This window comes from Lactuca serriola, chromosome 9, assembly GCF_051521515.1.
Source record: "Lactuca serriola cultivar US96UC23 chromosome 9, Lser_US96UC23_V15, whole genome shotgun sequence".
In the NCBI taxonomy this organism is placed as follows: Eukaryota; Viridiplantae; Streptophyta; class Magnoliopsida; order Asterales; family Asteraceae; genus Lactuca; species Lactuca serriola.
The window spans coordinates 217,610,399-217,682,487 of NC_136416.1; the positions used below are offsets into that span (position 1 = coordinate 217,610,399).

A 72,089-nucleotide genomic window follows, 5' to 3' on the forward strand; every position below is an offset into this window, starting at 1 on the left:
TCGAAGCGTAGGCAATGACATGCCCCCTCTGCATCAGTACCGCGCCCAACCCAGAAATGGACGCATCACAATAAACCACAAAATCCTCTACGCCCTCTGGCAGGGCTAAGATCGGAGCCTCGCACAATCTCTGTCTCAGCGTCTCAAATGCAGCCTGCTGCTCGGGTCCCCACCGAAAGACCACGGCTTTCTTCGTCAGCCGCGTCAGGGGCACGACTATCTTGGAGAAATCCTGAATAAATCTCCGATAGTAGCCTGCCAATCCCAGGAAAGTCTGAATCTCAGATGAAGACTTCGGAACCTCCCATCTCATCACGGCCTCGACCTTGGCCGGATCGACCAGAATCCCGTTCTGGTTGACGAGGTGTCCAAGAAATTGCACCTCGCGCAACCAAAACTCACACTTGGAGAACTTGGCATACAAGCTCTCCCTCCTCAGGGTCTCCAACACCTCTCTCAGATGCTCCTCATGTTCCTCCCGAGTCTTGGAATAAACCAAGATGTCATCGATAAAGACTATCATAGACCGATCCAGCATCGGTCTGCATACGCGGTTCATGAGGTCCATGAACGCGGCAGGAGCATTGGTGAGCCCAAACGGCATCACCACAAACTCATAATGGCCATAGCGCGTCCGAAATGCGGTCTTCTGCATATCCTCCTCCCTGACCCTCATCTGATGATAACCCGAACGCAAATCAATCTTGGAGAACCAAGATGCTCCCTGAAGCTGGTCAAAGAGGTCATCAATCCTCGGGAGCGGGTAACGGTTCTTCACCGTTACCTTGTTCAGCTCCCGGTAATCTATACACATCCGATGCGACCCGTCCTTCTTCTTCACAAACAGAATCGGGGCTCCCCAGGGCGAACTGCTCGAGCGAATAAATCCCTTGTCTAGCAGCTCCTGCAGCTGCGTAGACAACTCCTGCATCTCGGGAGGAGCCAACCGATACGGCGCCTTGGCTATCGGAGCCGCACCAGGAACAAGGTCAATCCTGAACTCCACCTGTCGCTCCGGAGGTATCCCAAGAAGCTCCTCCGAGAAAACATCTGCAAAGTCTCGGACCACCGGAACCTCGCTCACTGTCGCCTTACCCGCCTCTCGGGTATCCATCACATACACGACATATCCTGCGCATCCCTACTGAAGGTAGCGCCTCGCCCTCGCTGCTGAGCATATTGCGGGTCCATACTGCGGCCTCTCGCCATGAATTACTAACTCTCCCCCGCCTGGGGTCCTGACCCGCACTAGCTGCTGCACGCAATCTATCACCGCCCCATTAGGGCTCAGCCAATCCATGCCTATAATCACCTTGTTCCCACGCAACGGAATGGGAACCAAATCTACCAAGTAGCACTCCTCAAACAAACGCAACACGCAATCTCGAAATACCATCGATGCTCGCACCGATCGATCATCAGCAATCTCCACCTCCAAAGGGCAATCTAACTCGCCCGATGACTCATGAAACTTCTTGCTAAGCGCAAGGGAAACAAATGATCGGGACGCACCCTAATCGAATAACACCTGAACTGGAAAGCCGTTCACATGGAACAAACCTAATGCATACATATACATACGGAGCACATATCAATAACATAACATCATAAAAATAAGATAGAGGGAAAGAATCATACCCGTCACCACATCGGGTGCGACGCGTGCCTCCTCGGTAGTCAGCTGAAATGCTCGGCTCCTCACCACTGGAGCCTCTGCCTTGCCCTGCCGGCCATCCGTGATCCGCAGGGTCGCTGGAGCTGGCGCCTTCACCGGCGCTGAAACTGTCAACTGGGGGCAATTGGCCTTCTTGTGGCCCCTCTGGTTGCAGTGGAAACACAGCAACTCTAATGTCTGAATAATTGCTGCCGGAGCAGTGCAATCCCTGCTGATGTGCCCAGACTTGCCACACTTGTAGCAGCCTGATGATCACATCCTGCACGCCCCCTCATGCGGCCTGCCGCATTTCCTGCAGCGGCTCGGTCCTGACTGGCCTTTCGGCCTACCATCTGATCCCTTGGGCTTCTTCCCCGAAGCCCCTCGATAGCTAAGGCTCCCAACGAGTCACCCACTGACTCCCACCAATCTCGGGCTCGGTCCCGTAGACACCCTATTTCATACTGTTGGATTAATGTCTAAGTCCATAACTATAATTGATAAGACTTGACCCGACCCGGCATGGTCCATTTGGGTTGCATGGCATCATGCACTTGGATAGACTATAATGAAAGAAATAAGACACTTATGGTTATTAATATATTATAAGTTCTAGTATATTAATAATAAGAATAATAAGATTATTTAATTAGTATTGATCAAGAATTAATCTAGGATTAATTAAGTGATCAAAAAAAGATTAATTAAATATATGGGTTGATTGTGTAAATCATCCATACTTGTATAGTGGGCTAATGCTCCATGGATAATCAAGTTGGGCTAAAACCCATAGGATGGTCCATGGATGCTCCATGGTGTATTTGTACCCATGGATCATGGAAATGAAAGGCCATGTCAATTAGGGTTTACATGGTGTAACCCTAACTATATAAACATCTTATTCTTGACCAAAATCGGCCACTAGTGTGTGAAGTAAAAGGGCTAGCCGATTTCATGAAGTGTAGAATTCTCTCAAGTTATTCTAAGTGTTTTGGTGAATTGTAATTCCATTTGAGGCTTCCACACTATTGGGGCTAGGCACTCAAGCTTCATGAAGACTTTCTACATCAAAGAGGTATGTATTCTATCTTGTTACACTCATTGTTTTTGTATGCTAGATTAGGATAATACCTTGGAAGTTCTTAGTTGCATGTATAATAGAGAAAACATAGATCCAAGGTATTTAGGGTTGCATGTACACTTAGGAGTCTTAGAAAGCTCAAAACCCAACAGTGGTATCAGAGCCTAGGCTTGTTTTCTTGTTATACTTGCAAAACTACTTAAAAAAATCGAATTTCTTGCTGTCTGATCATCAGACTCGGCGAGTCCATCAGGAGACTCGGCGAGTCCATGCCTAAAAAGTGATGAATTCGATCCAACTCGCCGAGTTGGTTCATGCACTCGACGAGTTGGACCCCCAGACAGCATAAACTCGACTTTTTTGGCTGGAATTGGACTAGGAACATTACCCAAAGATGTTTTGGACTTATAAACTTGTTTTTGATGTGGTAATGTTCATGCTAATCCAATTTTAAAGATAATTGTCAAATAGATTCATGTTTTGTATTAGTTTAAAGTGTTACTCTAATTACATGGAAAAGTTTGATTTGAATTATCTTGTGTATATGAGTTGCTTAGATTAATAGAAGTTATGTGAAATTGTTGTTTTCAATCCAAATTAATCTAAGAGTTGATTCTAAAATGTGTTTTGGTAACTTGTCCTCAAGTTATATGAAAAGTCACATTTAAGTTTCATAAAACTCATAAAAGTTGGCAATGGTTACAAAATATGAAGAGTCTTGTCCTTAAGTTATGGAGGTTCAAGAGTCACTTCATTAATAAATAAATAAATAAAGTGTAACCTTAATTAATTTCATAAGTTATAAAGTAAAGAAAAGTTAATTCTTTTATTAGTTTAAATTCTTCCATAACTTGTCCTCAAGTTATGGAACTTGAAGAGTTTTTGGATTAAAACTACTTTAAACACATAAGTTATGGAATTAATTAGTTTTGAATAGTTTCAAAACTTTCCCTCATGTTTTGGAATTTGTAAAGTTTTCACTTATGAATACTTTAATTCCAAGTTAGCCCTTAGAATTTTAAAAGTTAAAATTCAACCCTTATACTTTATAATATTATAAGTTAATAATATATGTATATGTATAAGAGTAAAGTCAGTCTTACCGCTAGTACGCCTCATTCACGAAGCCGGTCTATAAGGTGGGTATAAGGTTGTTGCCTATAAAATGGCAACTTAATGGGTGTCCACTCTCACCCACCGCTTGCTTGACTGGTGGAGGGTCGTTAGCCGAACGGGTTTGACAGGACTATAATTCTCCCTTCATTAAAAGTATTAATGATAAATACTAAGTAACTAAACTCTTAATAATACCCAATCTTAGTTACTTAGGAAAATGTGAATAAGGTGCTAATCCATGAAATTACACTTTGCACTTTGTTTAAGTCGGTTAGTGGAGCGTGTGTGGTTAACCGGCACACTAACTCGTATTTAACAAGATAGGGAAAGGGTAACTTAATGTTTATCATAGTATCGATGGAGCGTGTGTGGTTAACCGGCACATCGATTGAGGGGTAAACACTTAAGGGTACCAAGTAATTTGCATGGTTACTTCACACCTTGTTTTGTGATCCTCGGCATCCCAGTCACAAAACCTAAAGGGCACACTTGATATTGAAACATGCCATTGAACAGTTGAATGAATCTCAAAGGTCTAGGAGTTTCAAAAACCAATTAAAACCTAATAATACATTTCGTTTATCTTGGTGGAAATTGGTGAATCGTCATTCACCTACCTTCAAATATTTTATAGCTTGGATTACGGCATACCTCTTCTAAGTTATAAAATAGTTTGTTGGGTCCTAGCCTTAATATTTCATATTGGGTGTCATATTAAGGACTTTAAAATCAACTATCTTGAATATCTCCCAAAAGATGTCTGGTTTAGACATATATGATCTTCCCAAATCTCTTGAAACAAGCTTTCCTAAATGAAGATGATGTCCTATGGAAATCATACTTCATTCACCTCCTCCAATTATTCTCCCTAACCCACAAGTTCTTGAAAAAGTTTAAGGTCACTCAGGCCCTATTGGCAAGGCAAGGTCTAGGTGTGGTCACATCTTGGAGATGTAGTCACATATTGACAAGCTGGGAGAGTTGGGTGTCAAAGTCTTGAGAAAGTTGGTGGTTCAACTACTTTCTAAGTCACATAGTGAGTTCTTTTGGAACACCTAGGAAACATACTATGACAAGACCCTTAATGATCTTATCTATTTGATACGATCAACTTCCTTAAAACTTGATGGACATTGACAATAGTGACACAGGAAATCCAGGAAAGCATTCTCTTCCCAATGGAAAGGGATCAGCACTACTAGAAAAAAGGCCTTTTACGACGCTCATTGCGCGTCGTAAAACGCTCAGACGACGCGCAAATGCGTGTCAAGGAAGGCCCTGTCATAAAGAGAGACGACGCGCATTTATGACGCGCATTTACGACGCGCATTTACGACGCGCGGTTATGACACGCAATGCGTATCAAGGAAGGCCCTGTCATAAAGGAAGACGACACGCATTTGCGTGTCGTAACCTTATGACGCGCGTGTTTATGATACGCAATGCGTATCAAGGAAGCCCCTGTCAAGAAAGGCCATGTCATAAATAAAGATGACACTCATTTTTGCGTATCGTAATTTTAAATGTTAAAAAAAATATTATTTATAGATTTACTAATTTTCAAATTAAATTTGCATTTAATATTAAATGCAAATTTAATTTGAAAATTAGTAAATCTATAAATAATATTTTTTAACAACATATTGAAATTATCATAAGAACAATAATTCATTTCAAAAAAATATCACATGTCAAACAAGTTACCTAAGCATTACATGTCAAACAACACTACATGTCAACACTAATAACACTTAAAAACATGTTTTTTCCTGCATTTGGAGCATCCACAATTCCTATATCAGCAACCAACTTTAGGTCCAATTCTAACCACCTGTAAAAGAACAACATTGTAAAAGAACATTAGAAGATCAACATTTGCTTGATTTGACGATTCAACATTACTTGCCCTTGGACCAATTTTAGGTGTAGAGTGTGGTGTAGCAAGTTTTGAAGGGTACCTTTTTGATGAGAACGCCCTTGCATTGTCGTTCCCCCTAAAGATAAACATGAAGCACAAACTAAGTTTGCTCTTGTCAGAAGCTGCAATTTTTGCTGTCATGAGTTTGTATAAGTTTTGAAGGGTACCCTGAGACATACAATCTCCTCCATCAGACCATCTCTTGTCCATGCTAAAAAAGAGATAATTCCAGTGAAATTCCTTCAACTATGCCCATGTAACTTATAATTCCAATGCAATTACTTCAATTATGGGTGTTTTAGTCTCGGGTGTCAGGTTCACTATTGGGGCATGTGTATCTGTGTTGGTTAATACCCGGGCAGATAGATCGGGCAGTTGTGATTCATTAGTTCCAAAAGTGGCAATTGGGCTGTGGCAAACTGGATACCACCTGAACACTATCACCGCATTCTTATCCTAATAAATATCAATCAGAAACTTATCAATAAGCCTAATCATTATCATTAAAGAGGGATAAAAGGAGGGAGGGGTAATTAAGTAAATAAACCTGGCACCAGTTGAAACTTATCAATAAGCCTAATCAGTGGCAGACCCTACAACACCATAACTGTCTTTTCCAACCACGTCTTGAACTTCATATCTTCCTGCCTCTCCATATTCGGTGAAGAACTCTCTTTTGAGCTGCATACAAGAAACAATTACTTGGTTTTTGTCAACAGTAACAGTCTTTAGTAAACAGTAACTTTAATTTTAAAATTAAATTTCACATTAGAAATAAAGAGATTTTACATCTTAAATGGGGTTGATTCAATATTCAAGATTCAAGGAATGGGGTTGATCTTACATTCTAAGGTGAAAAAGTTAATATTTTCAAAACATAATGGTTGTTTTCACATATAGGGTTGATTCAAAATTCAAGATTCTCTCTCTGCTCAGATTTATATTTACTTTTACTACTATAAAAACTTGTAAAATGTTTCTAAGAAGATAGTGTATGTGTGTATCAATCATTACTTTCCATGGATTCTTTCAGCAGAGAGACTATAAAATGTTTCCACCAATAGTAAATTGGGACAACATGGATTAGTCTACCAGGAGACCACAAATGGATTTCCCTGTTCAGGTATTGCACACTATATATATATATATATATATATATATATATATATATATATATATATATATATATATAGAATATAAGAAAACCATACCTCTTCAAGAAATCTAAATCGATGATAGCATGCAAAACGAACATTTCCAACAGAGATTATTTTGAGAATGTGATGCATGTCAATGAAAAAAGTTTTTGCACTGCTTGCAACAGGAAAGAGATCAACAGAATCTGAGAGTTGAAAACAAATGATTAGTATAAGTGTAAAATCATAATTTAATTTACAGACTTACCCTTTTCACTTGCATAAACATGTATAACTCCATCTTCCATCTTGAAATGAGAGTTTGCAATCAAGTCCCATACAAGAATATTTCCATTTTGATCATCAGATATCAGCTCAGTTTGCACACCCAAAAACAAACCAATAAACCAAATTATATATAGGTACATGGCCAAAAAAACAAATCTAATTTTCACAACGAACAGAATCATGGACACCTGATTTGGATACAAAACCATAGTGTTAAAAGATTCAAAACTAGTAGAATTCAGCCAAACCTCTTCACCATCGAAGGCCAAACCAATAAACCAAATGAAACATATGGGATATGAAAAGCCATCGGCTATTGTCTTAAAAGCTATAAGGGAACAAGTGGAAGGATCTAATCCCAGCTCAGAAACTAGGTCAAAAATTGCTGATTTGTTAAGCTTAAGAACAAATCAAGAACTTCTAATCGAAGCTGTTGCACTTGAAAACTTGAAGGAGAATGCTGAACAAGCAGAAAAGATTGGGGATTTGGAGTATATTGAAGAAATGATTGCTCTTGTTACACACATGCATGATTGCTTTGTGGAAATGAAACAATCAGAAAGCTCTAACCCTGTTCCAATTCCTCCAGACTTCTGTTGTCCACTGTCACTTGAATTGATGTCAGACCCTGTGATTGTAGCTTCTGGGCAGACATATGAGCGGGGGTATATTCGTAATTGGATCGATCTTGGACTCAATGTTTTCCCTAAAACAATGCAAACTCTTGTTCATAATAATTTGATTCCTAATTACACTGTGAAAGCATTGATTGCTAATTGGTGTGAATCCCACAATGTTAAACTCCCAGATCCTGTAAAGCAGCCATTAAGGTTAACCTTGAATCAACCTACTTCACCTAGATCGAATGGAATCCATCAGGAAGAAGCTTCTTCTCCAGTGCATCGTCATGTTCATTCATCTTCAGAAGATTCTGGAAAGGGGAATGAGTTTAATACGGTTGAATCCGATGAGAAAAGTTTGGATTCCGGTGGACCTGGACCTGGACCATCTGGAGTGGATGAAGGATCACCACCGGAGGCACCTGCAATTGAGTCGTCTTCTTCAACTCCGGCAACCGGTTACAACAGTGATGCTTCAGGGGAGCTGGCGGCAGAGCCTCAGGCTGCCATTGCTGCTTCCCAGTATGCAGTTTCACCTCGATTTGGAAACAGAGCACGAAACCAAATATGGCGGAGATCATCTTTTGGGCCGAGAGTTGTTTCTTCTGCTACTGAAGCGAGACCTGATCTCACGGAACTCGAAACGCAGGTGAAGAAATTGGTCAGCGACTTGAGCAGCACTTCCATTGATACAGTCAGGAACGCCACCGGTGAACTCAGATTACTTGCGAGACAAATGAAATTGAAAGGTAGAGGCGCTACACTCCTTTTTTTGTTCGTGTCACCACACATCAACATAGAGAAATCGAGAACCCCTGCAGGTTTGATCTGTTCAGAAGACGGGATCAAAGATTTGGTGATATTGCGATTTTGTTGTGGGAGAAAAGAGGATTTGTGATGATATTAGGGTTTTTTTTTGGGTATTAGAGTAAGAGAGATAGAGAAAGAGAGAGAGTGAGAGAGAGAGAGAGAGAAGAAAGATGGAAATAAGATAGAGGATAACAATGGCGGCATTTCAAACTTTTGGGATTTTCGTTTCCCCCCAGCTGCAAAAAAAGAGAACGCGCCTTTCATTCAAAAAATATAAAGCGACATTTCTAGACGACGCCCATTTTTAAATAAGTGCCCTCTGTGTTTTTAATTTTTTTTCTTGGACATTAATTTTAGGGCACGCACAAAAGCGTGACCTCTATCCTTCAAAAGTTTGAAGAGATGACATTATTTTTAGAGCGCACGCTTTTGCGTATCGTAAATCACCGCGTGTCATTGTTTGCGCGTCATTAAAGGCTGTTTTTCTAGTAGTGCGGCCATAGTCAACTCGGTTGACCAAATGGTAAAGAGAAAAGCTAAGTCTGTAATAGTCCCGTGTACCATTATCAAAGGGTCCATATGTTTATATTGCCAAAGAAAGGGGCATTGGTTGCGAAGCTGCCAAACTTACCTAAGGATGTTAAAGTCAATAAGTTTGACTCTATTTCAGGTAAAGTCCACTATCTCACTCTGCTAAGTTTCTATTATGAGATTCTTGATACATGATGTGACTGGGTCACATGTTGATGTTTTAAGAATCAAAGAAAAGTGAAGAAACTTAAAGAAAGAATATGTTGAATCTGATGGCGTAGATGGATTTCTATCGCATAGTTTGAAGATCGGATTCTTGAGCTACTTCTTAGGAGTTATGAGATATTGCTTAGGAATAGATAACAACAAGTTTTCATATGGATTGTAAGGATAAGTTTTTCCGCATAGTTTTAAAATAAAAGAAAATTTTTGATTATATTTATTTTAAAATATCCTTACAATGGCATTTGAGGAAAAATTGTTGCTTATAAGATTCCATTAATAGCAAGAGTGGAAATATGAAATTGATTCTTTCATTTGTGGTAATGTCTAAATTTACCAAATAAGGAAAGATTCTCATCACCCAAGTTTCAGTTGGATAGAAACTAGGAATCATGCAGGTTGTATAGCATGATGAATGAGAACTTTCAAGTATTGTAAAAATTAAGACTAATTACTCGGTCACATGGGTGTGTGAGTAATGTGAAGGACTAAGGGATTGAGGACACATTCTTGTGCACTGGTCAAGTCCACCACAAAAGATCGATAAGACTATTCGTCATAGTTTACTAAAGCTTAGTATATATGATTATACTTACAAGCTTAAGTGTAACTCTGAGACATTGGAAAAGGTTCCAATGTAAGGTAGAGCGAATAAGAAGAATCAACTTAGGCAGAAAGATAAAAGTTTCTCAAATCTAAAAAGATGGGAGAGTACTTTAGTATCAGTTTTTGTGATCATCTTAATGATTAAGAAACCATATGAAAATTATTTCTCTAAGGAAATCTTAGTGCTTTCTTATGACTAAGAAGAGGAACTTGAATTGTTGAAATGGTTAAATCAAGAAGATGAGTCATACTTCGTTCCAATACAAGTCTTAGAGTCATACTCCAAGATTGTAATTTGAGTGACATGTCTTAAAGAAGGTTTAAAACACTTGTCAAATGTAAGAGTAAAAGTTTTGTACTCTTGTACATTTGAAATTGGTAGGTTGTGATGTTTTGGATAAAACAAAGACCAACTAAGGCCAATTGTGTGAAGTGTTTGTCTTGATTAGAATCCGCACTATCTCTTGGATGTTTGACAAGGAAGTCTTATAGGTCAAGAGGACAGTGGGAGTCTTAAAGGTCTTGAAAGTCTCAAGAACTAATCAAGAAGAGAACCTGAAGTTCTTCACTAGCACACGACTTGAGGTTTATAACCTATCGTGTTGACATATTCTGTGCCCATTCTAGTTAAAGTTGTCTTTGCATATGAGTTCTTAGAGTTCTCAATGTGTTGCACAACAACTTGGAAACAATGGCAGGCCCTTGAGCTGCCAGGTGGCAAGAAATTAAGATTGATTTCAATCCATATGAGTTTGGATTTGTCATTATCCTTGTCTTGTGACTATGGTTTTGACAGTTCACATGGATAAGAACACTTACACCATAAAAATCTAAGTGTCATAAGGTTTCTCTCCGATTCATGAAAATGATGGTGAGGAAACACTTTCACTAAGTAGATTTTAGCTAGATAGCAATTATGATATTTGCATTCTCAAAGTCGTTAGTGGAGCGTGTGTGGTTTACCGGCACACTAACCTGGACTTGTGAGAAGTGGCAAAAAGGTCTAACCATTATGATTACGGCATCCCTCTTCATAATTGTTTAGACACACAAGTGTGCTATCTAAGGGAAGGTGTATGATTTTGATAAAGTCTTATCAAAACAATCTAGTATCAGAAATCTGAACTTTCGTAAGAAAGTCAACTGATTTCTAAGTACATGTCAAAGCTAGTGGGAGCATAAGTGTTATGCTAATAATCATCATGTTAGTGGGACCATGATAATTATGATAAGTATTGCAAGTTAGCAATGTTAATTATAGAAAACAAAAGGTTTCAATTGGGAAAAGTTGTTTTGCTATAATTAAGGGAGAGGAAATTATACTTCATCTCAAATCTATATACATATGAATTTCATGTTTGAATGGCTCAACATAAGGAAATTTTGTATATGGGTCCATTATTTGCGTTCTTAAATTCGATTATGATTACGGCATCTCTTTTCATAATCTGAATTATGAGAACTTGGCAAATAGAAATGGAAATGTTATAGCAAAAGACTGGTTTAGTCTTTATGTGAGACATCATGAATCGATTCCCATATGCTTCGGATATAGGATCAATTACTTGTGCTATATTCATCCTTTCTAAAATTTTCCAAATGCCTGGGGCATTAAGAAGGGAAAAGGTTTAGAACTGGATATGACTAAAAGGATTAAACAATTGTCGAGGACAATCTAAGGTTTACCAAAGATTGGTTGCTCAAGGACAGTTGGAAGTATAGTGATAATTCTGGAAGGACCATATTGACATAATCTGTAAGGAGGCAACTCTTGGTCAGAAGTGATAGTCAAAATGGAATCTGGAAATGTTTCAAAGTTAGAATTTTCAATCTGTTTAAGATTAGGAAACTTAATGTAAGAAGGATGTTTCCAAGGAGCTAATCTCCTTTGGAATACTCTGTAATGATTGTTGTCAAGTCTTTCTGACTTTGTGCATAATCATTACAAGAGGATCAATGCATATAAGTTTAGAATCTAACAAATTTCAGTAAATGGCATGAATTTGGAATTCTTGCATTTGCAGTAAGGATTTGGGAGTGTGAAAAGAGAATCATTGAAGTTATGTTCAATGGATCTAGTTCACAAAGTAAAGATCATACACAAACATAGTATGCATACTTGGTGTGTGGCATGACTAGTGTTTAGAAAACATAGTGTACATGCTTGGAGCATGGGACAACTATTGTTTTAAATTCAAGAATAAAGTTGATAGCTGAAACAGTATACAATGAATAATGTGTAATCATATGGTGATAAATAAAAGGTGTTTTATTTATGTTCATAGGTTTTGATACTATATTGGATTCAATTATTATTGTGTTTCATTTTGCATGTTTTGACTTCTCGAATAAACTAGGTTATTCTTCCGGAATGACTTAGTTATTCAAACCATCCACAGTCGGTCATATGTTGGAAGTAGATATGAATTAAGACTGTCATGGGTTGGCTTGTAGAGGTCTAAGGTGTTGGACAAAGGGCTACAACACTCATGAGTGCTCATAAGTTCTGAGTATTGGATTCAACACGCGCTCATTGGAATCACTTCATGGATTTTATCACGAGTGATCATGAGACGATAATATCTTATATTCTTCAAACCTAGAGATATGAGTTGTTACTATGAGTTGGTTGTACATTGATTGCACGAAAACGCATTTGGTAACTCGGTGCTATAAAACGTGCCTTTGTGTATGATTCAACAAGTAGTAGAACAAGCCATATGAGTCGAAGTTTATCCATTCCTTTTACCTTCGGGATAAAAGCGATATCTGTGGGCCCCTCGATGATTTGATGATGACAAATGGAAGTGCTCGGCCGGGCCAAGACTGATTTGATTTGTTCAATTAGTCAGTCGTCATAAATCGGAAATCGGGAAACAACAAATGGACAGAGAGAATGATTATAATCCATGTCTCAGTCCATATGATATCTAGAATGGAGGAATATATGATCCCTTATCTAATGGACAAGTCACTGACAAAGGTCAGAGTTTATCTACAAGGTCAGAGTTTGACAGAAGCTTTTGAGAGCTACGATTGCCAGTTGGTTCCTGAAGTCATACGCAATATTAGTTTTAGACTTATCCAAGTGGGAGACTGTTGGATTAATGTCTAAGTCCATAACTATAATTGGTAAGACTTGACCCGACCCGGCATGGTCCATTTGGGTTGCATGGCATCATGCACTTGGATAGACTATAATGAGAGAAATAAGACACTTATGGTTATTAATATATTATAAGTTCTAGTATATTAATAATAAGAATAATAAGATTATTTAATTAGTATTGATCAAGAATTAATCTAGGATTAATTAAGTGATCAAAAAAAGATTAATTAAATATATGGGTTGATTGTGTAAATCATCTATACTTGTATAGTGGGCTAATGCTCCATGGATAATCAAGTTGGGCTAAAACCCATAGGATGGTCCATGGATGCTCCATGGTGTATTTGTACCCATGGATCATGGAAATGAAAGGCCATGTCAATTAGGGTTTACATGGTGTAACCCTAACTATATAAGCATCTTATTCTTGACCAAAATCGGCCACTAGTGTGTGAAGTAAAAGGGCTAGCCGATTTCATGAAGTGTAGAATTCTCTCAAGTTATTCTAAGTGTTTTGGTGAATTGTAATTCCATTTGAGGCTTCCACACTATTGGGGCTAGGCACTCAAGCTTCATGAAGACTTTCTACATCAAAGAGGTATGTATTCTATCTTGTTACACTCATTGTTTTTGTATGCTAGATTAGGATAATACCTTGGAAGTTCTTAGTTGCATGTATAATAGAGAAAACATAGATCCAAGGTATTTAGGGTTGCATGTACACTTAGGAGTCTTAGAAAGCTCAAAACCCAACAACATACCTCACCTTCGACCCCTCGGGGCAGAAGCTAGTCAACTGGGCAGACTCGATGTCTGTAATCCATCGCCTGGCAGCAATGGGGTCTTTCACCCCATGGAAATCCGGCGCACCACTGCCCCTGAATTCCTTGAAGGAAAGTGTGCGTGATCCCGGCTGGCTAGATGCCAAATCACTCCTGAATGCCCGCAGGCGATCCTCCATCATTTCCATGATCCCTTCCTTGATCGACCCAAAGAGGATGGGGGTCGACTCAAGGATGCCTCTGGTGATCTCTGACGTGATGAACTCGCGTAGTCCCGCATCTATCGGCTCGGAACCTGATCCCGAACCTAACCCCTCTCCTGAACCGCCATCTACCGGCCTCGATCGAAGTACCACCATTCTGCAATACATCACAATGATAATTAGAGATACTGATACTTCCTGAGGGATTACAACTACTTACAAGTTCCCCGGTCTTGTCTTGGCCTTCCTTGGTTCGGGTACGGATCCTCTGCTTTCAGTAGTACGGGCCCATACTACCTTCCACATCTATCCGTACCTTCTTCAAGGACTGCCTCGACTCCACCAGATCCCTTTCCCTATTGTTGATCACTACTATACCCATCCCAGGCTTGCCCTTAGGAAATCTCCGACTCCACTCGATCCAGTCCTCAGCTGCTGCAGACCTCCTTGTAATGCCAATTAGCCATCACCTGAATACCATCACACGCGACGAGACTTAGATAATCCTTCGAGTACCCGACTCGTCCCTACATCGGTTGGACTCAAACAAGAGCTACGCAGTAGGATCAAATCTGGTACTCTAAGATTATTCAACTCTGATCACATGTGACGTGACGTATTTGCCTAATGGCTAATTCCCATTATTCGGAGTCCCACATAGCACGAAGCAAGCAGCATTCAGACAAGGGAAACAACCTCAAGCAATTCCGCTCTCTTGGAGGGAAACTGAACTAGCAGACAGTGCTAACTCATACTATCGGGCACAACCCTAACAGGCTACCCTACTGCTGACTACTCGATACTAGCATGCAATTCTCATACAGTGGGAACACATAAAGCAGGCACATAAGGCATCACTCATAGATTCTTAGCCCTATTCTAGCATGCTGTTCTACAAAAGCTGATAAACATAACATAAACTGGTATGGGTACTTTGGGGAATACTTACTTGAGCTCGGCCGGTCGCGCACATCACACACTTCGTCCTTTCTTAAACTCTTTTCTCGATTTTTAGAAGACATTTTTCTTTTAGAAATTCTTTTAATCCCTCGATTTGAGTTCAGACACCCCCGAAGGTGAGTCCGAATCCCTCAAACCAGGGCTCTGATACCAACTTGTAACGTCCCAAAATTTACGACCAAAAATTTTGTTTTAAAAACATTACTTTAGAAAACATTAATAGTTAAAAACATTGTTTGATCAAACCATAACAAAACGTAAACCATGTCTAAAAGCCAAATCATACAATCATCCAAATATCAGAGTATAAATCCCAGAGAATCTTGTAAGTGCGGAAACCAGTGTGTGTGTATGATGTGCCGCTACCGCGTCGGCTCCTTCCCCTTAGACGAAGAGGTACCTGAAACCAAAACTGTAAACTGTAAGCACAAAGCTTAGTGAGTTCCCCCATCGTACCACATACCATACAAGCAAATAACACGCATATTGCCAGGCTACTCTGGGGTGCCTGACTACCCGGTACGGCCATTCTGGGGTGCCGACTACCCGTGTCAAGCCATTCTGGGGTGCTGACTACCCATGTCAAGCCATTCTGGGGTGCTGACTACCCATGTCAAGCCATTCTGGGGTGCTGACTACCCATCGGTCCTAAGAACCGATCCTCGGGGACTAGTCCCCTCCCACTACCACTATCGCATATAACATAACAGGCCAGCATGCAAACATATCATCACGTACTGTCAGACATTTCTAGGGTGTCTGACTACCCTCCGGTCCTAACAACCGAACTCTACTATTATCACATATAACATATCATGCTAGCATATAACATATCAGATAGTAGCAACCTAGATGATATCACAAAGACAATCATCTAACATACGACTCCTATTGGTGGGCCGGCATTGTGGTCGTAGACCCACCGCTACCGGAAGGTAACTCACCTCGAAGTAGCTGCTGATCTGAGCGGTAACTAACTGTCTACTGCTGCTGCTGCTGCTCCGGGAATCCTTCGGCTGCAATTCCCACAACATACTCAATCAAACACTGCTAACTGTCCTTTGGGTAAAATGACCATTTTACCCCTGATCATGACCTAAGTCAAAATCAGAGTCAACTTTCAGTTGACCCGACTCGCCGAGTTGGCTTTCCAACTCGCCGAGTCCCTACCCAAACGTTTGCCCTGAATCCCGTTCCTACTCGTCGAGTTAGGCGACGACTCGACGAGTTCTCCTTCTTAACAGATACTCAAGTCCTTCATCCTACTCGTCGAGTTGTATGAACAACTCGTCGAGTTCATCTTCATCCGATGAACCCTTATGCTAAGACTCGCCGAGTTGTATGAACAACTCGCCGAGTCTGTTCTTGATCTAAGGAGATTGCCTTGAACTCGCCGAGTCAGGGCATTGACTCGCCGAGTACCTCCATAGATGAGTTCAGCTTCCGACTCACTGAGTCACACCCCGTGACTCAATGCTCACTCGACACTACGAAAAGGGGACAAACTCGAAGACTCGCGAACAGACTCGCCGAGTCACATGAATGACTCGCCGAGTCGTTGCCATGCACCCACTAAATACACAGATTTGCTCGATTCCAGTCCATGCCATTCACAGATCTGGACTTCTAGGACACGAATCACATGTAAAGTTTCCAACTTTACGTGTAGATATTCACCAATATGGATTTTAGGGTTCAAAATGCCTCAAAAGGGTAGATCTAGGGTGAACAAGCAACATGGGTCCAAAAAGCTAACAGATCTGAGCTCCTGGAGCTCAATCTTGCCTAGATCTAGAGGCCAATCAACTTATTACGAAATATTATGCACATACAAGCTTGGGGAAAGGCTCAAGAATGACTTAAATGAAGTAATGAGCATAGAAACAGGGGGAAAACGGATTATACCTCAAAGGAACTGCTGAAAGAGTGCAAAGATGCCTGGGTTCCTTTCCTTCTTCTTGATCTACTTCCCCTTTTGCCTCAAAACCTTCAAGAACACACACAAATGCTTCAACTCTTCAAAGAACAAGCTTAAACGAGGGTTGGGAGCTTTGGGGGGGTGAATGGGGGCTGGCCTGGGGTGGATGTGTTGCTTAAATAGGGTGCAAACCCATGAAACTTAGGGTTTCATCCAACAGCTGTGACTCGCCGAGTCCAGGATATGGACTCGCCGAGTCGACAACTTAAACATGTCCCGGGTCCCGCATCTACTCGGCGAGTCGGGCCTGTGACTCGCCGAGTCCAAGACTAAAAGAAGAGAAATACTCAAATAAGATTTACGTACCAGGAACCAGGTGCTACATTTTCCCTACCTATTCCTAATCAACTAGTCGAAGACCAAAGTTCCTAATGGCCTAAGGCCCAAAATGGCCCCAAAGTTGAATCCAAGTAGTACGCCCCGTGTACAAGCCTCTGACGCGGAAGGGATTACGGGACCAAGATGCAGTATGCACAACGTACTTCAAATTACGTCCAAAGTACATGCACGTATGCCCAACTTACATGAGAGGCTCCTATCACATGCAAGGTTTCGACATCCGTCGTACCTGACTCGTACGCCCATCAGAGGGACCAATTTGCCAACTTTTTAAGAAATATAGCTAGAATGGAAAATTACCTGGAACACTGGCGTTACAAATCTCCCTCACTTGAATTACACTTCATCCTCGAAGTTCGTTGCTACAAACAAATCTGGGTAGTGATCCCTCATCTTGTCCTCAGGCTCCCATGTCCATTCCGAGCCTTTCTAGTTTTGCCATTACACCTTCACTAGGTTCACTACTTTCTTGCATAGAGTCTTGGTCTTCCTATCAAGAATCACAATCGGTCTCTTTACATAGTTAAGCTGCTCATCGACCTGAATATCATCCAAAGGAATCACTGCCGAATCATCGGCTATACATTTCTGCAACTGAGAGGCATGGACGGTGTTGTGGATTTAACTGAGGTCATCAGGTAAATCCAGCCGATATGTAACCATGCCCACCCGGGTGGTAATCCTAAAGGGACCAATAAATTGGGGGCCCAACTAGCCCCACTTCTGAAATCAAATGACACATTTCCAAGGTAACACCTTATGAACCACCAAAGCCCCCACATGAAACTCGAGGTCAAACCGTTGCCAGTAGGCCGACCTAACAATCAGTATATATAGGATATCAATCCAATAAATCCCCTACCAATAAATCGAGGGCCCAACTTAGCAATCAGTATATACAGGATATCAATCCAATAGGCCGACCTTGGTGCCTTTGCCCCAACTACAGTGAGGAAAACTCATATCTCAGTCTGAACAAATAGCTGAATAAATCTCTGCTCCGAATACCGACTCTACCCGTCACCAATTATTCAAATCATATCCCATCTTAACTTATTATCAAAATACATGAAATACCCTTTGGTCAAAATTCGTCAAAACTTGGTCAAAGTCAAAAGTCAAACTTGGTCAACGCAGCTGAGTACGCCAGCATATTCAACTTGTACGCTTGGCATACACAATCTTGACCAGAAATCGGGCTAGTTGACCTCAAACGCCCAAAGCTTCAAGGGAACGCCCAACGTTCACGTTTAAGTCCTATCGTCTGCATTAAGAGTTTAATCCTTAAGCTCTTTTGTCCATAATCCCGACCTAACCCTAGTATGATGTCCTTACCCATAAAGTTTCCAAATTTATAGTCATGCGTGGTCATTAAGTGTAATGCCTATGTTTCTGGGCTACGCATTAGTATATTGATGTAATAGTCAAGGTCAACCATTGTAACCTATTTTGAAGTAATAAAGATGAATTACTTGAATATTATGTGAATTATGTGATTTTATGTGCTTATATATCGGTTTATAAATATATAATAAAAATAAGCGTCGAAAATAAAGTGTTAGATAAACCCAATATCTATACATAAAGTTGTAGTGGTCAAAACAAGGATTTTGGATATATATATATATATAAAGAACGCCGAAATTCGAGTTATAGCAAAGAAGTTATGACATGTCGAAATTTTACGGCAAAACCGGCACGGCACCGAGAATCATAAAAAGTGATTTTTTGATAAACTACTTTTTAGCCTTATAGATTTAAATGAAAGTTGTTGTATACGTCAAACCGAGAAGATACATAAAAGAATGCCCAAATCTGAATTCGTATGAGGTAGTTATGATTGTTCTAAGATTTGGCATAGCAGTGCACATCCTGAAATTCGAATTTTAGATCGATCGATTTTTGGTCAACGCAACCTAAATGAGAATTGAAGATCTTATTAATAAGAGCTCAACGATAAAAAGACAGACAAAAACGGAGTTTGTATGTACAAGTTATGAGTTCTACACGGTCATTTAACAGTGTAATCTTCTCATATTGTTAAATTTAAAATCGGCCAACAATTAGCCAATGGAGTCAAAAGGAGAGTTGTAGATCTTGTGAATACCTACACGTGGATATAAAAAAACATTGAAAACGAAGCTCGTATGTGAAAGTTACGGGGTTTAGAAGTCGGGAGTGTGCTGCTGCGAAGGGGGTGACGTGGCACGATCTGAGCTATTGCTTTCTCCCCAAGTATTGCCACCAGATGGTGACATGTGGCACCCAAATCGACGAGTTGGAGGCCCAACTCGACGAGTTCAGTTGTATTTTAGCCTATAAATACCATGTGAGAATGCCTTCATTCTTCACACCAAAACCCACTTCTCTTTCTCTCTCTCTCTCTCTCTCTCTCTATCGACCTATCTATCTATCTATCTCTCTCTCTACACACACTCTCTAAACCCTCAAAAACCATCCTAAAGCCTAGTAGCCTCAAGGCACTAGAGGAAAGCCCGGGAGCGCCCAAAGGCTCCGAGAAGAAGAGCTTTCGGCTCAGAAACTCTGCTTCAGCGAAGCCTGATTTTTTAGTGAAATCTGTTGTAAGTGAAATACGCCTACCATACATCAAATATAGCTTATATTAAAATATAATATCGTTATTATTAACCTATAAATAAGATTTATCAGTGACTCAAAGTCTTTATACTGGTTGATCTACTTACAGGATTGATGTCTAGGCTGTAATTTAGTAAGGTGTTTAAAGTGGGATTTCCAAACAGTATACTTCGTACACCAAACGGACCCAACCTCCTATATGACCCTACATGGTTGTTCCTTACTTGATAGATCATCAAGTAGACTCTGAGTTAATGAAAAATCTAGACTAATGATTAGTCTCAATAAATATTAGATTAAAATCTAGTGGTAACAATACTAGGTTTCGTCGAAGGAAATCATATTGTTAAGAAGCGAAGCCCTGCTCGAAATTCGAGTCCTCACTTTAACAAGTGAGTGCATAGTTACTTTCATCTTACACATGGATATGAAGTATTTTATATAAATTACGTGCTATGTGTGCATATTGTTTGAATACTTGTTGTCTATGCTGGATGAAAGACTTTATACATGTTTTAAATGATTTAAACTGTATAAGTATTTTATATCTAGAAAATGTGTTGGGTAAAACATGGGTAGATGTAATAGTTGGGTGTGATGAAATAAAACGATGACAGACCTCGATGTTGACGATGTTTACAGTCATCTAGCGGAGTATAGATGACGATCACATACTTTTCTAGACAATCCAGTGGAATGCTAGCTGGCTCCCAACCTGTAGGTGTTTATGAACGATGTGTTCAACGGTGTACTCCATCCCCCTCATGGTTGCCTTTAGGACATTTATTTCTGAGGAACCCCCTTAGCAGTAGTGTCCATCCTGATGATGATCCTTAAGCTAGGTCCCTTATGATAGGTGTTTAGGGACGTAAAGTGAGGATAACAGGAATGGGTAATCAGGTGAATGTCGGTTCATGAAATTAATAAACTTATTTATTGTGGGTTGAAAACCCTATGTGCTCACCAGGCTCCCAAGCCTGACCCACTCAGTTTCTTGTATTACAGGTAGTGGCACTCGAGCATAGATGTGATATTTGGATGAGGAATTACAGATTATAGGCCTGTAGATATGAATAAATGTTGTAAGGCTTATATTGTACTGTTTATGCTTTTGATATGTATCGATGTGGCAACCAGAACCTTTTCCATTAAAGTTAGACGTTTTCCGTTAAATAAATTTCACATTTTTATTTGTTTCGTGAAATTTTTATGATTTGGAAAGTCATTTAACTTTTATATAATTAAGTTTATATAAGAGTCAGAACGAAAATCGTGCAAAAACCCGAGTCACTTCGAAAATCAATGAAAAACAGGTCCAACTGGTGTTCATGGCCGTGAACCCGATCACGGCCACCGATCATGGCCGTAAACCAGTTCATGACTGGACCCCACCATCGACTATACTCTCATGCTATATATACGTGAACCCTACCCTCATTTACACTTTTCTGACCACGAACACACTTTCTCTCTCTAAAAACCCCCACCAGAAAACCCGAGATTTCTCAAGTTTTCTCTTCATCTAACACTCCATACACCATAAAACACATTTGGGAGCATCAAACACCAACCTTTTCGTCGATTCAAACATAGTTGTTCTTGAGTTCACGGTCGTACACTCTTCAAATCTTCAAACTTTCAAGGGCCGCAAACCGTTCGCGGCCGTGAACCCTTTAAAATTCATAATTCCTTCAAGAACACCATTCACGGCCGTAAACCCTTCAATGGGCTATTCATATCAGAGAACATTTCACGGTCGTACTCCCTTTCACGGCCGCAAACCTTCCTAAGTGGTGAACTTGGCTGAAAACCCGCTATTTCCGGTTCAATCGAGTCCCGGTAACATTCCTCAACCAAAAGCAAGTGATTTTCCAACACTATAAATAATGGTTTCACTAATAAAATACATATATGTAATTAATTGTTATTAGGATCCTGTTAAGTGTCGCGTACATTAACTCGAGGGTCTTTATTACCAGTTTCGCTGTCTGACATTTCACGCAACCAACAGTGAGTTCATACCGCTATGTTTTTATGGTTTTAATGTTTTTCAGGGGGAGAGTACAAGCCAAACACAAATGATTTATACAAAAAGGATTTTAAAACACTTAAAACTAATGCGATGGATATAGTCATATGGTTTCCACATTTCATAAAATATTTAGATATTTTATCCCTTTTGTATTCTGCTGAGCATAAGGGATGTTTCCGACTTACAGTCAAACTGCATAGTTTTCAGATCAATTCATGAACCAAATACATAATATTCATGCAAACTATAATAGGTATAGTTTAGGGTTTCAAAATACAATATCACAAAGTTAGAGTTATTACATTGTTAAACATATAAACTATGACACACTTAGTTTACGATATACTCGGGTAACAAGGATACTTTATTACATAATTATTTAAGTATAATTATTACTCTATAAAGTATACACACAGGTTTAAATACAGTAGATCAATACAGAACTCCACATAAATTAGATTATACATAATTGTGAGACTTTACTTCAAAAATTGTACCCTTTGTAGTACTAAACTAAATCCTATCATAGTATAACCAGAGTCTCCTGGAGGGAGAGCGTGAGATTTGTGAATAGATCTATTCGGGACTGACAATCCCACATCTGAACTGCTAGCTACAGTTAGGCAGGCATACCTGGGTGACAAATGTCATATATCCGACACTTGAAGAACGTCTTAAAGGTCTCTAGGTCATATCAAGCATGGTTATACGACTCATAATAGTATAAACTAACCTTTTTGTTTATGGGATTTCATTCTTCTTTAGTTTTATTTTCATTAATAGAACTATTTCATAATACAACTGGAGGATTCCAGGGATTTCAACTCACGGTTTATTATAATTATATATATATATATATATATATACATATATATATATATATATATATATATATATTCTAGTGTTATCCAGGGTTTTCATACAAAAAGGGGTTTTACATTCAAAACCGTAATATACAATTCATATGTTGGTAATCAGGCATTCAAACTAATACTTCATGGAACTCAGTAACAAACACATATGTTAGAAAATATTGGATTTTCTTGGAAAACATACAAACTTTTTCACTGATTTAGTAACAGGATTTCATTACAAAAACATGCTTATGAACTCACCAGCTTAATGCTTATACTCTTTTCAAAACCACTTGTATTCTCAGGAAATCAGTAGACAGGTACCTCGGCAGACTTTTGAGAAGACAGAGCATATAGAGTCACGTCTTTATATTTTGCTACTTTTGATGTATATAAATATGAATCAAACAGATGTAAATACCTTTTTATATATATTCAATGTAATGGTTGTGTTTACTTTGATTACTATGATGCAATTGTTGTGATACTACATGTGACGCCATCTACCCCCGAACGTTTCCACCGTTTCGGTTTGGGGGTGTGACAATCGAACATGACATCCCGAGGTTTTTAATGAACTACATTTCTTTGGAAATGCTTTGATAAATCTTTATCATATTTTCTTTTGGGAACAAATTCTGCAACACTTTTCTTTAAAATGTTACTCTGATTTTTTAACAAGCATAAACAAAATCGGTCTTTTTTGACCGTGAAAATAGGAATGTCACAGTTGGTATCAGAGCATTAGTTTAAGCAAACTAGGAATTTGTAGGATTTCTAGAATTAAACTTAAAATGCTAAGCGATGATTGTGAGATGAGTTTCTACTATATTTTAGACACAAGCACTACTTTATTTTAGGAAAGATGCCTAAAATGCTTTTATTTGCTATATGCTATTATTTGTTCAGATCTATGGTCTGTTGCTGACCGGATCTGGAAACCTTATGTGTTCAGGATTCTAAACGTACGACTACGATATTAAAACTAACATGTAAACATTTCGGAGAGATAAGGATGATTTAAACGTCTATCCTAAATAAAGATCTAAATTCACCCTATTTGGTGTATAGATCAAGATAGCAAGAACCTGAAGTGGAAACGCAAATGGAAATAGAAATCAACAACCTCAACCCCAAGTGATTGAGCAAGTGCCTATAGCAGCAGTTGCACATGAGCCAATCACAATGGCGGGAGTACAAGCCATGATACGGGCTATGTTGGCCAAACATCGAGAAGAGATGAGGCAGATGTTGCATGAAAATACGGACGAACCTACCATGCCCATTGTGAAACCTGAGTTGATCGTCGAGCAGTCAGAGGAGGGAAACTACAGTCGCATTGAGAGTCAAGATGGAATCCAAGAGGCAAGGATGAATGGTCTGGAGAGGGGAAATGACAAGGATGGGCGGATGTATAAGAATTTCTTGGGTACAAAACCACCGAGTCACTCAGGAAGCCCAAAGCCTGTATATATTATAAACTGGATCTCCGAGATGGAGATGGTGTTTCAGAGTTGTGACTGTGGTGAAAAACAGAAGACCGTCTTTGCAGTAAGACAACTGAAGACCGAAGTCTTGAGCTGATGGAAGTTATTGGCAGATACTATGCCACGAGAAGAAGCCCTGAAGATGTCTTAGCAAATGTTCTTGTAGCAGTTAAAGATACAATACTGCTCAGAGATAGATCTGATTGATCTGAACAATGAGTTTCAAAACTTGAAGAATGGGAGAATGAGCATTGACGACTATGCTACTGCATTCAATGAGAAGATGAAATTGTTTCCATACCTGGTGCCAACCGAACTCTCTAAAATTGAGAAGTTCGCTAACAGACTGCTAGCTGAATTTGGTCCAACAGTCAAGATAGCAGGTACCCTGAAGGCAGCCGTTAGAGCAGCCAAGAATGTTGAGGCCTAGTTAAGAGAAAGGGTCAGGAAAGAGCAGAGGTTGGCGAGAAAAAGAAGTTCAATGGATCTTCGAGGTCCAACAAGAAAAGTAAATTCTCAAAGTCTAGTTCAAGAGGAGGAGGAGTCGAAACGAAGTGGTGCGACAAGTGCAAGAAGAAGCACTGTGGGAAATGTGACGGAGAAGTCACTTGTTTTAAGTGTGGAAAGCCCGGGAATTATTCCAACGAGTGCACTTTCAATAAGAAGGTTTGTTATGTGTGCAACGAGGATGGGTACATCTCGAGGGACTGCTCGAAGAAGAAAGAGGCAGCAAGATCCAATGTTCCGCTAAAGCCGTGTTCAGTTTTGAGCATTCTAACACTCCTAAGTGTACATGCAACCCTAAATACCTTGGGTCTATGTTTTCTCTATTATACATGCAAATATGATCTTTCCAAGGTATTCATCCTAACTAGCATAATAACATTGATTCATATGAATATATCAAGTTAGAATTACATACCTCTTTGATGTAGAATGTCTTCATGAAGCTTAAGTGCCTAGTGCCCCAAGTATGACACCTCAAACGGTTCACACAACATCATATGCACTTGGAAAGACTTAAGAGAATATACACACTTCATGAAAATCGGCTAGCCCTTTCTCTCACATACTCTAGTCACCAATTTTTTCAACAATAAGATGCTTATATAGTTAGTGACAATTAGGGTAAACCCTAATTGTTATGGCTTTCCATTTCCATGATCCATGGGTACAAAAACACCATGGAGCATCCATGGAGCATCATATGGGTTTTAGCCCAACTTGATAATCCATGGAGCATTAGCCCACTATACAAGTATGGATGATTTACACAATCAACCCATATATTTAATTAGTCTTCTTTTGATCACTTAATTAATCCTAGATTAATTCTTGCTCAATACTAATTAAATAATCTTATTAATATATTAGAACTTATAATATATTAACCAACCTTAAGTGTTATTTCTCTCATTATAGTCTATCCAAATGCATGATGCCATGCAACCCAAATGGACCATGTCGGGTCGGGTCAAGTCTTACCAATTATAGTTATGGACTTAGACATTAATCCAACAAGCCGAAGGCGAGAGCCTTCCAAATGATGCTAGAAACTACGAATGAGGCAGCAAATTTTGCTTCATCTACCTTTCTTGTAAATGGATTACCTGTCAATATACTATTTGATTCGGGAGCGAACTACTCCTTTGTATCGCATAAATTTGGTGGGAAACTAGCATTGCCTGTAGAAAAACTTGATAATGCCCTAGTTGTGGAAGTTGCTAGTGGCAAGTTCGTACCTGTTGGTGATCATATTAAGAACACCGTCATCGACATAAACAGAAACAAATTGCACAAAGAGCTGTTACCCATAGAGTTGAACAGTTTTGACATCGTTCTGGGGATGGATTACTTAGCGCCAACAATGCCTAGATACTTTGCAGGAAGAAGATAGTAAGAGTAAACCCACCCAGAAAAGAGTCATTTATGGTGTACGGGGACAAACACAGAATAAACTCTGGAATCATTTCCCTAATGAAAGCCATAAAATGTTTGTCTAAAGGATGCACATCATACTTGGCATTCGTGATCGATTCTAAGAAGGGAAAGAAGGAAACGTAAAGTATACCAGTGGTCTAAGCAGTTAATATTGACGATTTCTAGGTGGGATATCGGTTATCGGTACTTTTCAAAATAGCGGTGTCAAATATCGGTCCAAAATATCGGACCGCAAATATCAGTGATATTTACCGATATTTAACCGATATTTACCGATATTTCCAGGCGATTTCTAGGTGGGATATCGGTTAAGTAATTTTACTTGCTTTTTTTAGTGTTAAGTCATGGTTTTAATTCTTATGGACTTAACTTAACTGAACCTGCTATTATATTAAGTACTTAATTGTTAGTTTTAGGTCATAGACTCATGTTTTAGGTATTATCCGATCTTATTGTTATGTTAATTGTTACATACTTAAGTGTTAACTTGCTAGTTTCTATAGGTTTGATCATGTTGATGTGTTAAGTACATAATTCTTAAATGATGATGATATTAGAGTTGATGTGGATGATCTAGATAAAATAATTGGATGTCTTGATTGATGTGGACTTGGAGGAAGATTCCATGGCTTACATAAGATTAGTTTCAAACACTGACATTTTTGAAGTTTGACTTTTTATATTACCTATATATATATATATATATATATATATATATATATATATATATGTTTTATGTTTATATATATTAATTATGCATGATATAAAAATATTGATATCCCACCGCGATAACCTATATCCCAAATATTGGCCCTTGACCGATATTTGATTTTGGACCGCTATAACTGCCTAGCCAGTGGTGTGTGATTATCTAGAAGTCTTTCCCGAAGGTCTTCTCGGATTACCGCCTGATAGACAAGTAGAGTTCCGAATAGACTTGTTACCAGGAATGACACCAATAGCAAAAGCACCGTACCGATTAGCACCAACGGAGATGAAGGAGCTTATGACGCAACTTCAGGAGTTGTTGGACAACGGTTTCATTCGAATTAGTTCATCACCCTGGGGAGATCTTGTGTTATTCGTGAAAAAGAAGGATGAAAGCATGAGAATGTTTATATACTACCAAGAGTTGAACAAGGCAACAGTGAAGAACAAGTATCCATTGCCAAGGATTGATGACCTATTCGACCAGCTGCAAGGTTCAAGCTATTTCTCAAAGATTGATCTTAGGTCAAGATATCATCAGCTGAAGGTGAGAGAGTAGGATATTGAGAAGACTGCATTCAGAACAAGATATGGACACTACAAGTTCTTGGTTATGTCATTTGGACTAACCAATGCTCCAGCAGCATTCATGGATTTGATGAACAGGGCTTGTAAACCATTCCTCGATAAATCTGTGATCGTGTTCATGAATGACATTGCGATTTACTCGAAAGGCCAGGAAGAGCACGACAAGCATCTGCGAGAAGTATCAGAAGTCATGAAGAAGGAGAAGTTGTATATAAAGTTCTCCAAATGTGATTTTTGGATTCGAGGAGTCCAATTCTTGGTTCATGTGGTTAACCAAGAAGGGATAATGGTTGACCCAGCAAAGATCGAAGCTGTGATGAAGTGGGAACGACCAAAAAGTCCCATGGAGATTCGAAGCTTTCTGGGATTAGCTGGATATTACTGAAGGTTTATCCAAGGCTTTTCTTTGATAGCTGCTCCATTGACAGATTTGACCCACAAAGGATCTACATATACATGGAGCGAGAAGCACGAAGGAGCATTCGAGAAGCTAAAGAAGAAGTTATGTGAAGCACTAATTCTTTCTCTACTCGATGGAATTGAAGACTTTGCAGTATATAACGATGTGTTGGGATTCGGGTTAGGATGTGCTCTAACTCAAAGAGAAAAGGTGATAGCATATGCATATCGACAATTGAAATAACATGACAAGAACTACCCCACTCATGATTTGGAGTTGGCAGCGGTAGTATTTGCCCTAAAGATATGGAGGCATTATCTCTATGGCACGAAGGGCAAACTTTTCACTGATCATAAGAGTCTCCAGTATCTCTTTAATCAGAAGGAATTGAATATAAGGCAATGACGTTGGCTAGAGTTACTCAAGGACTATGACTATGAGAAACTTTACCACCCCGATAAAGCAAATGTTGTTGTTGATGCTCTAAGTCGAAAACTCAACCTTGAAAGAAAAGGGCCAAGAACATTGAGAATAGAAGTTGTCTCGACTATTGTGGAAAGTATCAAGAAATCTTAGGAAGAAGCTTCAGAGAAAAATGACCGAAAGGAAGAACGTTTAGGCAAAACGTTAGTGTTCAGTACAAACAGACAAGGATTAAAGGTATTCCAAGATAGGATTTGGGTACCTAAGACACGTGGAGTAAGAGATCTTCTGATGGAAGAACCCCACAAGACCATGTAATCGATTCATCCCGGCAGCACCAAAATGTATAGGGATCTAAAACCCTACTATTGGTGGCCGAAGATGAAGCTCGATGTTGCAAAGTATGTGACCAGGCGTGTAACTTGTGCAAGGGTTAAGGCACAACATCAGAAATCGAATGGGAGTTTAGAACCTTTACCTTTATCCATGGGTAAATGGGAGGACGTCACCATGGATTTTGTGACTAAACTGCCCAGGACGAAGAACGGTCACAACATGATTTGGGTAGTAGTGGATCGTTTTACTAAGAGTACACACTTCACAGCAGCCAATGAGAGATGGTCTATGGATAAGCTCGCAAACGCTTACGTGAAGGAGGTAGTAAGACTTCACGGTGTTCCTCTAACGATTATATCAGATCGTGATAGCCGTTTCATGTCAAGGTTTTGGAGAAGTCTACAAGAGGAATTGGGTACGAAATTGTGTTTAAGTACAACTTACCATCCGCAGACTGATGGTCAGAGCAAAAGAATGATTCAAACACTTAAAGATATGCTAAGAGCATGTACCCTGGAATTCCAAGGTAACTTGGATGAGCACTTACCTCTGGTAGAGTTTTCCTATAATAACAGTTTCCACTCGAGCATCAAGATGGCACCTTATCAAGCCTTGTAGGATAGAAGTGTCGTATGTCGTCTTGTTGGCTTGAGGCTGGAGAAAAGTAGTTTATGGGCCCCGGGATAGTCCATCATACTGCTGAAAAGCTGAAGGTGATCAGGGAAAGAATGTTAGCAGCTCAGGATCGTCAAAAGAGCTATGCTGACAAGAAAAGACGATCGATGACATTTAAAGTTGGAGATTCAGTTTTGCTTAAAGTCTCACCGTGGAAGGGACTTATAAGATTCGGGAAACGAGGAAATTTGAGTCCAAGGTTTATAGGACCGTTCAAAGTTCTTCAGATATTGGGAATCAAGCTTACAAGCTCAAATTACCCGAAGAACTTGATGGTATTCATAACACTTTCCATGTGTGTTATTTGAGGAAGTTCACGGGAGAAGTTCCCGACATAATTCCAATTTCAGAGTTAAGGATGGATGAAAATAAGAGGCTAATCGAAGAGCCCGGGGAAATCTTTGACCGTAATACTAATATCTTACGACGCAAGATGGTCGACTTAGTGCTTGTACGCTGGAAACCTACGAATGAGCCGAATCTCACCTGGGAAACAGAGAGTGACATGATGAGTCACTACCTACATCTGTTTGCTGATGCATGATTCCAGGATGGAATCATCCTAAGGGGGAGAGAATTGTAACATCCGTGTTTCTGGGCTACGCATTAGTATAATGATGTAATAGTCAAGGTCAACCATTGTAACCTATTTTGAAGTAATAAAGATGAATTACTTGAATATTATGTGAATTATGTGATTTTATGTGCTTATATACTGGTTTATAAACATACAATAAAAATAAGCGTCGAAAATAAAGTGTTAGATAAACCCAATATCTATACATAAAGTTGTAGTGGTCAAAACAAGGATTTTGGATATATATATATATATATATATATATATATATATATATATATATATATATATATATATATATATATATATAAAGAACGCCGAAATTCGAGTTATAGCGAAGAAGTTATGACATGTCGAAATTTTACGGTAAAACCGGCACGACACAGGGAATCATAAAAAGTGATTTTTTGATAAACTACTTTTTAGCCTTATAGATTTAAATGAAAGTTGTAGTATACGTCAAACCGAGAAGATATATAAAAGAATGCCCAAATCTAACTTCGTATGAGGAAGTTATGATTTTTCTAAAATTTGGCATAGCAGTGCACAACCTGAAATTCGAATTTTAGATCGATCAATTTTTGGCCAATGCAACCTAAATGAGAATTGAAGATCTCATTTATAAGAGCTCAACGATAAAAAGACAGACGAAAACGGAGTCCGTATGTAGAAGGTATGAATTCTATATGGTCATTTAACAGTGTAATCTTCTCATAATGTTAAATTTAAAATCAGCCAAGAATTAGCCGATAGGGTCAAAATGAGAGTTGTATATCTTGTCAATACCTACGCGTGGATATAAAGAACGTCAAAAACAGAGCTCGTATGCGAAAGTTACGGGGTTTAGAAGTCGGGAGTGTGCTGCTGCGAAAGGGGTGACGTGGCGCGGTCTGGGTCATTGCTTTCTCCCCAAGTCTTGCCACCAGAAGGTGACGTATGGCACCTAACTCGACGAGTTAGAGGCCTAACTCAATGAGTTCAACTGTATTTCAGCCTATAAATATCATACGAGAGTCCCTTCATTCTTCAAACCAAAACCCACTTCTCTCTCTCTCTCCACACTCTCTAAACCCCCAAAAACCCTCCTAAAGCCCTACTAGCCTCAAGGAACTAGAGGAAAGCCCCGGATCACCCGAAGGCTCCAAGAAGAAGAGCTTTCGGCTCAGAAACTCTGCTTCAGCGAAGCTCGGTTTTTTAGTGAAACCCGCGTTGTAAGTGAAATACGTCTACCATACTTTAAATATAGCTTATATTTAAATATAATATCGTTATTATGAACCTATAAATAAGATTTATTAGTGGTTCAAAATCATTATACTGATTGATCTACTTACAGGAATGATGTCTAGGTTGTGATTTAGTGAGGTGTTTAAAGTGGGATTTCCAAACAGTATACTTCGTATACCAAACGAACCCTACCTCTGATATGATCCTACCTGGTTGCTCCTTACTTGATAGATCATGAAGTAGACTCTGAGTTAAGACAAATCTAGACTAATGATTAGTTGCAATAAATATTAGACTAAAATCTAATAGTAATAATACTAGGTTTCATCAAAGGAAATCATATTGTTAAGAAGCGAAGCGCTGCTCGAATTTCGAGTCGTCACTTTAACAAGTGAGTGCATAGTTACTTTCATCTTACAAATAAATATGAAGTATTTTATAAAAATTACGTGCTATGTGTGCATATTGTCTGAATACTTGTTGTCTATGCTGGATGAAAGATTTTATACATGTTTTAAATGATTTAAACTGTATATGTATTTTATATCTAGAAAATGTGTTGGGTAAAACATGGGTAGATGTAATAGTTGGGTGTGATGAAATAAAATGATGAGATGCCTCGATGTTGACGATGTTTCCAGTCATCTAGCGGAGTATAGATGACGATCACAACTTTTCTAGACAGTCCAGTGGAATGCTAGCTGGCTCCCAACCTGTAGGTGTTTATGAACGATGTGTTCACCGGTGTTGTCCATCCCCCTCATGGTTGCCTTTAGGACATTTATTTCTGAGGAACCCCCTTAGCAGTAGTGTCCATCCCGATGATGATCCTTAGGCTAGGTCCCTTATGATAGGTGTTTAGGGACGTAAAGTGAGGATAACGAGAACGAGTAATCAGGTTATTGTCGGTTGATGAAATTAATAAACTTATTTATTGTGGGTTGAAAACCCTATGTGCTCACCAGGCTCCCAAGCCTGACCCACTCAGTTTCTTGTATTACAGGTAATGACACTCGAGCATAGATGTGATATTTGGATGAGGGATTACAGATTATAGGCCTGTAGATATGAATAAATGTTGTAAGGCTTATATTGTACTGTTTATGCTTTTGATCTGTATCTAACATGACATCCCGAGGTATTTAATGAAATACATTTCTTCGGAAAGGCTTTGATAAATCTTTATCATATTATCTTTTGAGAAGAAATTTCGCAACACTTTTCTTTAAAATGTTACTCTGATTTTTTAACAAGCATAAACAAAATCGGTCTTTTCTGGCTGTGAAAATGGGGATGTCACATTAAGTGCCCAAACACAAAAACCCCAACTACTTAACCCATTAAGACCTTGTAACCCATGTATTGAAGGGACATAATGATCAATACCATATTTTTATGCTTTTAAACACCCCAAAACGCCTGAAAGCATAGCTTAAAAGGATTGGAGTAGCTCATACTTAACATACAAAACTAATGGGACCAAAAGAACACAAACTTCATGGTTAACTTATATCTAAGCATAACTTCATCAGGTTCAAAGCTTTTTACCTCCAAATGATGCCAAAAGGTGGTTCTATTATGGATCCAAAGAGTCCTACTCCTCCAAGATGATCTTCTCTTCTCCCTCTCTCATTCAAAGTCACCAAAACACACATAAAATGCTCAAAAAAGCTCTAAGAGTGGATTAGGGTTTGCTTGGGGACGAATGTGGGTTGGAGGCTGATCAAAGAAGGTAGGTTTGAGACTTAAGGATGCTTAAATAGGGTCCAAACCCTAAAAATTAGGGTTTGCACTCTAGCAACCTACGCCTAGCGTTTCCAGGGAACGCCCAACGTTCGTGCCCAACACCCATAAATTACGAAATGCCCTTTTTGGTCCAATTTGCAATAAATTCATATCCAAAGTCCAAAATGAAATAAATTCTTATACTTAGGGTATAAAATGAATACCTCAATGTTAATATGTTACATGTTTGCTTTTGGTGATACATAATTGTTAAATCAATCATTGAATAGTAAGTATAGCAATACATTTTTTTAATTGTTGTGGCTATTTGTTACCCTTTAGTGATATTCGTTTGACAAAACTACAAATTTGGTCCTTGTGGTTTGCAAAAATCTTTGGATGGGGTCCAAAAAGCTTCCAGGTTGCACCACAAGTCCAAAATCAAGGTTTTTCATTGTTTTTGGTCCAAAAAAACTTGAAAAGTCGATTTTACCCTTTTTCATTTCTTTTTTCTATTTTCTTTATTTATTTTGGAATTTAAATAATTAAAAATAGAAAATAAAATAAACCCTACAACCCCTCCCTCCCCCCCCCCTTCTCTCTCTCTCACTCTCATAGATACACACACAAATAGATATACCAGATCATCTTCATAAAAATGGTTGCCACCATTACTTCAGTAGTCTCAAGCTAGATCGACCATAGAAGCTCAAAGTTTTCGACCAAACAAAAACTGGTGTGAAGGGCCTCGTTAATGCTAGAATCCGCCAAATCCCTCCCATCTTCTTCCAATCACCATAAACATCGCACAAAATCAAGTGATGCAATTGTTGGAGGTTTAAGAGACATTCAAATTGATTAATCAAATCAAGTGATGAAATAGGAGGTATACTTTTCCAATTATTCTCAGAGGCCTTGGGATTGAACGCAAATCACCTCGGGGATCTCGATTATAGCAACGGGCTTTTGTTCTCCGACCATTAATACCCTGTTTGTTAACAGAAACCCTTAGGGGTTTCAGAAGTGATTAATCGGGTAAGAGATGTTTTATGGTTTGATATGGAGACCTATATCAGCACCACTTTCACAAACCCAATTTCTACATACATAATCGACTTATCATCTTCAGATCCATTTGGTATGGAGATCGATATCAGCACAACTTGCATAGCCATCACTGGGTGGCTTAAAGATTTTGAAGTGGACTACGTGAAATATGTCAGAAACAATTGAGGGGGAAACAACAACGAGATCGATGGTAGGTCTAATTTTGTCGGAGGTGCTACTGTCGGAGACGCTTCAATGGTCATGGAGGTGTTCTCCCGACGGAGAGGATAAGGCTGGCAGAAGCTTAACGGTACAAATCGGGAGGAAGGAGAAGAATGAAGCAGCAAAGGTTGTTGTAAGATTGGTCCCTGTTGTGTGTGTATGTGTCTATGAAGACGATCTGAATATCTATTTGTGTATATCTATGTGAGAGAGGGGGAGGGAGGGGTTGTGAGGTTTATTTTATTTTTTATTTTTAATTATTTAAATACCAAAATAAAGAAAAAAATAGAAAAAAGAAATGATAAAGGGTAAAATCGACTTTTCAAGTTTTTTTGGACCAAAAACAATGAAAAACCTTGATTTTGGACCTTCGGTGCAAGCTGGAAACTTTTTGGACCTCATCCAAAGGTTTTCGCAAACCACGAGGACCAAATTTACAGTTTTGTCTATTCATTTATTGTAAAGCATGACACATGATATTATTTAGTTACATAAATAAAACTCATAAAGAAAAAATGTCATTATTATTTACGTTTGGTGATACATAATTGCTAAAACCATCACATTTTTCCTAATTAGTGTGGCTATTTGTTACCTTGTAGCCAAATTTAATTTTTTAATCATGGTCCTAATTAACATTCGGTCATATTTATAAATGGAAGGCCACAATATTAAAATGTTGCAAATAGATATTATAGGAGTAAACAAGTTACAAGAAAAATAATATTAATCACTAATCCAAGTTAAATAGTATACAAAAGTGTTTTATTCAAAATATATCTACAATGTATACAAAAGAAGATGAGATATAACTCAGAAATTAAAAAGGGGATCTTGTTATTGTTTTATCTTTTTGACATTGCTCATTGTTTTCTTTATATCTTGAAATGTCACGGAAAAAAAAACACCCATTATTAGCATTTAGTTGGTCTTATTTTAAAGGGGAATAAGAAACTTCATCTTCAAGTACAAAACTCATCTCTGACTTGGTGGCAGCTTGCGCTAAAGTATAATAACGTGTTATTTCTCCATTGGTATCTTTTTCCTCAACTTCCTTGAACTCTTGTTTATCAAGCACATCATTTGTACTTATGACATCAACTTTCTGATCCATTTAATGAAAAAAATTTCAATTAGATTACATAGACTTTTATAACTATGTTCCTTTTAATCAGTTACAAAACTATATAAATATACCTCATTATGATCTTCAAATGTTTCAGGACAATTGGCGACTGATATGACTTCAACAAATCTTATTCTCTAATCAAACATAAAAAAGATTTCAAAATATAGAGCATAATAATAATAATAATAACATTATAAATTATGAAATAACTTGAAATATAAAGACTATAATTAAAATTGAAACTAACTTCTTCTTTTTCATGTTGTTGTTGGTCTCCCTTCACAAAGGAAGAAATTTCATCTTCTTGTGTTATAAGTAACTCTGAGTTAACTCTAAATTACCTATTACTTACCAAAATAACCTTCATCTAAGAAAACTATACAAACCAAAAGTTATTATTAAAAAAAAAAAAAAAAGAGAGAGAGAGAGAGAGATAGAGAACATTAAAAAAAATTATGTTGTTACATGACAAGGAAACTAAAGGGTTGTTCTTTTTTACTTAAAGGTCTTAATGTATAAAAAACACTTGATCTAAACAACTATACATGAATGTTTCTTTTTTACTTGATCTAAAGAGAATGATTTAGTAGATCGAGTTAAAAAAAATGGCTAAAATATGAAGACACTTATCCTTAATTTACCATTTTACCCATCATTTTTTTCTTTGCAACTCCTCTCACATTAAAAATGAGGAAATTATGAAATTTATATTTTTGGAATGTAAGGATAAAATGGTCATTTAGGCTCATTCATCGGGTTAATTTATTCAACCCAGGAAAAAAAATACTTATGTATACAACACTTTTTTTAGACACTTGCTCATACAGGAATAATGGAGAGAAAAGAAATCCTAAATGAAAGCATATTGTGTATTTTTCAAATTCATTAGATGTTATTTTGCAAGTAACAGACCTCATGAACATCAAATGAGTGGGTGAGCAGTTTCTTGATGTGACTTTAGACTCATTCTCTTCAACCACAAGAACATATGCTTTGGTTTCTCTCCCACATTTAATGAGATTCAATTCAGTCTCCAATGCACAACTCATTTGTTTTTCCACACTCATGCTACGTCTTAGGGAGTTAACTTCTTATTCACTAGCCTGTCTTCAATAATCAAGAATATTACAAAACTAGAGTAATAAAGATCATAAAAACGTAGTAAATTTCTCTCCACAAACTTACCTCTAGTTTGTTCTTATACTATTTCAGAACATTCCACAAAGCTCTAGAGAATTTTAGAAGAATATGATTTTCTCTAGCTGTCTTTACAAAATAATTAGTATCTGCCTCGAGAGATTTGTTCTTGTTTATTTCTATGTTGATGTTACATGGACTCTCAACTAATGAATCTTTAACTTCAAAAACCTCTGACTTTTTTTTGGAGTCAACTTTATCCCAAAACAAGTAAAACAGTATTTACTGTAAATAATTAATTAAGCTCAAAGCATGCATAAGTAAAAGATAAAAGAAGAAATATATAGGGTGCATAATTCGCCAGTGAGATATATAAAACCCTAAAATATGTAGTATAAGCTAGTTTTGTTTAACCTTCTTTGAAACTCACTATCCTGAAAGATTAAAGTACGCAATACAAAACTTATGCATATACGCATATATGCATATATGTTGAAAGATTAGAGTAAGAAAAATACCATACAAACTTCATTGGTATTGAACTTCATTCTTTTAGACTGCTCTGCATTTGGCAATGTTTGGGTCCGTTTCTTATTGCCAAATTCATTGGTAGGCTGTTCTTCAACATTCTCAAACCTAAAACAGAAAACCATAAGTTAATATATCTTTAATGTTTTAATTTAAGTTCTCAAAAATGATGAACACACACAAAATTTTTTATATTTTTGATACTTGATATTCATAAAAGGTGAAGCCTGTCTCAGAATATAGGATGTATCCGAATAATCTTCCTCCCTTGATTTGGCAGTTAGAATCTATACACAAAATGGTCAATTAGCTAACAACTTTTGGCAATAAAAATGGTAGTAGAGCACAAATTTAACATAAAAAATGCAAACCAATGCCATCTTCTTCTTTCCTTCCAAGAAATTAATCATGCAAATATTCTTTCTAACTACTAACACGTATGTTGTAATTGTTCACATTTTAAGCAAAAAAGAGTCTTCCGTATTATATTCTATTTATAGGAATTATAAATCCTAATTTTGATATATTTTTATTTTTTTTAATAAGTATATTATCTGGTGTAGCAAAGTTGGGTTCGTGACTTTTCTTTGTCGGACGACCTTCCTTGTGTGTGAATGTAGTATTTTCATTTTCATTTATTTGTTGCAATATATGGCTATATGCTTCTTGCCTCTATAAACATGGTCTAAGGCGCGAAGGTTCTCCCGATTTCCCTGTTTTCTTTTATCTCCAACTTGTCTAATAATCTTCAACCCCTACCCTGGTAATTACAGTTTCTATTGTGATAACTATTTTAGTTTTAAAGCTCCCTTGCTCTGCAGTAATTCATCAATGGCGCAAGCAGTTCTGGTAGGAGTTGTGGCCGAAGACGCGGTTTCTAAGTTATCAGATGCCATCATACACGTAATAAACCAAACCTGGTACTTTAAATCCAAACTCCTTCAAATACAAGATATCATAATGAAGTTCATGCCTGCCTTCGAAGAAATCGATAAATTAAGTGAAGAGTTGGATAAAACGAAACGGGGAAAAGAAGCGTTTATCTCTAAGCTGAGAGACGGGGAGAAGCTTGTCCGGGAATGTGAGCATATCAAATGGAATATCTACAAGAGATACACTCATTCCGAGAAGTTGGATGAGTTTAATGCATCGTTTCTGGCATTCTGTCAGATTGATATTCAGATATTGATCACTGAGGATTTAAAGAGTCTGCGGAGGGATATGAAGGATCTGCTGGAGAAAATGGATGTGAAAAACAGAAAGAAGAAAAATGATAAGGTTCCATGCTTGAATTCATTGTTTAAAGAACAACTTAAGGATTTGAAGGCGATGGTGCTAAAAGAATCAGTTGTAGTTGTTGCGGCTGCAGGGGGTTGTGGGAAGACTACTTTGGTAAGATTGCTCATGGATGATCACGATATTCAAGGTATTCAAACTTATTCCATCATCAATATAGCGTTGCAAAGAACTAGATTATATTTTGATTTTGAAAAAATTCCAACATAACTGAATTTTTTATTTATATTCCCATGAAATAAATAGCACGCATCTTATCTAATTAATGTCTCATCACGGCAAGCATCTTTTATAATACCACATGTCAAAATTTACTATTTTGTTTATATAAAACAGAAAATCTGCAAAAACATCTCCTTGGCAACCACTAATTGTTACATCATATTTCGGACTAATCATATTAATTGAGAAGGGAACATTTGGTTAAATTATAGGGAAAATTCTACAAAAATCATTAAGTTTATACAAAAATTTAATTTTGACATTACATTATTTTTTGTTACAAGATGGACACTCATTTTACCAATTTGTTATACTTTTGCGTATTATATCGATCAACCAGGTTGTATGGTGATATTACATGAAAAACATAGTAGTTTTGATGATATAGCATGCGAACATGACATGTTAACATTAAAAACTTGTGACATCATATCTTGGGTGTAAAAAAAAAAAACTTAAACTTTTATATAATTATAAGAAATATAACGAGTTTTATGAAGTTTCCAAAATATAATGATTTTTGTGATAGCTATCCAAAATATAGTGATTATTATTATTATTAATTTAAGATAACAAATGTATATCGGCTTATCGGCTAACATATCATTCTCTAGTTCATAAAGTTTGTTACAAGTTATTTTTATACAAACCTTGGATATTTGTTTTGAAGCTTGCCTTCAACTATATATGACAATGCATCGGCATATATATATATATATATATATATATATATATATATATTATATATATATATATATAGATAGAGAGAGAAAAAAAAAGTTCAATAGAAAACCATAATTATTTATTCTTTATCGAAAAAAAATATCTAAATTCATATATTAACATTGTGAATGTGAAAAGTATTTTTCGGATTCACCGTGTGAATCCAGATTCACGTTGTGAATTTTCAAAGATTCACATTGTAAATTTGACTTTAAAAAAAATCGAATTTTATATCATTAGAATAAGGATAAAAAGTTATGAATTTCTATATTTTTAGATTTTTTTTTGATAAAAAATAAGTTCTAAAAGTTGAAAAAAAGATTTGTTCATTGGTTCCTTAGTTAATTATGATTTTCTATTGAACCTCACCCTATATATATATATATATATATATATATATATATATATATATATATATATATATATATATATATATCTTTACTAACTTATAAAAGAAATCCTATTATTTCTATAAATAGATCCAATAAAATAATATTATTCTTTTAAGACGTTCAACTCTCTACGCATAAAGTACAACTAATCATGAATAAAATAATATTAATTTTAATCTAATTACCTTTGAAATCTTATATCTTCTAAAAATTTGACCCGATCTCTTATCCAATTAAAATAAAACAAATAATCCATTATACAAACCATTTTATTTGTAATTTTTTTAAGCTTTATTTATTGTTTATGCCCTCTAATTGAAATTGACCAATAAGTTGTAAAATCAAATACTTTGTTTAATATTAAAAAAAATATCTATGCAAGATTTATGACTAATAGAAAATTAGTATTCCATTTGTTATTCATGTTCCATGAAATATGGTTGTATTAATCTTATTATTTTTCGGTTTAAAACTTTAGATATTAAAGTGGATAATAGTGCAACAGCCCGGAATTTCAAATATCGATATAACTATGATTTAGGGGTGTTTTGAGAAGGGACTCGGCGAGTTGGAGCCTAGACTCGCCGAGTAGGACCGCAGACTTGGTCGCGGGTTCGCGACTGGACTCGACGAGTCCAGATATGGACTCGGCGAGTCGACGCTGTTCAGCAGAAACCCTAGCCGTTTGGTTTTGGATCGTATATAACGCCTCTTAGGCCGTCATTTTCCGTCTTTTGGCCGATTGAGAAGAACCCTAATCGTTGTGGACGTCTAGAGCAGGAGAGAAAGCTTTTGGGACCTTAAAGAATTTGTTACGCAAGAAGAAGAAGAGTTTTGGCCAAAGGAATATCAAGGGGATCGAGTTCTGAGGTTTGGAGACACAGAGAGGGCGTTATTCAGGTAATATTTCGGATCATTTCTGCTATATTGATGTGTGCACGAATTTAGGGTTTATGAAACCCATTTGGTGATTAGATGGATTATTATATTGTTCCCAAACGTTTGTAATCCAGTAATGGGATGGTTAGAGGTCCAGAAGGTCCCATGATTGTGTATTTCGGGACCATACGAATTTCAGGAAGCAGTTGCTCGTCTGCATGGCATGGACTCGCCGAGTTGTTCTTCAGACTCGGCGAGTGGCTTGAAGATTGACTGGGACTCGCCGAGTTGTTCTTCAGACTCGGCGAGTGGAGTCGGGGTGGCCCCGCGATTCTTCCAGGAGAAACTCGTCGAGTAAAAAGGGGATACTCGACGAGTAGGAAGGGAATCTTAAGGAATCGGTGAGTCAAGGACGAGTGGACTCAGAGTCGTTGAACTCGGCGAGTCTTGGGGTGACTCGGCGAGTTAGGTCGCGGGTTAAGTGAAGTTCTGGGTATGGGGACTCGGCGAGTCATTGGGTTGACTCGACGAGTAGGGTCAGTCAGGGGTTGACTTTGACCTTGTCTTTGTTCAATGATTGACCAGTGGTTCCAGGGGTATTTTGGTAATTGTTGTTTATCGTTTAAGTTCAGTGCATTGGCAGCTATCCAGGAGTGGAGATCGTATCAGTGATCGGAGCAGCTTGAGCTATCTGTTCAGTCGGCAGTTTCGAGGTGAGTTATCCTCACTATATTGCTAGGGTTTATGGCACCAAGGCCGACCCTTTTATCGGAGGGAAATCCGGGTAGTTGTCATTGCATGTTATGGGCCGGAAGGCGTTACTATGTTGACCGGAAGGTCATGGCCTGGAAAGGCGTATGTATGCATTTAGTATGTTGACTGATTCATAGAGTAAGGTATGCTAGTGACCGGCCAGACCGGTATCTCGTTTAGAGTAATGCTATGGTATGTGATCTGTTGATTGATTGTTGTCTATGAACTGCTATATGATTATTTGTTATGTTATGCATGCATTGTATGCTTATGGGCCGGAAGGCAATATGTTATGGGCCGGAAGGCAATATGTTATGGGCCGGAAGGCGATTATGTTGTGTTGAGGACCGGAAGGTCAGGGCCTGGAAAGGCGTATATGTGGTTGGTATTCTGGGGGTATCTCACTAAGCTTTCGGGCTTACAGTTGTGGTTTTATGTTTCAGGTTCTCAAGAGTCTGTGACAAGGCAAAGGCGTGATCGTACCGTTCCTCGCGTTGGTGTTTTATGTTTTGAACCTGGGAAATTACTCTGTTAAAGAATGTATTGAAAACATTTTTGCAACAATGTTAATAAAATGGGTGATTTGAAAAGTTTTAATTGTTTTGAAATTTTGGATGTTACAAGTTGGTATCAGAGCCTTGGTTTGAGTGAATTGGGGAAACATTCGTGCGACTCCAGTCTCAAATCGAGGAGGATTTTAAAAAGAAAAATTAAAATGAGAAACTAAAATGGTTTTCAAAGTTAGTAAAAGGAGGATGCGGAGGTACGATCAGCCGGAGCCAGTAAGTAACCCCAAGATACCATACTTGATATTGTTTATTTGAGCTTGATAGCACAGCATGCTAGAGTTAGGCTAGGGATCTTCAGGAATTCATGATAATGTTGCCTGATATGTGATGCCTGTAGCCTAGGGTCCCTTTTGGGATGTTCTCAGTGTTTCTCTAGTGGTGAGAGTTGATAGTTGTTATGCATGTTCCCTAGGGTATTGTGGTAGTACTTCATACAAATATGGGTAGGTGTGGAAGGTAGTATGGGCCCGTACTACTGAAAGCACAGGACCCATACGCGTATCAGGGAAACCATGGTCTCTGGGGTAGGGTTGCGAGAGTTGGATCCCAGGATTTTGGGAAGTGTCTGAGATAGGAAGGGTGTCTTCGACATGGGGATTTCGAGGCATGATGATAGTGGATCCGGATCAGGATCGGGAGCTGGAGAACGAGTTCCGGGTGGATCGGTGCCGTCGGAGGTTATCGATCGAACGAGCACGAGCGAGCGGGATGCGAGGATTCGCGAGATCCTGCGTGATGAGGTTGCTGCATTGTTGCGGGCTGAGTCGCCAGAATTGTTTGGGTCGATCAGGACCGCTATGATTGAGTAGTTTGATGAGCGATATGCGGCTCTCGCAGAGACGGCTGCCGCGGCAATTACAGCGGCTGTAGCAACAGCAAAGAGAGGAGCTAGTCGGGGTTTTCAGTATCGGGACTTCTCTTATGCGAAGCCTCCCACCTTCGATGGAGTTCAGGACCCGATTGCTGCTATGAGATGGTTATCAGACGTGGAGGGGTGTTTCTCCACGAGTTTATGCCCTGCTGATCAGAGGGCGAGGTGTGCTCTGGACCTATTGGTGGAGATTGACCATGGGGTCATATTCTGACGCGCAGAGGGCTGCGGTTTCAGGGAGATCAGTTAGAGAGACGTCCAGTACTCGCTATGTTCCGCGAGATGAGAGGGAGAGATTTGCTCGGGAGTTCCTTGAGCTGAAGCAGGATTCGGAGTCGGTGACTGAGATCACCAGGATGTTTATTGAGAGGGCGATGTTTTGCCCTGCGTTCGCTTCGGAGCGGGCTCAGATCTGAGTATGCTCAAAAGGGATATCAGACAGTTCGTGTCTGCGCAGAAGTGTGAAACCTTGTTGGAGTTGCAGGAGGCCGCCATGTGGCGTGAGTTAGAGGTTGAGTTGCAGTTGCGTGAGCTGAGGCAGACCCCGATGCAGTCGCAGTCGGCGCCGAAACGGTCCAGGACCGTAGACGTTAGAATGGGGGATCGGAGCGGTCACACTTGTGGAAAGTGTGGGAGGGATGGCACCGGAGCCTGTTGGTCCGGTGGTGCATACCGCAAGTACGGAAAGGAGGGGCACGGTGCACGGGATTGTCGGCAGTCGGTGCCAATTCGGGATTTGAGGATTTGTTATCAGTGTCGGCAGGTTGAACATTTGAGGGTCAACTGTCCACAGCTTTCTGCAGGATCGGTGCAGGCTCTAGCACTGGCCACCTTGAGGGGTTCAGGAGGAGGACAGGTCGGAGCGGAGCCCTAAGGGCTCAGAGTCGTACTTATCGGCTTGCGGCAGAGGGGGACGGAGCAGTGCCGGGGGCAGCTGCGGGTATGAGGCTCTCTTGATGTCTGGATTGCCTTGCGTTGATTGTGGTGTATTGTTCGTGCTGGTATCTTGTGTGGATTTCGATGCGGTATTCGTTATTTCGCGGGTTGGGCATGGTTATGGATTGGTGCTTCAGGTTTTCGCTTTGGCATTCGTTGTTCCCTGATGGGTTGGTATGGTTATAGTTTGGTGTTTTGGTGCCGGTAGCCTCGTGCGGTTTTCGATGTGGTAGTCATCCTTTGGCAGGTTGTGGGTTTGGTTACGGGTTATTGTTGGGAATTCCGTTGGTTATTGTTCGAGAGGGTTGTTAGTGGAGATGCGGCACTGGGTTGAATGTCGGGTAGCATCTGCAGTCGTAGAGGGGATAATTGAAAGATCGGATTCTTTTGAGTGGACTGATCAGGGAGGAGATGTGTTTTGTTGAGGGTTGCTTATGCTGGTGGGAAACAGTCAGTGTGTAAATGTTCTCTCTGTGCAGGGTTGTTCTGAAAGGTCATTAATGACGATCGGTGGCAGTTAGTCAGTGCTTTAGTGGGGGAGAATTGGAGAATTCTCCAGGAGATCGACGAGTATGTGAGGGTGCTTAGTTGTTGGGATTCAGCAGCGTTGTCAGCTCAGAGTATAGGCCGACAAGAGCGAGTGTCGGGTATGCGGGGTGGGATACAGACCTAGGGCATTTGATTGTGGAGGCCTGAGAGGAGGCTGGGATCAAGCTTGAGTAAGCAATCGGGATTATGCGATCGGAGTATTGGTACGTTTGAGGCACGTGATGGGTTGTACTGCATTAATCCCACGGGATTATGTTGCGCATGTTTCTTGAGCTGGAACCGGAAGGTTCCCAGAGTTAGAACCTAAGGGTTCGCAGAGTTTGGGTGTACGGACCCACAAGGGTATAGCCTCGAGTGGCTAGTATGTGTTATGAGAGTCGGTCCAGTCATGCTGGAGACTCTGTTGGTATTGTTGGATCAGTTTGAGATTGCGGATCGTATATGTTGCAGTGTGATTGCATTGGAAGGTCTGGCCCCGGGTTAGTGATCTTGTTTAGCTGAGGCAGTGATTTTGATGAGTGGAGAGAGTGCATGGGACTGAGAGCCCCTGCAATGAGAACCAGAGTATGTGAATAGCGGTTACGCAAAAAGGGTGGTGTCGCTTGGGGCAAGCACCGTGGCACTGGTTGGAGTGGCATTATGGCCAAGAGGGTTCCTTGGAAAAGGAAAAGAGAAAGGTGTGTAACTCCGAAGGGGAGTGCAAGTTCACGGAAGTGAAAGCTGCAGAGCAGAGTTATGGTTAAAGTATTTCGAGTATGGTTTTGAGCATCGCGTTCGCGGCAGTGAAGTAGGAACCCATCCGGGTTGGGATGGCTGTCGAGACTCAGAAGGGGTGCAGGGGGAGAGAGAATCTTGAATTTCCAGTGTGATTCTAATCAGAGTGTAGGGTGGGTGTAGTGGTTCAGCTTGGGAGATGTTCGAGGATATCAACAGGGTATCGGGTCTTCCAACCTGCGGGTGTTGGGGCTAGTTCAGCATGTGTATGTGATGGCAAGAGGAGAACTTGTGAGAGTTACTCTGAGAGTGAGAATGGATCTCTCAGTTGGTCCGGGATGGACAAAGTGGGCTTTGGATCGGGGATCCGGTGGTTCATGGTTTCCCAACCCTTATTGGTCGAGTGATTGTTGGGATTTAGAGCAGAGTTGCATCTTGGGTAATTCTCGGTTACAGAGAGCGATGGACAGTACAGAGATCGGGCTTCAGTCGACAGAGCGGATTCAGCAGATGAGACAGAGGTTATTGACCGCCCAGAGCCGACAGGAAAAGTTATGCAGACAGCCACCGATCCGAGCTTGAGTTTCAGGTCGGCGACTTCGTACTCCCGAAGGCCTCTCTTTGGAGAGGAGTGATTCGATTCAAGAAGAAGGGCAAGTTGGGCCCCCGGTACATTGGGCCATTTCGGGTGATTGCAAGGATAGGTCGGGTAGCATGTCGGTTTGAGTTGCCAGCGGAGTGGGGACAGATCCACGACACTTTTCATGTGTCGCAACTAAGGAAGTGTATAGCCGATGAGTCGGCAGTGGTTCCATTAGAGGATATTCAAGGGATGCGAGCCTGAATTATGCGGAGAGATCAGTGGTCATCAGAAATTGGAAGATCGAGGCTATGAGGTATAAGGAGATACCTCTAGTATTAATTCGGTGGCAGCACCGGATGGGCCGGGAATGACCGGTGAGCGGGAACGTGAGATTGCGGGAGCAGCATCCGGAGATATTTTCAGAATGAGACTTCGAGGGCGAAGTCTAGTTCTAGTGGGGGAGAGTTGTAACAGCCCGGAATTTCAAATATCGATATAACTATGATTTAGGGGTGTTTTGAGAAGGGACTCGGCGAGTTGGAGCCTAGACTCGCCGAGTAGGACCGCAGACTTGGTCGCGGGTTCGCGACTGGACTCGACGAGTCCAGATATGGACTCGGCGAGTCGACGCTGTTCAGCAGAAACCCTAGCCGTTTGGTTTTGGATCGTATATAACGCCTCTTAGGCCGTCATTTTCCGTCTTTTGGCCGATTGAGAAGAACCCTAATCGTTGTGGACGTCTAGAGCAGGAGAGAAAGCTTTTGGGACCTTAAAGAATTTGTTACGCAAGAAGAAGAAGAGTTTTGGCCAAAGGAATATCAAGGGGATCGAGTTCTGAGGTTTGGAGACACAGAGAGGGCGTTATTCAGGTAATATTTCGGATCATTTCTGCTATATTGATGTGTGCACGAATTTAGGGTTTATGAAACCCATTTGGTGATTAGATGGATTATTATATTGTTCCCAAACGTTTGTAATCCAGTAATGGGATGGTTAGAGGTCCAGAAGGTCCCATGATTGTGTATTTCGGGACCATACGAATTTCAGGAAGCAGTTGCTCGTCTGCATGGCATGGACTCGCCGAGTTGTTCTTCAGACTCGGCGAGTGGCTTGAAGATTGACTGGGACTCGCCGAGTTGTTCTTCAGACTCGGCGAGTGGAGTCGGAGTGGCCCCGCGATTCTTCCAGGAGAAACTCGTCGAGTAAAAAGGGGATACTCGACGAGTAGGAAGGGAATCTTAAGGAATCGGTGAGTCAAGGACGAGTGGACTCAGAGTCGTTGAACTCGGCGAGTCTTGGGGTGACTCGGCGAGTTAGGTCGCGGGTTAAGTGAAGTTCTGGGTATGGGGACTCGGCGAGTCATTGGGTTGACTCGACGAGTAGGGTCAGTCAGGGGTTGACTTTGACCTTGTCTTTGTTCAATGATTGACCAGTGGTTCCAGGGGTATTTTGGTAATTGTTGTTTATCGTTTAAGTTCAGTGCATTGGCAGCTATCCAGGAGTGGAGATCGTATCAGTGATCGGAGCAGCTTGAGCTATCTGTTCAGTCGGCAGTTTCGAGGTGAGTTATCCTCACTATATTGCTAGGGTTTATGGCACCAAGGCCGACCCTTTTATCGGAGGGAAATCCGGGTAGTTGTCATTGCATGTTATGGGCCGGAAGGCGTTACTATGTTGACCGGAAGGTCATGGCCTGGAAAGGCGTATGTATGCATTTAGTATGTTGACTGATTCATAGAGTAAGGTATGCTAGTGACCGGCCAGACCGGTATCTCGTTTAGAGTAATGCTATGGTATGTGATCTGTTGATTGATTCTTGTCTATGAACTGCTATATGATTATTTGTTATGTTATGCATGCATTGTATGCTTATGGGCCGGAAGGCAATATGTTATGGGCCGGAAGGCAATATGTTATGGGCCGGAAGGCGATTATGTTGTGTTGAGGACCGGAAGGTCAGGGCCTGGAAAGGCGTATATGTGGTTGGTATTCTGGGGGTATCTCACTAAGCTTTCGGGCTTACAGTTGTGGTTTTATGTTTCAGGTTCTCAAGAGTCTGTGACAAGGCAAAGGCGTGATCGTACCGTTCCTCGCGTTGGTGTTTTATGTTTTGAACCTGGGAAATTACTTTGTTAAAGAATGTATTGAAAACCTTTTTGCAACAATGTTAATAAAATGGGTGATTTGAAAAGTTTTAATTGTTTTGAAATTTTGGATGTTACAAATAGGATATATCCGTTTAGACTTATTTGTATCAAGCAAACCGGGTTGTTAAGATTAACTTTGATTCTCTCTTTTATTAACTTTACTAATACTAATAAAGGTATAAGCAAGTCACATCGTATGGATGTGTCATGATTTTTAAAATGAAGGACTATAAACGTACACTACACACCAAAATATTTAGTTTCTTTTCTATTGCGAGGGTTACATTTATTTGTTGCCGTAAAACTAATCGATAACAATATGCATATGTTTTGTGTTACTTGAAATCTAACATGTTTCCGTATATAACTTATTGCCGAATGAGAAACTATTTTTCGCCGCTGCTTTGCGCGGGTCTACGGCTAGTATATATATATATATATATATATATATATATATATATATATATATATATATATATATATATATATATATATATATATATATATATATATATATATATATATATATATATATATATATACACCACATTGAAGTTTAGAAATTGCCTTTAACATTTATGGGTGGGAGAAAATTGTAATTTTTGTCTGATGGATTTTTTTAACAAGTGAACAAATGTTATTTGTAAATGCATAATATAATTGGATACTTAATATGATTTAAGTTAGAGTAAATTTTTAACTGATAATATAAACATTTTAAAATTGCAATTAATATACTGACGGTAAATATGTGTGAATAGTTGTCAATGCATTGGCTTATGCATGTATACGCAACAAGAGTGTAGAAATTTCTTTCAACCTTTTTGGGTGGGAGCAAATTACGATGTTTGTCTCTTGAGTGTTAACAAGTGCATAAACACTTTTTATTACTCACTTCTAAGTAGTCACGTTACATAGGGAACCCCATTACATATTATTCGTCTAAGATCGATACCTATAGGATAACATTTTCACTAAACTGTTTCTTGTTATATTAACACCAATTCAATAAACTAAAAATGTTAAGATATCTTGAATATAATAAAGGGGTGGATTTAACATACACCCAAATTATATATACTATCAATTCCTAAAATCTTAGCTACAGTAAATAGAACCACTTTATTTATCCATAAATTTATTAAGAGTATCATGCATGTAAAATGTAAAATATTATTTGTATAAAAAGGAAACAACAAAACCATATATATATATATATATATATATATATATATATATATATATATATATATATATATATATATATATGGTTTTGTTGTTTCCTTTTTATACAAATAATATTTTACATTTTACATGCATGATACTCTTAATAAATTTATGGATAAATAAAGTGGTTCTATTTACTGGAGCTATATATAATATTCGTTATAATCACATCTAAGATTAGGTATAAAACCTCTAAACTGTGTCGTTTTAACTTAGTAAATATACTTAGTTAGGTATTCACTTGGTAAATATACCATCCTTCATAGCATTTCTTTCATCCATTCGTTTAACCATCAATATTTTATTTCCTTAGTTATCGTTTATTACTTCATTGTAGTGAACATTATTGTTTATCACTGCCACGAAGGTTGAAGATAAACAATATTCTTACTTTCATATTAAAATTATTGATTCAAGCATGAATCTACAGCTTCAACTGTTATCATGAATCCTTAATCGTAATCTTTAGCTAATAAAATGATGTAATTTAATGTGGTTCAGTACCTAAGCTTATCTAAGCCTGCAATGTATATTTATTTTTCTCTTATATATATATATATATATATATATATATATATATATATATATATATATAAGTTCAGGTTTATTTGAGACCATGTTAATTTTGTGAGACCATGAGACGCAATCTAAAAATAATTATAAAATGCAAAATAAAATAAAAATTTTAAAAAGATAATTAATTATTTAAATAAAATATTACACTATAAATATTCTAATGTGATTTTTATAATGTTAGAATATTCTAGTTATCTACTATATTTGTCAGATATCTAAGTATTCTTAATATTCTACTAGAATATTCTAATATTCTACAAGAATATGTTAAACACCATAATTTTTTTTTTTGGAAAATATAAATAATGAAAATAATATTAAAAAAATTATATTTTTTTTAATTATTTTGCATTTTAAAAATGTTTTTTATCTACAAAATGAGTGGCTAGGATTGTGTCTCATGGTCTTACAAAATTATTTAACCGTATATATATATATATATATATATATATATATATATATATATATATATATAGGGTTAGGTTATTGTGTTCTTACTATCTATTGTGTGTATGTATGATTATTTCTGGACCAAACATTTTAGTTATTTTAAAAAAGTAATTAATACATATTACATGTTAAAGATATAATATATATATATATATATATATATATATATATATATATATATATAGGGTTAGGTTATTGTGTTCTTACTATCTATTGTGTGTATGTACGATTATTTCTGGACCAAACATTTTAGTTATTTTAAAAAAGTAATTAATACATATTACATGTTAAAGATATAATAGGTATTAATTAAATCTCCAGCATTTAATATGTATTAATTATTTTTTTTTAAATAACTAAAATGATTGGTACATAATCAATCTTGAATGCACACAATAAGTAGTAAAAAATATTTGAACCTAACTCTCTCTCTCTCTCTCTCTCTCTCTCTCTATATATATATATATATATATATATATATATAGGGATATATACAGTAAAGTCCCAATATTTTCATCGATTTAACAAGAAAGTCCTAAACTTTATTTTTTTGACAGTAAAGTCCACATTACCGGCAGTTTTTGACACTTTTACCTTTTTTCCCCGGTTAGCCGGTAATTAGGACTTTTTTGTCAACAAAATAAAGTTTAGGACTTTCTTGTCAAATCGTCAATTAGGACTTTACTGTCAAAAAAATAAACTTTAGGACTTTTTTGTCAAATCGTTCAAAATATTGGGACTTTAGTGAATATATAATTTTTTTTGTTAGAAATTTAATGGTATGATACTCTTTAAGCATAAGAGTTATTGAAACATTCTCTAATCAACTAGATCCTATTGAAATCCTTTACGTTTGCTTCTTGTTAAATCGTTTTTTTAATCTCAACAAACCGACATTGAAAAAAATTGAGATAATCAAGAAAGAAAGAAAGAACCAGGGTTGTGTTGGCTTTTTGCAGTCTCAAAAATGGAGAAATAAGAAACCAAAAAAAAAAACGAAATTGCCCTTCTTTCCCTTCTCCACATTCACACCCTTTTGACTATGCATGTGTTGTTTGTGTTTGTATAAAGCTAGGGCAATTTCGTTTTTTTAGGTTTCTAATTTCTCCATTTTTGAGACTGCAAAAAGCCAACACAACCCTGGTTCTTTCTTTCTTTGTTGATTATCTCAATTTTTTTTTAATGTCGGTTTGTTGAGATTAAAAAAACGATTTAACAAGAAGCAAACGTAAAGGATTTCAATAGGATCTAGCTGATTAGAGAATGTTTCAATAACTCTTATGCTTAAAAAGTATCATACCATTAAATTTCTAACTAAAAAAATTATATATTCACTAAAGTCCCAATATTTTGAACGATTTGATAAAAAAGTCCTAAAGTTTATTTTTTTGACAGTAAAGTCCTAAATGACAATTTGACAAGAAAGTCTTAAACTTTATTTTGTTGACAAAAAAGTCCTAATTACCGGCTAACCGGGGAAAAGGGTAAAAGTGTCAAAAACTGCCGGTAATTTGGACTTTACTGTCAAAAAAATAAAGTTTAGGACTTTCTTATCAAATCGATGAAAATATTAGGACTTTACTGTATATATATATATATATATATATATATATATATATATATATATATATATATATATAATATATATATATATATATCATGTTAATTAAATGTTACTAAAAATGGAGATAAAAGTTATTTTTGCTAACCAAAAGGCTCAATTATAGAGCTGTTATTTTCAAATTATTTATTTAGAGATATATTAGATTATGTGTTATTTTTTTTATTACATGTTAAAAGAACAAAATGATAAAATAGTAAAAGTGATAGAGTTAAAAGCTCAATTTGCTCAACCGCATATATTTGTCAAAGTTATAAATACATGATCGTAAAACATGCAAGATGTAGGAATTCACTGCTTAAGATATTTAATGAAAAACCTCTCATAATAACGTGTTCAACTTTGACGAACTAGCTTGCTTGGAAGAAAAATCTCTCCAAGAACTACATAACGGAACTTTTAACATTATTGTTTATATCAATTATCAAATAAGGTATTTTGAATATTATAACATCATATGGAATGTTTTTAAAAAAGAATATTTGTGTTAAAATTACTCATTTTAGTTGTTTGTGTATGCTATTATAGCTATAGTTTAAAAGTAATAATTCCTTGAAAATTTAAATACTCTTTGATAATTATAATCATTAGAAGACAAATTTATAAAAAATTAATATAAATAAATGATATTTTTTAAAATTTAAATAAGTTTTGTTTGTGATTTACTTTGAAAACCGTTTATTTACTTATTAGCTTTTCGAATAATCAAGTTAAAAATGAGTTTAGAAAATATTTTTTTAAACGACTCTAGACTATATGAAAAATAAGTTTTTAACAAGTCACACACTCCTTGCTCCTTACTTTTGAAAGATAATTTATGACTTCTTATAATACCACATTAATTTAAACAACTCATTTCCAGCCTCCCTTTCTTTAAAAAAAGTGTGTCAAACTAATCCAAAAATGCTTATTGAGCAATGTTTTAAAACCCGGGTTCTTAGTTGACCCGGTGTGACGACCAGTTCACGGGTCAATCGGTTCAACCGGTTAAACCGTTGGGTCAACCTGGTTTATGATCTTTTTCTATTTTTATATATTTTTACTTTTCCTGCATAATGCAAAAACATATAAAACCAATAGTTTGATATCCATAAAGTTTAAATATTGAAAAACATTGAAGAAACCGCAAAGGACTTGTTGTTTTGGTGTTCGCTACTTGTATCAAACTATCCAAATCTTATTAAAACGGGTCAACCCGGTTTTAACTGGTTCAACATAAGCGGTCGAACCGCGGTTTAGGAGAAACCCGGTCGGTTTGATCCGGTCCGTATTTTTACAAAAAACGTTCGTAATTGACCCGCCTTCTACCCCGGGTCATGGTTCAACCGGTTGAACCGGTCGGGTCAGCCCGGGTTTTAAAACATTGTTATTGAGTGAAAATCCAAACACCGTTAAGATTTAAAAGATTTTGTAATGCATTAAAGATGGTCTCCGTTTGCATATTTTTAAACCAATTTTAGTGTAGAAAACGATACTAGGGCTAGAGATGTCTTGGCTCATATCAAAGCGTTAAACAATGATACATCTAGTAGGAAACTGCTTAGCACACACCAAACACATGTTGAACAATAAGAGGCATGCACCAATTAAAGAGGGGACTTTATAGTATCCATAAAATTACACTTGGTTATCACTATTACATCTAAAATAAAATAAAAATTGTTAAAATGTTCCATTAAACAAAACAAAGTTGTTTAGTATATATGTCTCTATGCAAGAGCAACTAAATACTACTTTTTCATGCAACAACTATAATTGTTCAATTTGTAATAATTAAACCGGTATGATTATAATAAACATTAAATGGGTGTAACTTAGATTCGAGGGAGTATTTCGTTTGACAGCATAAGTAAAAGAGTACTTTTTTCAAACTTTTGGAGTATTTGAGTATTTCTTTCTTTTGTCAAATTTTAATTATGCATGACGGTTTGTATTTGGGAACAAATACGTATGATCTAATCCTATATTAAATTGATCGGTACAAGTTATGTACTGTTTCCCTAACTTTGTTAGTATACTAACTTAATAGATGTTTGAAATTTTGATGTTAATGTTTTTAATGTTTATTTTTATCGATTTCTTCCCTTGTTCATGATAATGCTCTAATTTGAACAGCTGAATTCAGCAACATCTACTATGTTACCATTTCACCGGCACCAAACCTAAAGGACATAATAGAGGATTTACTTCATCAGAGCCATCCTGATAAGAAGTTTGATTTTATTAATGAAGAAATCGCAATCAAACAATGGCGGAGTTTTGTTAGTTCAAGACGAATACTATTAATATTGGATGATGTATAGTCTGATTCCATTGTTAAGATCTTCAGGTTCAGGTCCCCGAGAATCAAGATTGTGGCTACATCTAGGAGAACATTTCAACAATTCAGTACATATCATTTGCTACTTCTGAACCATCAAGATGCTATCGATTTGTTTTGTCATTTTGCATTTCCTGAACCTGAAAGTGAAAACGCAAATATACCTGATGCTCTTGTTGAAGAGGTAGAGTGAAATTTTTTCCAAAATAACTAAAATTTGCATGGTTGGTATTTCTATGACATCAGGAAATATCAACATCAACTAAATACCCATTGTTGGTGAAACGACCCAAAAATACGACCCAAAAAAATTTTATTTTTAATATAACCGAAAATCGTAAATATGAGTATCATATAATAAAACCATACACTGTGTATCTCAAACCATACTCAAATACTGTAAGAAAACTGAGTCACAATTGTATCAAAACATATCTAAGAAAAAACTGTATCAACTCCCAGGACAAAAACTGAAGCTGTGGTGTGTGCGATGTCATCATCCCGAGCTCTTCCCTTTGCTTGCGGAAGTACCTGAAACCAAAACTGAAACTGTAAGCACGAAGCTTAGTGAGCTCCCCCAAACTACCACATACCATTCAATAACATATAAAGCACATACTGGGGCCTTGCCCCCTCCATCGGACCGAAGTCCGAAGCTGACTGACTGGGACCTTGTCCCCTCCATCGGACCGAAGTCCGAAGCTGACTGACTGGGACCTTGTCCCCTCCATCGGACCGAAGTCCGAAGCTGACTGACTGGGACCTTGTCCCCTCCATCAGACCGAAGTCCGAAGCTAACTGACTGAACATAGCATAGCATAACATGTCAACTAGCATAAACACATACATCCTGTCTGAGCCACGAAGGCGTCAAACATACTAACTACTGTTGTCACACCCCCAGACCTAAACGGCGGAAACGTTCGGGGGCGGATGACTTCATGTGGTAGCGTAACAAATGAATACATAGTAAAGAAAGCAATACAACCATCATATATATAATTGAAAGTTTACATTTGTCAAAAGTTACATGTTCAAAACTCAATTACAATATGATGTCAAAAAATACGAGATTAAACTGGCGCCGCAGCATCCCTTCATCAAAAGCGAAATGAATACCTGAAATTTACTGATTTCCTGGGACATACAAGTAATTTTGAAAGAGTAGATCAGCATTTAAGCTGGTGAATTTCATAAGTATTTAAGTGACAATGTTTGAATGAAATGAAATGTTTTATCTTTGTTTGTTTGTGTTTAGAAAATCCTATATTTTCTACTAGTGTAAAAGTAGCCTTCACTCAAGACCAATGTTTGTTTCCAAAATGTATGTAAATGTAAAATAACCAATGAGTTTGAAAACCTTGTAAATCAATGCATTTTTAATACCCCTTGTGAGTTTTATAACCATACTATTGACTCTGAATGCCTATACACAACGTTCTTCAGGCGTTGGAATGTTGTGACGTTTGTCACCCCAAACGGTGGACTGCAGCTAACAGTCAGGGCGCGGGTTGTCAAGCCCGTATAGATCTATACACAAACACCATGCTCCCCCTCCAAGGGATTCTGGTATATAATACAGGACTTGAAATGTGTACTCGAACGTACATGAAGTTAGTGTCTCACAAAACCGTGGTATAAAAACAGATCTACTTGTTAAAATGTTACGTTTGTTCTTGTATACGAAAGTAAACTTCTTGAAATATATGTTTCTAGTACATAAGAGTTAGAAATCTGTTCGTAAAACTATACCTATTATAGTTTTCAAAAAGTGTGTCTTGTTTGTTTAGAAATACCTAGAAAAAGAATCACTTGTTTATGAAAGCATAGATTTTTGGTGTAGAGTCTAAGATAGACAAGAATAATCTAAGGAAAGTTTAGTTTATACGTGCATTACAACAAATTTATATTTCAAAAGATATATGCTATTGTAACATATGTTATATATATATATATATATATATATATATATATATATATATATATATATATATATATATATATAAATAAGTTCCTTAAAGGTTTATAAATCGCATGTGATTTGAATATATAACAGTATATAAAAGAGTTTCTTTATGTAACACACGATAATACTCGTGTGTTTTACTTGTAATCCCCCCCCCCTTGAAAGCATATAAAAGTATTTAGAATAATTAAAAAGGTTGATTAAGGGGTATGAAACTCACTTGAAAGTTTTGGAGATAACGAGATGGAAAACCGGGCAGAGTTTCGTCTCGGGAAACGGATTTTCCTCGGGATTCTCGGGAATCTCGGGAGTAAAATCGACCTTCGGGACTTGAGCCAAAAAGACCAGAGCTTCGGGTTTGAACGGACACGGAAAACGAGGCAAAGTTGAGAGAGAGAGAAGAGAAATGAACCCTTTCTTTGGAAACCCTCGCATCCTATTTATAGTAAGGCTGGTCTGCCTCGGTACGCGGGGCGTACGCTCGTACGCAGCGCGTACGCGTACGTCATGCATGACCGAAGCCTCGACTGCCTCGGCTTCGGATGGGACGGGTTGCTGGGTACGCGGGTCGGATGGGACTGCGGGTCGGATGGGACGGCGGGTCGGACGGGTCGGAAGGGTCGGATTCTTCGGATAGTGCGACGTGGACGATCAGAGGCCAATCCTCTCGGTTACGCAGGGCGTACAGGAGTACGCAGCGCGTACCTCGGATGAGGACGCAGCCTCCCCTTCGGATAATATCCGAATTTTGATTAAAATAAATAATTAATTTATTTAATAAACTTCATAAATTCATATCTTCTTCATACGAACTCCGTTTTCGATGGTCTTTATATCCACGCGTAGGTGAGACTACGCTCTACAACTTTCGTTTAGACTCCGTTGGCAAATTCCAAAATTATTTTTTTTATTATTTATTAAAAACCCATTGTGTTTAAGGAATTTCTTTGAAAATTCATAACTTCTTTATCTGATGTCGGTTTTTGCCAGACTTTTTACCGCTGGAATACCATTGTCGAGACCTTCGATTCTCGTTTGAAAAATTCATTCCGGCCAAAAGTCGCTCGATCTCCGATTCGAGTTTTTAGCTGTCTGTTGCTAAGCCGAACTTGGAAAAATCATAACTTCGCTATATGAAGTCGGACTTGGGCGTTCTTTTCACGTACGATCATGGTTCAAAGACATTTAATCATAGAAGGAAATTAAATAGAACTTATTTATACATTTTATTATGAAAGTAACTTTTATTACTTAGAAGTGGTTACAATACTTGACCCATTTTGGTCGTTACAAAGAGTTGAAATATCGGGTTGTCACATCATCCCCCCGTTAGAGAGAATTTCGTCCCGAAATTTAAAGTAGTAAAGATATTAGTGAATATGAAAGAGATGAGGGTACTTTTGTTTCATCTGATCTTCGCATTCCCATGTGAATTCGGGTCCCCGCTTGGCGTTCCAGCGAACCTTCACGATGGGTATGCGACTTTGTTTTGTTTGTTTGACCTCTCGGTCCATGATTTCTACTGGTTCTTCCACAAAGTTGAGGCTCTCGTTGATCTCGATCTCGTCGAGTGGAATAACAAGAGTCTCGTCGGACAGACACTTTTTCAAGTTTGAGACGTGGAAGGTTGGATGGATGTTACTAAGTTCGCGCGGTAGGTTAAGCTTGTAAGCCACAGGGCCGATTCTGGCAAGAATCTCGAAAGGCCCTATGTATCTTGGATTTAGTTTCCCACGCTTTCCAAATCGTATTAAACCCTTCCACGGTGAGACCTTTAATAAGACGTGGTCTCCTACCTGGAATTCAAAAGGTTTCCTCCTTTGGTCAGCGTAGCTTTTCTGTCGGTCTCTTGAGGCTTTCAATCGTTCACGGATCTGAACGATCTTCTCTGTTGTTTCACGTATGATCTCCGGACCTGTGAGAGTGCTTTCAGGAACTCTTCCTCTAGCTAACTGGGTATCGCCAACTTCAGTCCAGCACAGAGGGGATCTGCACTTTCGACCATAGAGGGCTTCAAACGGAGCAGCCTTTATGCTTGTATGATAACTATTGTTATATGAAAATTCGACAAGGGGTAAATGCATATCCCATGCCTTTCCAAAGTCAATCACGCAGGCTCTCAGCATGTCTTCTAAAGTTTGTATTGTCCTCTCACTTTGTCCGTCTGTCTGTGGGTGGTAGGCTGTACTCATGTCTAGCCTAGTTCCCAGGGAACTTTGTAGTGACTGCCAGAATCTTGAAGTGAATCTACTATCTCGATCGGAGATAATAGATATCGGAACACCATGCAGTCGCACTACTTCCCTTAAGTAAGTTCTTGTAAGCTTCTCCATTTTGTCAGTCTCCTTGATGGGTAGGAAATGTGCGGATTTGGTCAATCTGTCGACAATGACCCATATGGTATCGAGTCCACTTGTCGTCTTGGGTAACTTGGTTATGAAGTCCATAGTAATCCGCTCCCATTTCCATTCCGGTATCTCTGGTTGTTGTAGTAGTCCTGACGGTTTCTGATACTCGACCTTAACCTTAGCACAAGTAAGACATTTACTCACGAAGGTAGCAATTTCTGCTTTCATGTTAGGCCACCAGTACAGTTTCTTAAGATCCAGATACATTTTATTTGAACCCGGGTGAACGGAATATCTTGAGTTGTGAGCCTCAGTCATGACTACGTTTCTGAAACCACCATGATTTGGGGTCCAGATTCGGTCCATGAGATAGTAGGCTCCGCCACCCTTGACTTCTAAATTCTTCTCCATTCCTCGCAGGGATTCACCCGCCACATTTTCAGGTTGCAAAGCTTCCATTTGTGCTTCCTTAATTTGTGTGGATAGGTGGGAATGGATAGTCATGGTCAGAGATTTGACCCTCCGACCAGTGTATTCCTTTCGACTGAGGGCGTCGGCTACTACGTTGGCCTTGCCAGGATGATAACGAATTTCGCATTCGTAGTCATTCAGTAACTCGACCCATCGTCGTTGTCGCATGTTGAGTTCCTTCTGATTGAAAATGTGTTGAAGGCTCTTGTGATCGGTGAATATAGTACTCTTTGTTCCGTATAAGTAGTGCCTCCAGATCTTCAGAGCAAATACCACTGCTCCTAACTCGAGGTCGTGTGTCGTATAGTTCACTTCGTGTGTCTTAAGTTGTCGGGAGGCATAAGCGATAACCTTCCCTCTCTGCATAAGAACACAACCAAGTCCTTGATTTGAAGCATCGCAATACACTACGAAGTCTTCTATCCCTTCGGGAATGGATAGTATCGGTGCGGTGCACAAGGCCTGCTTTAGTGTCTGGAATGCCTTCTCTTGTTTCGCTTCCCAATCAAAGGCCACACCTTTCTGGGTTAATGAAGTAAGGGGTTTCGCAATGCTCGAAAAGTTCTTTATGAATCTGCGTAGTAGCCAGCTAGACCTAGAAATTGACGAATTTATGTAGGTGTCTTTGGTGCCGACCAGTTCTCAATAGCCTTAATTTTGGAGGGGTCCACGTGTATACCTTTCTCGCTAACAACGTGGCCTAAAAATTCGACTCTTCGAATCCAAAATTCGCATTTAGAGAACTTCGCATAGAGTTTCTCCGTTCGCAGTGTTTCTAGGACTTTTCGTAGGTGTTGACTATGCTCTTCCTCACTTCGAGAGTAGATAAGTATATCATCGATAAAGACGATGACGAACTGATCCAAGTAAGGGCGGCATACCCTATTCATTAGGTCCATAAATACTGCTGGTGCATTGGTTAATCCGAACGGCATCACCACGAATTCGTAGTGTCCATAACGAGTTCGGAAGGCTGCCTTTGGAATGTCCCCCTCTAGAACTCGTAATTGGTGATATCCGGATCGCAGGTCTATTTTGGAGAAGTAGTTCGCCCCTTGAAGTTGATCGAATAGGTCGTCAATACGGGGTAGAGGATAGCGGTTCTTGACAGTAAGTTTGTTCAGCTCTCTGTAGTCGATGCACATACGGAACGATCCGTCTTTCTTCTTTACAAACAAGACCGGTGCTCCCCAAGGTGAGAAACTTGGTCTTATGAATCCTTTGTGAAGGAGTTCATTAAGTTGACTGGAAAGTTTCTGCATCTCTGCTGGTGCAAGACGATAAGGTGACTTCGCTACTGGGGTAGCTCCTGGAATTAAGTCGATTCTGAACTCGACTTGGCGTTGCGGTGGTAATCCTGGTAGTTCTTCTGGAAAGATATCGGGAAAGTCGCGTACTACCGAGATGCTCTTGATTTCCTTCAGTTCTTGGCTTGTATCAACGATGTGCGCTAGGAATGCTCGACAATCCTTCCGCAAGCACTTTCGAGCTTGGATGCACGAAATGATGCGAAGGTTTGTACTAGATTTGTCGCCGTAGATAACTAATGTTTCGTTGTTAGGGAGGTTAAGACGGACTGCTTTCTCAAAGCACATGATGTCGGCGCGAAGAAGACTCAACCAATCCATGCCGACTATGACGTCGAAACTTTTAATTTGAACCGGCATGAGATTGATTGGGAAAGAATGGCCGTCTAATGTTAACGTACAGCCCATGTATATGCAATTTGTGTTTTCGGTTTTTCCATTGGTCATCTCTACAGTGAATGATTTTTCTAACTTGCTAGGTTTAGGTTTAAGTAAATGAATAAAGTTTTGACTCACGAAGCTTCTCTCCGCTCCACTATCGAATAATATGCATGCGTATGAATTATCGAGAAGGAACGTACCAGCAACTATAGTTGGGTCAGCTACAGCTTCGTCGTGGCCTATTGCCAAAACTCGTCCCACACCTCCGGTGCCTGCTGCCTTAGGACAGTTTCTCTTGTAGTGGCCCACCTCGCCACAACCGTAGCAAGCCTGCCCTACACCCGCACTGGGAACTTGAGTGATCGGCTTTGCGGGTTCCTTGCAGAAACGGGCTGTGTGTCCTTTCCTGCTGCAGTTGGCGCACTGCATATCTCGACAAGGTCCATGGTGGTGGTAATTGCATTTGGTGCATTTTGGGAGGTTGCCTATATAAGGCTTTGTTGGGTAGGTATTTGTAGGGGATGTAGCAGGTACAATGGCAGCATTTACTGACACCAGTTGTTTCTTTGCGGATTCTTGGGAAGACCCACCCTTCCCTTTAATCCACGCTCTCTTCCTGCCATTGTTGTTGTTGTTGCTGCTGTTGTTGTAGTTGTTGTTGTTGTTGTTTCCTTTCTGTGGTGCTGGTGCAGAAGTGGTTGAGTTCTGATGACCTCCGTAGTCGATCAGAGATTATGCCAGTTCCTTAGCACTTTCAAAGGTGTCAGGTTTAGAAGCTAACACGCTTGATCGCATTTGGGGGCGTCAGTCCCCAGATGTACCTTTCTATTTTCTTGCTCTCGGGAGCAATCATATCTGGACAAAGGATTGCCAGTTCGCAGAATCTGTTGGTATAAGTAGCGATGTCGGTACCCACCATTCCGAGAGTCCATAGCTCGTGTTCAAGCTTTTGAATTTCTCCCCGTGGGCAGTATTCTCTCATCATCATGGCCTTCAAGCTCTCCCAGCTTATGGAGTTTGCCACGATTAGGGTAAGTACTTTAACGTGGCCATTCCACCAAGTTAAAACTTTATCGAGAAGGGTGAAAGTTGCAAATTTGACCTTGCTGTGCTCGGGGCAGGAGCAAATTTCAAAGACTGCCTCCGTCCTTTCAATCCACTGCCTCAGGGCCATCACACCACCAGTACCATAAAACATCCGGGGCTTGGGATTAGTGAAGTCCTTATAGGTGCATTCTCGAGGTGGTCCATGACTCTCGCCATGGTTGGATGGGTGTGTGCCAGATCCCGAGCCATTAGCACTTGAGTTATTGATCTGTGACATGGCAGCTGCCACCGCTGCGGTGACTGCTGCTTGAAACATTACAGCATCAAATTGGGGTGGTGGAGGTGGTGGTGGTATAGGTGCTTCCTCACCGTTGTTTCGCCTTGGATTCCTACGCGGAGGCATCCTTCAACTATAGATTGAAAAGACAAGGATAAGAATTTCATAGAATGGAAAATGTATGTGTCTTATGAACTAAATCGCTATAGTTCAACAACAGATGATAGTATGAGTCTTAAAATAGAAGAATGAAAGTTATTTGTAAGACTGAAGGTATGAAACAAGTATTTGGGTTCACAAAGACCATTCAAGGTTCGAACAAAATACTTAACATAGTAGTAATAGTGCCACTTATATTAATATAAAAGTTGTTACAACGATCATGAAAATTTGACCCCTAAAAGGGTCTCCGATTACAAAGTTCGAGAAATTTAAAGACTTTTAGCCGAGGTCCTAAGCTATAACAAAATTTGAGTCCTTGACAAGCACTACTTGCGTCGAAGGTTGCGCTTGGAGCTTGACTCCGTATCTGATTGCTTTGACTCCATTAGACGCCTATCGAAAGTGGCTTGTTGTTCCCTTAGTTCGGCGAGGGCTGCAATCATTTGCGCTTGAAACGCTTCGGTTTGGAATTGAACGTTGTCTTGCATCTTGTCCAGCCTACGGATGTCAGAAGTGTGAACCTGCACTTCCACGTTGATATCCCGGAGTCGACTAGCTTGTACTCCAGACTGATAGGACTGATTGGCTAACTTACCCACCATTACCGGGAGTGCTCGATCAGCCGAACCTCCGCCGCGGACATCATAGAAGTCCCGACACATGCCGTAGGGAGGGCGTAGGTTTTGCTGTTGGCTCCAATGGTGGAGGTGACTTCCTCAGACGGGGAGTCGGTCCTTGAAAGTTCCTTACGAAGACGGGAGGTTGAATGGGTGGTGGATCGATAACTTCCGGCTCTGAGTCGGTACCGGAGTCATCACCCACTTCTATGGGTTCCTCGTCCTCTTCGGGATCATCTTCGATCCATCCTCCGTTGCCTTGGTTGGGAAAGTAGGGGTCGCCAGGGTGGTGAAATCCAGCCATTTGACTGTACGAGAAATAGGGTTATAAGAATTGAGTAAAGTCGGAACATGTAAAACATGTAAGTTAAACTAGTTTAGATAGCAAATACTCCTATAGTATTTAAGTTCTTGTGTTTGATTCTTGTAATGGTTTGGTAAGTTTTGACTTGTTGCTTACTACGATCATTCCTCGATATACGTTGGTCCAATCTTGGGCAAATATAGTTGATCACGCTATATTTGTCCAAAATCTGATTAAATATATCGAGTCTCAATCGTAGTGTCAACTTGTCTAAATACTTGTGTAGTTGTATAACATGAAAATAGTTTGCATGTAATTGTACTTAAATGAACTATCAATTTAAGTTGAACGAAATGCTGCTTAAGTGTAAAAAGAAAATTTGTTTTGTCAGAGAGTATTAGTCCCTTAACCATTTATAGTTTGTATATCTTATGTGGTTCGATATACTTAGTTCACTATAAACATTGCTCTGATACCAATCTGTCACACCCCAAAACCTGAACGGCGGAAACGTTCGGGGGCGGATGACTTCATGTGGTAGCGTAACAAATGAATACATAGTAAAGAAAGCAATACAACCATCATATATATAATTGAAAGTTTACATTTGTCAAAAGTTACATGTTCAAAACTCAATTACAATATGATGTCAAAAAATACGAGATTAAACTGGCGCCGCAGCATCCCTTCATCAAAAGCGAAATGAATACCTGAAATTTACTGATTTCCTGGGACATACAAGTAATTTTGAAAGAGTAGATCAGCATTTAAGCTGGTGAATTTCATAAGTATTTAAGTGACAATGTTTGAATGAAATGAAATGTTTTATCTTTGTTTGTTTGTGTTTAGAAAATCCTATATTTTCTACTAGTGTAAAAGTAGCCTTCACTCAAGACCAATGTTTGTTTCCAAAATGTATGTAAATGTAAAATAACCAATGAGTTTGAAAACCTTGTAAATCAATGCATTTTTAATACCCCTTGTGAGTTTTATAACCATACTATTGACTCTGAATGCCTATACACAACGTTCTTCAGGCGTTGGAATGTTATGACGTTTGTCACCCCAAACGGTGGACTGCAGCTAACAGTCAGGGCGCGGGTTGTCAAGCCCGTATAGATCTATACACAAACACCATGCTCCCCCTCCAAGGGATTCTGGTATATAATACAGGACTTGAAATGTGTACGCGTACGTCATGCATGACCGAAGCCTCGACTGCCTCGGCTTCGGATGGGACGGGTTGCTGGGTACGCGGGTCGGATGAGACGGCGGGTCGGACGGGTCGGAGCTTCGGACGGGTCGGATTCTTCGGATAGTGCGACGTGGACGATCAGAGGCCAATCCTCTCGGTTACGCAGGGCGTACAGGAGTACGCAGCGCGTACCTCGGATGAGGACGCAGCCTCCCCTTCGGATAATATCCGAATTTTGATTAAAATAAATAATTAATTTATTTAATAAACTTCATAAATTCATATCTTCTTCATACGAACTCCGTTTTCGATGGTCTTTATATCCACGCGTAGGTGAGACTACGCTCTACAACTTTCGTTTAGACTCCGTTGGCAAATTCCAAAATTATTTTTTTTATTATTTATTAAAAACCCATTGTGTTTAAGGAATTTCTTTGAAAATTCATAACTTCTTTATCTGATGTCGGTTTTTGCCAGACTTTTTACCGCTGGAATACCATTGTCGAGACCTTCGATTCTCGTTTAGGTCATTCCGGCCAAAAGTCGCTCGATCTCCGATTCGAGTTTTTAGCTGTCTGTTGCTAAGCCGAACTTGGAAAAATCATAACTTCGCTATATGAAGTCGGACTTGGGCGTTCTTTTCACGTACGATCATGGTTCAAAGACATTTAATCATAGAAGGAAATTAAATAGAACTTATTTATACATTTTATTATGAAAGTAACTTTTATTACTCAGAAGTGGTTACAATACTTGACCCATTTTGGTCGTTACAAAGAGTTGAAATATCGGGTTGTCACAACTGTATTGGACCGGAGTCCTGAAACTACTGCTAACTGAACGGGCCGGCATTGTGGCCTTAGACCCTGTTCCTACTGGAAGGAAACTCACCTCGTGAATTGGCTGATGTGTGTATGGCTCTGGAAGCTAACTGCTGCTGCTCCGGTATCTCCCCGGCTACAAATCCATAACACACTAAATCAAATGCTAATCACTGCACTGGGGTAAAATGACTCTTTTACCCTTGGTCAAAGTCAACTCTCCTGATCAAAGTCAACCCATAGTTGACCTGACTCACCGAGTTGGGCCGCCAACTCGCCGAGTCCCTACTCTCACTTCTCAACCCTACTCGCTGCTACTCGTCGAGTATGGCATCAACTCGACGAGTTCCCTTTCGAATCTAAAACTTCAGGCAATCTGCATCCGACTCGCCGAGTCGTATGAACAACTCGACGAGTTGTTCTTCGGGCTAAGAAGATTGCCTTGGACTCGCCGAGTTGTATAAACAACTCGCCGAGTCCCTCCATTACTAAGTCTGACCTCAAACTCGCTGAGTCCACTCTACCACTCACTGGTCCCACTCAGCATCACTCAAAAAGGGAAGAAAATCGGGGACTCGCGACTCGACTCGCTGAGTCGTTCTTCCGACTCGCCGAGTCGCTTGCATGCAGCAACTCTAAACTCGATTCTGCTTGAATCCAGTGTATAAAACTTATAGATCTGGACTCCCTTAACTCGATTAGCATGTAAAGATTCTATCTTTACGTGCCCATTTGCATCCATGAAGATAAAATGGCTCAAAAAGTATAATAAAGGCTAGATCTAGGGTTTTCATGCAAAGTATCTTCAAAAAGGCAATAGATCCGGGCTCTATAACTCCTAAATGAACAGATCTAAGGATATCTCGACCTATTAGGGCATCCATACAATCATAAGGCTTGAGAAAAGCATCAAACTAGTTCTAGAAGAGTTCTAATGGAGGTTTAAAGCATAAAAGGGGAGGAAATCCGAATAATACCTCAATGGACTCTGGTTTGCCCTTGGATCTTTGCTCTACACTTCATTTCCTTGCTCCTTTCTTCTTCTTCTTCTTCAAGCCTTCAAAATTTCACACAAGAACACTTAGATCACTCAAGGATGGATTAGGGTTTTCTCACAGCTCTCTGAGGGTGAAGGAGGCGAGATTGGGGGCTATAAGGTGGTTTAAATAGTGAGCAACCCGAGGATTTAGGGTTTCTTCCAGGCAGGCAGACTCGCCGAGTCCCGAATATGGACTCGCCGAGTCGCCGGCTAACACGTGCTCGAAATCCCGTCTCTACTCGGCGAGTCAGGCTATGAACTCGCCGAGTCCCTCTTGCAAACTTCTAATTAAATACTATGGAATCATCGTACCGGAGACGGGTCGTTACAATTCTCCCCCACTTGTCTCAGACTTCGTCCTCGAAGTCTGCTACGGCTGAATCTGCAAATATCTCCGGGTAGTGCTCTTTCATCTCCTCCTCAGCCTCCCACGTCCACTCAGACCCCTTCCGGTGCTGCCACTGCACCTTCACTAACTGAATTTCCTTGTTCCTCAAGGTCTTTGTCTTCCGGTCCAGAATCGCGACCGGCCTCTCAATATAATTCAGGCTGCTATCAACCTGAATATCCTCTAGGGGAACAACTGCTGACTCATCCACCAAACACTTCCTCAACTGAGACACATGGAAAGTGTTGTGGATCTGACTAAGCTCCTCAGGAAGATCCAACCGATAGGCAACCCGACCCACCCGGGCCAAAACCCTGAAAGGACCAATAAATCTGGGACCCAGCTTGCCCCTCTTCCGGAACCTGATGACACCCTTCCAAGGTGAAACCTTCAGAAGGACCATATCGCCCACTCGAAACTCCAAGTCTGAACGCCTCCTATCGGCGTAACTCTTCTGCCGACTCTGCGCAGTCTGCAGTCTACTACGGACCTGCTGGATCAACTCGGCCGTCTTGAGCACCACTTTTGTGCTCCCAATGACTCGCTGACCAATCTCGCCCCAACAAATCGGGGTCCTACACTTCCTTCCATAAAGCATCTCGAAGGGAGGTCGATCAATGCTCGCATGATCACTGTTGTTATACGAAAATTCCGCTAACGGAAGATACGTATCCCAACTGCCACCAAAATCCAGAACACATGCCCTAAGCATGTCCTCGAGAGTCTGAATCGTCCTCTCGCTCTGCCCGTCCGTCTGCGTGTGGAAAGCGGTGCTGAAATGGAGACGAGTACTCATCTCGTCGTGGAACCGCTTCCAGAATCTGGATGTAAAACGAACATCTCGGTCTGACACCACCGATACCGGCACTCCATGACGTGCCACGATCTCACGCACATAGATATCAGCTAACTTTTCTGCCGATATACTCTCCTGGATCGGGATAAAATGAGCACTCTTCGTCAACCGATCCACTACTACCCATATCGAATCTACTCCTCGTGCGGTCCTGGGAAGCTTGGTGACAAAATCCATGGTGATGTCCTCCCATTTCCATACGGGAATGTCTAACGGCTGCATCTTGCCATGAGGTCTCTGGTGCTCCGCCTTGACCTTCCTGCAGGTCAGGCATCTCTCCACATACCAAGCGACGTCCCGCTTCATGCAGGGCCACCAATAATCGGGTCGAAGATCTCAATACATCTTCGTCGCCCCTGGGTGGATGGAAAATCGAGACTTATGAGCCTCGTCCATCAACACCTGCCGTACTCCTCCCTAGTACGGCACCCATACCCTCTCGTGAAGCGTCAGCAATCCCCGACTGTCATAATCAAATGAAGTTACTCGGCCCACTATCCTCTCACACTTTTGCCTCTCCTCCTTGACGCCCTCAACCTGAGCCTCCTTGGTCCGCTCCAACAAGGGAGTGATCACTGTCATCCTCAAACACAAATCTCTGATAGGGGCTGCCGACACTTTGCGGCTTAGGGCGTCGGCCACCATGTTGGCCTTCCCTGGATAGTAAAGGATCTCACAGTCATAATCCTTCAGCACATCCAACCATCTCCTCTGCCTCATTTTCAGACTCGGCTGATCCATGAGGTACCTCAAACTCTTGTGATCCGTGTAAATAGTACAACGGACCCCATAAAGGTAATGCATCCAAATCTTGAGGGCAAACACAACCGCCCCCAGCTCTAAATCATGGGTAGGATAGTTAGCCTCGTGAGGCTTCAACTGTCTCGAGGCGTAGGCTATCACATGGCCTCGCTGCATCAACACTGCTCCCATACCTGTGATCGAGGCATCACAGTAGACTATGAAGTCCTCTACTCCCTCTGGCAAGGTAAGAATCGGAGCCTCGCACAATCTCTGTCTGAGGGTCTCAAACGCTGCCTGCTGCTCAGGCCCCCAACGAAATACCATCGACTTCTTGGTCAGTCAGGTGAGCGGCACTGCTATCTTGGACAAATCCTGAATGAATCTCCGGTAATACCCTGCCAACCCTAGGAAGCTCCGAATCTCGGATGGAGACTTCGGGACCTCCCACTGCATCACGACCTCTATCTTGGCCGGATCTACCAAAATACCCTTCTGGTTGACGAGGTGACCAAGGAACTGCACCTCGCGCAACCAGAACTCACACTTGGAGAACTTTGCGAAAAGTCGTTCCCTCCTCAAAACTTCCAGCACCTCCCTCAGGTACTCCTCGTGCTGCTCCTGCGTCTTGGAATACACCAAGATATCATCTATGAATACTATCACTGACCGATCCAGCATCGGCCTGCACACGCGATTCATGAGATCCATGAACGCGGCTGGAGCATTGGTGAGCCCAAATGGCATCACCACAAACTCGTAATGACCATACCTGGTTCTGAAAGCAGTCTTCTGCACATCCTCATCTCTAACCCGCATCTGATGGTAACCGGAGCGTAGATCGATCTTGGAGAACCAAGACGCTCCCTGAAGCTGATCAAACAAATCATCTATCCTCGGAAGTGGGTAACGGTTCTTCACCGTTACCTTATTCAACTCCCGGTAATCTATACACATACGATGCGACCCATCCTTCTTCCTCACAAACAGGATCGGCGCTCCCCAAGGCGAACTACTCGGCCGAATGAAACCTTTGTCTAGCAGCTCTTGCAGCTGCGTAGACAACTCCTGCATCTTAGGGGGAGCCAGGCGATACGGTGCCTTGGCTATCGGAGCCGCACCAGGGATCAAATCGATCCTAAACTCAACCTGCCTCTCAGGAGGTATTCCCGGTAAATCCTCTGGAAATACATCCGGGTAGTCTCGCACTATCGGAACATCATCTACTGCTACCTTACCCTTCTCCCGGGCATCTACTACGTAAGCTATATACCCGACGCAACCCTGCTGGAAATAACGTCTCACTCTCGCGGTGGAACAAAAGGTCGGTCCGCGCTGTGGCCTCTCACCCTGAATCACTAACTCTCCCCCACTGGGAGTGCGAACCCTCACTAACTGCTGCTCACAATCAATCACCGCCCCATTGGGGCTCATCCAATCCATGCCTACTATAACCTTATTCCCTCACAAGGGAATAGGAACCAGGTCCACCGAAAACTGCTTGTCAAACAACTAAAGCGAACACTCTCTATATAATATGTCGACCCTCACGGTCCTGTCATCGGCTATCTCAACCTCTAATGGACAATCCAGCTCCCCTGGAGCTCTACTAAATCTTTTGCTAAGCGCAAGTGATACGAATGATCGGGTAGCCCCCGAATCGAATAATACCATAGCAGAAATGCCGTTTACAGAGAACGACCCTATAGAAAACATATAATCATAAGCAACAATCAATCAGTAAAATAAAGATGAAGGGAAGATACATACCCGTCACCACATCAAGAGTCGCTCGCGCCTCCTCTGCTGTCATCTGAAACGCCCTGCTCTTCGCCACTGGCGCCTCGGCTCGGCCCTGCCGGCCATCTGTAATCCTCAAAGTAGCAGGGGCAGGTGCAGCTACCTTCCCTGCTGCAGCTAAGCTCGGACACTGGGACTTTTTATGTCCCCTCTGATTGCACTGAAAGCAAATCAGATCTGATGTTGCAACGGCAGTAGCAGGGGCCGTACAATCCCTACTCAAATGCCCAATCCGACCGCACTTGTAGCAGCCGGAACTCCCTGCCTTGCACACCCCATCGTGCATCTTCCCACACCTGCCACATCGACCGTGGCTCGGCTGACTCCTGGACCTGTGATCTGAAACCCTGGGCTTTTTGCCCGAACCGCCTGTACCCGAAACCGCCTCTGGTTTCCTCTTCTTCTCCATCTCGAGATCAATCTCCCTCTCCCGAGCCCTAGCAATCATGTCATCCAGCGTTTTACAGTTGGACCGGATCACAAACTGGCGGATATCGCTCTGCAACATCTCATGATAACGAGCCTTCTTCATCTCCTCATCGGCTGCATACTGAGGAAAGAGAAGAGCCCTCTCCCTGAACTTGGCGGTGATCTCCGCCACTGTCTCTGTAGTCTAGGTGAGGTCCTGAAACTCCCTAGCTAACTGCTGCACCTCAATAACTGGTGCAAACTCTGCCCTGAACCTGGTAGAGAAGTCATCCCAGGTCATGGCATCCAATGCTGCATCATCTCCAATGGTATGTACGACCTCCTCCCACCAATCCCGTGCCCTGTCCTTCAGAAGACAGGACGCCAATCTGACCTTGTCCCCCTCGGGACACCTGCTAGTGCGGAAAGCGTTGGCCACATCCGCCAACCATCTAGTACTCGCTATGGGGTCCCGCGCCCCATGATAGTCCAGAGCTCCACATGCCCTGAACTCCCTGAATGTAAGGGTGCGCGACCCCATCATGGCCGCCACCTCGGCACGGAAGGTGCCCAATCTCTCATCCATCAGCTCTAGGATACCCTCCTTGATCGAACCGAAGATCACAGGAGTCTGCTCTATAATGATACGAGTAATCTCTGAAGAAAGAAACTCTCGGATTTGCTCATCCATACGCTCGTCCCCCGAGCCTGAACCTGATCCCTCCTCGACACCTCCACTGCCGGCTGCTGGTCTCGAACGCAAAACCACCATTCTGAAACACATCACAACGACATCAGAAAACTGAAATATCTCGAGGGATCATTGACACTACAACTAGTTTCCTGGTCTTGTCTCGGCCTTCCTTGATTCGAGTACGGATCCTCTGCTTTCAGTAGTACGGGCCCATACTACCTTCCACATCTATCCGTACTTTCCTCAAGAACTGCCTTGACTCCACCAAGTCACTTCTACTACTACTGATCTCTACTACTCTCATCCTAGGCTTGCCCTAGGGAAATCTCTGACTCCACTCAACCAGTCCTCAGCTGCTGAAGGCCTCCTTATAATGCTAATTAGCCACCACCTGAATACCATCACATGCGATGAGGCTCAGATAATCCTTCAAGTAAAAGACTCGTTCCTACAACGGTTGGACTCAGACAAGAGCTGCGCAATAGGGCCAAATCCAGCACTCTGAGATTATTCAACCCTGATCACATGTGGTGTAACGCATTCACCTAATGGCTAACTCCCATCACTCAGAGTCCCCCAAAGCACAGAGCAAGCAACATTCAGACACAAGAACTACTCAAGCAAATTTATCCCCATAACAAGGAAACTGAACTAGCATACAATGCTAAGCTCATACTATCAGGCATAACCTAAACAGGCTATCTTACTGCTATTTACTCAATACTAACATGCAATACTCATAAAGCTGAAACACATATAGCAGGCACATAAGGCATCCTCCTAGATCCTTAGTCCTATACTAGCATGCCGTTCTACTGAAACTGAAACTGAAACAGATAACTTGTATGGGTAATTTGGGAGTACTTACTTGAGCTCGGCTGATCGCATGCACCACACCCTTATCTCGTTTAAGAAAAATTTCTTTCTTTCTAAGTGCTTTTTAAAATTCTTTTAGAAAACATTTCCCCTTTTTAAAAATCTTTTATTTTTCCTTAGTTTGAGTTCAGATACACCCGGAAGTGTATCCGAATCCCTCAAACCAAGGCTCTGATACCAACTTGAAACGACCCAAAAATACGACCCAAAAAAATTTTATTTTTAATATAACCGAAAATCGTAAATCTGAGTATCATATAATAAAACCATACACTGTGTATCTCAAACCATACTCAAATACTGTAAGAAAACTGAGTCACAACTGTATCAAAACATATCTAAGAAAAAACTGTATCAACTCCGAGGACAAAAACTGAAGCTGTGGTGTGTGCGATGCCATCATCCCGAGCTCTTCCCTTTGCTTGCGGAAGTACCTGAAACCAAAACTGAAACTGTAAGCACGAAGCTTAGTGAGCTCCCCCAAACTACTACATACCATGCAATAACATATAAAGCACATACTGGGGCCTTGCCCCCTCCATCGGACCGAAGTCCGAAGCTGACTGATTGGGAACT

The 72,089-nt window shown here is 39.8% G+C and overlaps 1 protein-coding gene and 1 pseudogene across 1 annotated transcript; both read left to right on the top strand.

Annotated features, from left to right (window-relative positions):
- Nucleotides 1-7,475: 7,475 nt before the first annotated feature.
- Nucleotides 7,476-8,711, top strand: LOC145076568 (U-box domain-containing protein 4 pseudogene; annotated as a pseudogene).
- Nucleotides 8,712-37,818: 29,107 nt separating this feature from the next.
- On the top strand, nucleotides 37,819-54,008 carry LOC145076569 (putative disease resistance protein At5g66900). Its single transcript, XM_079022397.1, has 3 exons — nucleotides 37,819-38,413; nucleotides 53,611-53,756; nucleotides 53,799-54,008. Exons 1-3 carry the CDS (start codon nucleotides 37,819-37,821, stop codon nucleotides 54,006-54,008), a joined length of 951 nt encoding a protein of 316 aa, XP_078878523.1.
- Nucleotides 54,009-72,089: the final 18,081 nt, after the last annotated feature.

Coding starts and splice junctions, on each gene's coding strand:
- LOC145076569 (XM_079022397.1), top strand. CDS start 37,819: ATGGCGCAAGCAGTTCTGGTAGGAGTTGTGGCCGAAGACGCGGTTTCT. Junction 38,414..53,610: donor GGATGATCACGATATTCAAG/GTATTCAAACTT, acceptor TAATTTGAACAG/CTGAATTCAGCAACATCTAC. Junction 53,757..53,798: donor TCAAACAATGGCGGAGTTTT/GTTAGTTCAAGA, acceptor GATGATGTATAG/TCTGATTCCATTGTTAAGAT.